Genomic DNA, 72,089 nt, shown 5'->3' with positions numbered 1-72,089 from the left:
CTCACTACTCACATTTAACCTCAAAAAACTATTTCCCTTTTCTGCCTCATGTGCCCCATCAGTGCAAAGGAGATAACAGAGCCTGTCTCAAAGGTGTTATTAAAGGTGAAATGAGCTAATGCACAGAAAGGTCAGAAACATAACTCGGACGGAGCTCACACTTAACAAATCATCATCATCATGAGTGTTTCACTTCACAAAGTAGCAGGTGAAATAAGGAAATTATCATGCTAACATATTGTTTCCAAAATAGTGCCCTGTGAAGTCTGTTTTCATGTCTCTGTCCTGCCTTGGATCCGGAAAACTAAGCAGCTCTTAGCTTGGAAGAAGGAAAACAAGGGCATTTGATTCTTTAAACATCACCATCCCCCCCCCCCTATTTTTCCCAGACCCACCTTCATTTTGCCTGTTGCTAAATCACTATTACTAAATCTTCTGTCTACTTTCCAAAAGTCTCCTTTTCAAAACGCCTGCCATTTTGTGAAGGCCGTTTCTAACAACCTCCCTAGACATCATTTGGACCCACATGTCTGTACTCCATTCATACCACCACTTAAAACTTCAACGTATCACATGGTGATTTGTCAGTTCATATTACACCTGACAAAAATATAGAAACATTGAGTCCCTTGAAGTCCTAGAGTTTTCTCATTTGTGAATCTACCTAGTGCTTAACATAGCAGCTGATAAACTGTGTCTTCAGTAATTTACCCAGTAATGGGTAAATTAATTGATGATTAAATGAATTTCAGAATAGTGAACAAATGAAAAGTGACTCCAGAAAAAATTATCAAATACTTCCAAACCTAATTGTTTTATTGACCCATTCCATTTTTTCTGATTCTGCTTCACAGTTCTAGATTTGTTTTCTAAAATCTGCCTTTTTTAAATACCTAGTCCACCTACATAAATTTTAAACAAGATGTCTTTTTGCTTCTAAATTTCTGTTTTACTCTATTAACTTTCAAAGTCATTGCTACTACTAACTGCAATCCCTCACAAAATGAACACCAGAGGCTCCACACATCCAACCACTTCACAGAGCCCATCCTGAAAAAACATCCCTAGAAAATAACTCAAGATATTGAGGGAATTTCCCCAAGTGACAGCATTCTGATGACTAGCAGATCATTCTACTGATGTGGCATTCTCTGACGGCCCATACATTGTAATAGTCTCCTCTGTCAGAACTTGTTTAAGAATTGCTCTCGGGGAAGGTGCTGTGGTGTAGCACGTAAAATTACTGCCTGTAGTGCTGACATCCCATATCGGCGCTGGTTCAAATCCCAGCTGCTCCACTTCCAGTTCAGCTCTCTGCTATGATCTGGGAAAGCAGTGAAAGACACCCCTAAGTCCTTGGGCCCCTGCACTTGCATGGGAGACCCAGAAGAAATTCCTGGCTCCTGGCTTCGGATTGGCCAAGCTCTGGCCATTGCAGCCATCTGGGGAGTGAACCAGTGGTTGGAAGACCTCTCTTTCTCTCTCTCTCTCTCTCTTTCTCTCTCTCTCTCTCTCTCTCTCTCTCCCTCTCTGCCTCTGCCTCTCTGTAACTCTTCATTTCAAATAAATAAATTCTTAAAGAAAAAAAAAGAGTTGCTCTCCTGTAAGCAGATGATGACCAAGGTGTCTTCTCACTGCCTCATCTAGCCTTGAGGTTGATATTCTTTAGTTGTTGTAACCATTCCAAAGAAGAAATATGTTACCCCTCTGTGGTTATGAGGTGCTCTACACCATCACCATGGATCCCTATGACATTTGCTTACTTGAGGTTTTCTGTTTCCTACCACTCTTCTCTGGGCATTTTACATGATGGTTCCCATCACTATATCTACCCAATTATTTTTAAAAACAGAGTAATTTATATAAGTATTGCAACAGCATTCTTCTACCTACCAGTCTCAGTATACTTGAAGACTATGGATATGAGGTGGAAGATACCTCTTCCACCATCAAAAACAGTGGGCTTTGTCTTCTATATTTCACATATATCAGTTCCTGCACTGATGTAACAAAGAGCTAACTAACATGGCTTGTAACCATGAAAATCAATTCTCTGGAGGACAGGAGCAGCCAGGTAGGAATAAAAGCTCCAGGGGATAATTCAAAAGTTGGCATGTGCTTTGTCCAAAGAGCATTGAATCACAAGTTTTGAGTTGCAAAAATAAGTAAGGATATATAAGTAAGGAAATTAACTAATTCCTAGGATTGGAGATATAAAATGCTATGATATGAAGTACGTCCTCTAGAGTAGGAATTGCATTTCCAATTCCCTATCACAAAGGATTGTATTGTTTAAAAGTGAGCAAAATCCTTAGGAAAATGGAAATATGCCCAAATTCAATATTTACTGCTTGAGCAGTTTGCTTGTGTTTACCAATAAAGCCTTAAGTACTAACTCCCTCATCCAAACTATATTTCTTCGTTATTCAATATTTTCTGCATGCACTTAATGATTATCCACTTGTCAGACATTGTAGTAGACACCAGGTATACAATAATGAGCAACAAAAAAGGTCTTTATTTCTATAAAGTCACCCACAATTAGCTGACCCATTTATAAAGCCATAGAGCTTTCTTGTATCTCTAACCTTGATATAACAGGTTTGCGCTCGAAATTATCTTTCTGTGTTTCAATGTTGTGGATCCTAAACAGCATGATCATTTCAGGACATCAGAGTTTTCTTGAGCTAATTGTTGCACTAACCATGGTAAACAATATATTGTATAAGTAAATGTGTGATGAACTAAATTATATTTTAGTACATATGAGATCTTCATTCTCACAGCCTTATACTAATTTAATGATTCTCTTACAGAGTCAACCTTAACAAATTAAATATTCCATGATAAATGACATTTGGTTCTATCTCTATTTTATTCCATCACCCTGATCTCAGTTTAACATAAGGTTGTTTGTTTGACACTAAGAATAAAATAGTCAATATGAGGCTGACAGAAAAACGCTGATGAGGGGAAGGAAGAATATATGAAACAATAATCAGAGGATGTACTTAGAAATGTTCTACATAAAAACAGAACATAAAAAGTTTTTAGGTCTCATCATATGCAAATAATGTCTACTTAATTCCAAATTTTACAAAAATGTTGTCTTCTATCTTATTGCTTGGGTAAAAAGAATATGATCTACAAACATGATGGGGTGCACTCACGTTTAGTTATAATTATAAAGCATACTTCAAAGAGTTCATATAAAATGGAATTAAAATGCAAGTTTGGTGCCAGCATTGTGGCAAGGCAAGTTAAGCCTCTGCCTGTGACACCAGCATCCCTTATGGGTGCCGGTTCAAGACCTGGATGCTCTACTAATGCTCCCTGCTAATGCACCTGGAAAAGCAGGGGAAGATGGCCCAGGTGCTTGGGCCCCTACACCCATGTGGAAGATGCAGAAGAAACTCCTAGCTCCTGGCTTTAGCCTGGTCCAGACCCAGGTATTGCAGCCATTTGGAAAACAAACCAGCAGATAGAAGATCTGTCTCTGTGTGTGCATCTCTCCTCCCGTTCCATAACTCTGCCTTTCAAATAAATAAAACATAAATCTTTTTTAAAAAATGCAAGTTTATTTTGATGCACAAAAGCTGAATTCTGTGCATAGTTGTAACATAATGCACATTTTTCCATGAAATTTTTGAAGATCTCTGTTACAGACTACATATTCCTGATCTGTTCATTGATTGATGGAAATAAAGGTTATTTCCATTTCTTGGTGCAGAACCCACTAGGAGTTAACACCCAGGCATTGAGATCTATCACACCCAACTTTGGTGTACCCTGGATACTCACCACACATTGGAGCATTGACCAGAAACCCCTGGACACACTCACCACACACCTCTTGGTATTCACTAAAAATGAGGACATTCAACCAAGCCACAGAGGCATAGCTCAAAGAGAAGTCAACTCCACAATGACTAAAAATAAATGCAGAAAATCAAGAAACAAAAATAAGGAAGACACCATGATTCCCCCAAAGGAACATGACAACATCTCAATATTAGAATTAGAAGATGAAGAGGTTGAGGAAATGCCAGAAACAAATTCAAAACACTAATCTAGGATTACTCAAAAGTATTCAGAAGTAAATCTATGAACTGAAGAAAACTATACATGACATGAATAAAATTTTTTCTCATGAAATTGAGATCTTAAAGAAAAATTAAAATAAAATAGTAAAGAATTCAATAGATCAAAAATGTACTGGAAACCCTAAAATTAAAACAGAAATCAAAAAATTTCTGGAAACTATTGAAGACAACATGCATCTTTTTTTTTTAATTTATTTAATAAGCATAAATTTCCAAAGTACAGCTTATGGACCACAATAGCCTCCTCCCCCCACCCCGTGTCTTCCCTCCCATCCACAACGCTCCCCTCTCCTACTCCCTCTTCCCTTCCCCTTCACATCACAATTAATTTTCAATTATCTTTATATACAGAAGATCAATTTAGCGTATGTTAAGTAAAGATTACCACATTTTGTTCCCACACAGAAACATAAAGTGTAAAATACTATTTGAGTACTAGTTATAGCATTAATTAAACACCTATGAGTAATTGTGTATTAATTACAGAGCTCAACCAATAGTTTTAAGTAGAATATAAAACACATCTTTTGCATTGTTGTGACTTCCCCCCGACCTCCCTCCCTCCCGTGGCCCTCCCCTCACCCACTTCCTCTCCCCTCTCCCCCCTTCATCACGTTTCATTTTCAGTTACCTTCATATACCGAAGATCAATTTAGTATATACTAAGCAGGGATTTCAACAGGTTGCACTCACACAACCGAACCAGGTATAGGGTATTGTTCAACTAGTAGTGTTGTTTTTGAGTTTCATACATAAACATATTAAGGACAGAGATCCTGCGAAGGGAGCATGAACCTAGTGACTCCCGTTGTTGATTTAACAATTGGCACTCTTATTTATGACGTCAGCAATCACCCGAGACTCTTGCTATGAGCTGTCTAGGCTATGGAGGCCCCTTGATTTCACCAACTCTGAATTTGTTTAGTCAAGGCCATATCACAGTGGAGGTTCCTTCCTCCCTTCAGAGAAAGGCGCCTCTCTCCTTGATGGCCTGATCCTTCTGCTGGAGTGTTGTTCGCCAAGATCCTTCATTTAGATTGTTTTTTGCCACCGTGTCATGGCTTTCCATGCCTGCGAGACTCTCATGGACCTTTTAGTCAGATCCGAATGTCCCAAGGGTTGATTCTGAGGCAGGAGTGCTGTTTTGGGCATTTGCCATTCTATGAGTCTGCTGTGTGACCTGCTTCCCCCGCAGGATCATTCTCAACCCTTTTGATTCTATCTTTCATTATTTGCTTACACTGGAAGACAACATGCATCTTATCTGGGATACAGCAAAAGCAGTGTTAAAAGAGAAGTTTATAGCAATCGATGCCTACATGAAGAAATTGGAAAGGTACCAAATAAATGAGCTATGAATACATCTCAAGCACCTAGAAAAACAACAAACCAAACTCCAGATTAGTAGGAGGAAAGAAAAAATTAGAGAAGAAATAAACAAATTTGAAACAAACAAACAAAAAATACAAGGATCCAAGAAATGAAGAGCTGGTTTTTTGAAAATATAAACAAAATCAATATATCATTGTCAAACTGAAGAAAAAAAGAAGACCCAAATCAATACAATAAGAGATAAAAAGAAAATGTAACGACAGATACCAAAGAAATAAAAATAAGCATCAGGAATTACTATAAAGAACTATATGCCAACAAATTGGGGAACCTAGAAGAAATGGATAGATTCCTAGACACTTACAGTCTACCAAAATTGAGTCATGAAGACACAGAAAACCTTAATAGATCTATAACCAAGATGAACAGATGTAACATATATAAAAATCCTGAACAAAATATTAGCTAATTGTATCCAACAACACATCAGAAAGATCATTCACCTAGACCTAGTGGGATTTATCCCTGGTATGCAGGGATGGTTCAACACCCACAAATCAATCAATGTGATACACCATGTTAACAAACTGAAGAATAAAAAGGTCATCTCAGTAGATGCAAAGAAAGCATTTCATAAAATGCAACATTATTTCTGATGGAAACCTTAACCAAATTGGGTGGCAGGGAACATTCCTCAACAGAATCAAAGCAATTTATGGCAAACCCACAGACAGAGTCCTATTGAATGGAGAAAATCTGGAAGCATTCCAGCTAAGATCCAGAATGAGAGAAGGATGCCCACTCTCACCATTGCTATTTAATATAGTCCTGGAAGTTTTAGCCAGAACCATTACATAAGAAAAAAAAAATAAAGGGATACAAATGGGAAAGGAGGAAATCAAACTACCCCTATTTGCAGATGGCATGATTCTATATATAGGGGATCCAAAATAGACCACTGCAATGCTATTGGAACTCATAAAAGCATTTGGTAAAGTGGCAGGATATAAAACTAGCACACAAAAATCAATAACCTTTGAATACACAGACACATGACTGAGAAAAAATTTTTTTATTATATATTTGACAAATAGAGTTAAACAGTGAGAGAGAGAGAGAGACAGAAAGAAAGATCTTTCTTCCGTTGGTTCACACTCCAAATGGCCACTACAGCCGGCGCTGCGCTGATCCGAAGCCAAGAGCCAGATGCTTCTTCCTGGTCTCCCATGCAGGTGCAGGACCCAAGCACTTGGGCCATCCTCCACTGCCTTCCCAGGCCACAGCAGAGAGCTGGACTGGAAGAGAAGCAACCAGAACTAGAACCCGGCGCCCATATGGGATGCCAGTGCTGCAGGTGGAGGTTAACCAAGTGAGCCATGGTGCCGGCCCTGAGAAAAAACTTTTAAGATCAGTCCCATGCACAACAGCTCCAAAAAGAAATAAATATCTTGTAATAAATTTAACCAAGGATGTCAAAGATCTCTATTATGAAAATTATAAAACTCTAATGAAAGAAAGAGAAGACATTAAAAAATAGAAAAATCGTCCGTGTTCATGAATTGGAAGAACCAATATCAAAACGTCCATACTACCAGAAGCAATTTACAGATGCAGTGTGATCCCAATAAAAATACCAATGACATTCTTTGCAGATTAGAAAAAAGTGATGTTAAAATTTCTACGGAAACACAAGAGACTGTGAATAGCTAAAGCTATCTTATACAACAAAAACAAAGCTGAAGGCATCATAATATCTGATTTCAAGACATACAACAGGGCACTGATAGTCAAAACAACCTGGTACTGGCACAAAAACAGACTTGCAGACCCATAGAAAAGAATAGAAACTCCAGAAATCAACCCAGAAATCTACAACCAACTTATCTTTGACAAAGGAGATAAAATCAATCCCTGGGGCAAGGACCATCTCTTTAACAAACAGTACTGGGGAAACTGAGTTTCATGATGCAGAAGTATGAAACTAGACCCCTGCCTTACACCTTACACAAAAAATCCACGCAAAATGGATCAAAGATCTAAATCTATGAACTGATACTATCAAATTACCAGAAAACATTGGGAAACTCTACAAGACATTAGCATAGCCAAAGGCTTCTTGGAAAAGACCCCAAAAATGAAGAAAATCAAAGCCAAAATTGACAAATGGGATTACATCAAGCTGAGAAACTTCTGTACTGCAAAAGAAACACTTAGCAAAGTGAAGAGGCAACCAACAGAATAGGAGAAAATATTTGCAAACCATGCAACTGACAAAGGGTTAACATTCAGAATTTAGAAAGAACTCAGAAATTCAACAACAAAACAAATTATACAGTTAATAAATGGACAAAGAACTTGAACGGGCATTTTCAAGAGAAGAAACTCAAATAGCCAACAGACACTTGAAAAAAGTGCTCAGGATCACTATCCATCAGGGAAATTCAAATCTAAACCACAAAGAAGCTTCATCTCACTCCAGTTAGAATGGCTCTCATACAGAAATCAACAAATGACAAATGCTGGTGAGGATTTGGGGATTAAGGTACCCTGGTGCACTGTTGGTGGGAAAGGAAACTGGTGAAGCCACTGGGAATAACAGATACCTCAGAAATCTTTTTTTAAAGAATTATTTTATTTATTTGAAAGACAGGAGTTACAGAGAGAAGTAGAGCCAGAGAGAGAGGTCTTCCATTCTACTAGTTCACTCCCCAAATGACCACAATGGCCAGAGCTGAGCTGATCTGAAGCCAGGAGCCAGGAGCTTCTTCCAGGTCTCCCAAACAAGTATGGGGCCCAAGGAGTTGGACCACCTCCAACTCTCTCCCAGGCCATAGCAGAGAGCTGGATAGGAAGAGGATCAGCCAGGACACAAACCAGTGTCCATATGGGACGCTGGCACTGCAGGCTGGGCCTTTAACCCACTGCACCACAGCACCAGCCACCTCAGAAATCTTAATATAGACCATGATCCAGCCATTCCACTCCTGGGAATTTACCCAAACCTAAAGAAATCAATAAATGAAAGTTATCTCTACCCCCATGTTCACTGCAGCACAATTTACAATAGCTAAGATATGGAATCAACCTAGATGTCCATCAACTGTTAAATGGATAAAGAAATTATGCCATATATATATATATATACACACATACATACATATATATATATATATATGTAGAGTACTAGTCAACTGTAAGAAAAAAAATGATATCCTGTCATTTGCAACAAGATGGGTGCAACTGGAAACCACTATACTTAGTGAAATAAGCCAGTACCAAAAAGTCAGATATCATATGTTTTGCCTTTTCTGAGGTAGTTAATAGAGTACCTGAAATGTACTGTATTGAAGTGAGATAGATGTTTTGAGATTCGATCATTGTTTGCAGCCCTTGTCTTTTCCGTTGTGGAACTGTGTTGTTTTTTTTTTTTTCTTCTCTTCATACTATTTGTTGAATTCTTTTACTAAGTATAGAGTTAACTATAGGATAATTAAGTAAGCCAAAATAGTTCTTTGTAAAAATTAAGCGTGGGAATGAGAGAGGTAGGAGGAGGAAGGGTTGGAGCATGGGCTAGGGGGAGGGTAGGTGAAGGAATGTCACCATGTTCCTAAATCTGTATACATGAAATACATGAAAACTGTGTAGCTTAAATAAAGTTTTGAAAAATCCATCTATAAAACATCATTCAAAATTTTTGTGAATAAATACCTTGCATTTTATTAATAAAAATAATATGCTGAATTTTTTTATTTACAAATGGGTGTATGTAGACAATGGTGTTTTTAGATATAATGGGAAAGTTTTCCATATGTTGTAAAATATTTTTGCTCTTTGTTAACAGTTGTTCTAGTTAAATATTACTAGAAAGTATTCCCAAAAATTTGGATATGCTCCTCAATAAAAACTGTAAAGCAGTTATTTAAGGGAATTTTTTACAGTGCATGTCCAACTCTTGAACAAAGCTCAACAGCTTCAAGATCATACCTTGGAGATATAGGCCACAAGGAGGAACATTGCTAAGGTGTCCCTGAAGAGTGTTTCTATGTCCAGTGACCAAGTGTTCTAGAGAGCCCATCCCCCACAGAGATTTATGAGCTAAGAATTCATAAGTTACCATGAAACCTAGGAAGCTTTGCCTGAATTTGCTAGTAACAAAAGAAATCCACAACTAAGGAAGATACTCTTCCATTTTACTAGTTGATTTGTCACATGGAGACCAAACACTTAAAAATTGGCACACACTGTAGGTAAATTTACTTTCTCTTACTGTTGAAGGTTGAACTTGAAAGTATGCATTATCTATCACTGTAGGTTCATATTCTTTGTGAAAGAAATCTGCCTTCCAGAAACATATCCTGTGAATCATCCAAGATACACAAATACACACCTGCAAGTTTGTACAGTAGTGATTGTGATACTTACATATGATATATTAGTGATATACATGATACATAAAACAATCTACCTTACTTATCAGTTGAGCAGTATATAAATTTAATGGAATACTTTGTAACTTTTACTATTTTGTAAAATATTTAATGATAAGGAATATGACTAGTGATTTAGTATTCTTTTTAAAATTAATTTTATTTTTACTGCTTAATTTTCAAATTTATGAATAATCTTCAATTTTCAAAAGATTTATTTATTTGAACGAGTTGCAGAGAGAGGGGGGAGAGACAGTGATCTTCTGTCCACTGGTTCACTCCCCAAATTGTCGCAATTGCCAGAACTGGGGCCGGTCCAAAGTCGGGAGTCAGGAGCTTCTTTGGGATCTGTGTAGGTGGTGGAGGGGCACCGTACTTGGGCCATCTTCAGCTGCTTTCCCAGCCACATTAGCAGAGAGCACCCAAGTGAGATGTTGGCATTGCAGGCAGCAGCTTTACCCATTATGCCACAACACCAGCCCCAGTAATTTTCAATTTTATTTTGTCAATTATGCCTCAGTAAAATGAGGAGGCAGTAGAATGAGTTAGAAATGTTTATTATTCCCTTGGCCACCTGGTAATTGCTCTTAGATTAAAGGCCCGTCCTCCTCTCAAATGGCTATTGTAAATCTCTCTCTTTGGGGTTTCTATATATCTCTGTTTCCCCAGTCCTTCCAGGTGTAGGGGTGTTAACAGCTCTGCTTCATCTTATGCCTGGTAAATGGCACTGGCCCACATGGCTCCTGCACATCTATAATGTTATAGACCATCTATTTAAAAATAAATCTTTCTCAAATTATACTCTTCTGAGTGTATCATTGGTTTCTTGTTGGGATCCTATGTGATACAGATAGTTTTATAATCATGTATTTTAATGGTATCAAAGTATTCCACTCTATTGATTGTAGCCTTATAAGTAAATGCCCCAAGTCATCAAATAATATAAATTCCTACTCTCCCATATTTGCTGAAGCCTCCATCCTGAGGACTTCCATTCTGCTGCATTCATTGTTCTCTGAGGGCACTATGCCTACCACCAGATGTCTTCATGAAAGCAATGCAGGCCATCACCTGCAGTGCACGTACTGATTATTTAACCTGTCTCTTTCTCTTGTTTTACCAGATAACTTGTCGCATACTTTCAAAGAAATAATACTTGTGAAGTAAAATTGTTAAAGCCTTACATATCTTAAAATATTTTATTATGTCTTCCTTCCTTATCACTGGCTTTGTTCTGCATAGAAACCTAGGCTGAAAGTCAGTTAAAGTCATTTTCACACTGTATTCCCGAGCCAGTTTTGCAATGGAATGTACTCCTATGCCATTTGAACTTTTTTCTCATTTACCACCTGTTTATTTTTTCTCTTTTGTAATGAGTTAATAATCTTGCCAACCCCTAGAGTAATAAAATGTCAAAGTAGTGTGCTTTGGTGTTTTTATTGAACTGTTCGGCTGGGTGCTTGGCAAATCTTTCATATCCACAGACATAAGCCTTTCTAAGAAATTTGTTATTTATTTTTAAATCTCCCCTTCTGTTTTTTCTGTACTTCTTGAACATGTATGAGTGGGATGCTTTGTCTTTTGACTTGATTCTTCGTGTTTTGCTTTGTTTTTTTTTTTTCCTATTCTGTTTTCTATTTCTTTGATTTTCTTTTAAATTTTACTGTCAAGGAGACTTCTTTACTCCTGTGATGTCTTTACCTCCTTTACTTCCCTTAATCCTTTGTTGATTTGTTACAATTTTTAAAATATTTGCATATTTATGTATTTATATCATAGGCAAAAGTCAAAAAGACAGAGAGTTCTTATCTACTGGTTCACTCTCCAAATGCCCTCAGTGGCTGGTGGTGGAACGGACTGAAGCTAGCTACCACAAACTCAATCCAGGTCTCCCATATGAGTGGCAGGGATCCAACTTCTTGAGCCATCACTTGCTACCCTGCCATGGAGCCCACTGGCAAGAAGCTTGAATTGGAAGCAAAACTGTCACTCAAAACAGGGTATTTCTACAAGATGATACCCAAGTGTCTTTAACTTCAAGGCCAAATTCCCGACTCTGTTTAATTTTATCTGAAGTTCTTTAATTTAGTTCCAAACATAATTTTAACTCTCCCTTTATTTTTTCAAAGCATCATGTTCTCATTTCAGGAATTCAAATATCTCCTCTCCTACAGTAGAGGACATGAACCATTTTTAAAGTTTTTTTCCCTGTACTATTTCTGATCTCACTAGATTTCTTTTGACCTTCATAGAGGCTCCCTTTTGTTTTTCTTTGTATGTCTTATTCTATGAATATAAAATATAAAACACAAATTATATGATCTCTGAACCTCTGGATCAATAGGATCAATTTTGCTAATTGATAGGCTTCTGGTGGGGATCCCAGTAGAGAGTTAGTCATTCCATTGTGGTCTCCAAAGTCAGAATGTGAATTTTCATTCTGTTTTTAAAGCCAAGATGTCGATGCTCTACTTATGAAACATATGCCTCTGTTAGCATGAGAGTAGGCTATGGGAAGAGGGAAGGGGAGACAACCATTCCTTTCTCCTAGTCTCTGTTGCCACCACTGAACCTCATCATCCCTCTGATCTGGTGTTTGCATCCCAAACACGGCTGGAATTCCAGGAAATCAGTGTGTCCCCTTCTCTTCAGGGCTCCTCTCTTCTGCTTATTGAGAGTCAGCCTTCTCTTCCTGCCCAGTCAACTTCCCTCCTTTGTCTTCTATCTGCCACATCTTCCCCTGTACATAACTTCTGTCCTTTTTCCTTTGGTCTTATGGTTCAGAATATTTTCCCCTTTATGGTGTTTTTTTTATCACTGTACTTACTTAGATCTTTGAAGAAAAAGGAAAACTAATGTAACCTATTAAATACAGTTCCAATGTATTTATTGTTTATTTTTAAAAATCAACTTTAAAAGGAATAGTTTACTAAAGAAAAGTAATATAACAAATGACTATTAGGAAATGCAACAAAATATTAGTGGTGATATAATCCAGAGGAGCTCAAGTGTAGAGAAATCATTTTACAGAGTTTTCACAAGTCTGAGCCATCCATCATTTACATCATATTGTCCACTCCCAGCTGAAAAATAGAAATATTACAATGCAGTGTTTTAGCTTAGCCAGCATAAAGTGGCCAAGTGTCTGTTACTAAGAGAGAAAAAGGAGCAATGGATATCAAAATGACAACAGGAAAACCAAATTCCTAGTAGGCAGCCATCCCTGGATCGTATGTAGAGTAGAAAACAAGTACTACGCATTATTTATATCCTTCATAAGTGTGGAAATGAGATAAAAATCCATTAAAAACAAGAGCAAGAGTAAATAAGAGTATGATATTATTTTATTAAATTATATATAGAATTAAGCCATGGAGAAAATAAGTGTTGGATGAAAATAATAGCAGAATTCCTAAAAGACATGAACTGTGAAACCAAGTCCATAAGAAATTCCTAAGAATTAAAATGTCTTTTTCAAAGTATTGGGAATACTCAGCTATATCCAACATTGCTAAGACAACCACAAAAAGAAAATGTGCTATTCCAAGTTGTGCCTTTAAAGAATTGAAAACAGTGTTAACTAAGAATTTATAATAGACCTACATCTTGACTCAGTCTTTCAGTCGCTCAAATGTCAATTCACTTCAGTTTCTTTAATTAATGTTGTCTCTGTATTGCAAAAAAAAAAAAAAAGGAAGCAAGATTTATTTAGTAAAAATAGTATGACAGTACCAAATAGAGAGATGATATTCGAATTCTGCAAGGCGATCTGTAAAAACACAGCTCTCTATCTCAAAACTCATGAAATGCCATTTTCCCCCTGCACAGAAATCATCTCTTGGGCAGCTTTTCAGGTTATACTAATTTCCCTCATTAGATACTGTGCATGTGTCTAAGTCTGCACTTGTTTTATTGCACAATAATTATCTCTCTACAAATATATTTCCCTTATTGGATTTTGTGGTATTTGTGGGGAAACAGTAGGAAATAAAGAAAAAAAAAAAAGAAGGATGGGGGAAGGGAAAGGAAGGAACAGGAAGCTAGATGAAGCTAGATGTCTTTTCTAGCAGAAATTATCTTATTCCTTGGAATTCCTTTCTCTTGTAACCTCTTTCTAAATAATGGGATTGCAGCTTGAGTGTTTCATGTGAATAAAGGATCTACAAAAGCATTCAAGTGAGGTATTGAGTATGAAGGTTTACTCTTTGATTGTGGAAGTAAGAGAGAATAGAACCTGTCCATGTGTGAAAGTTTAAATTTATCATAAATAAGAGTGTCAATCATTAAACCAACAACAGGAGTCACTGTGCACTTGCTCCCCATGTAGGACCTCTGTCCTTAATGTGTTGTGCTATGAGAATTAACAGTAAAACTAGTATTCAAACAGTACTTTATACTTTGTGTGTCTGTGTGGGTGCAATGTGTTGAAATCTTTACTTAGTATATATATAGTTGATCTTCTGTATATAAAGATAATTAAAAATGAATCTTAATGAAGAATGGGATGGGAGAAGGAGTAGGAGATGGGATGGTTTGCAGGTGGGAGGGTGGTTATGGAGGGGGAGAACTGCTATAATCCAAAAGTTGTACTTTTGAATTTTATATTTATTAAATAAAAGTTTTCTATTAAAAAAAGAAAGTTTAAATTTAGCCCATGTACAATAGCCTTGAATTATTTCCTGTCAAGTGAGGTTATTATGAAATAGTCCTATTATTGTTAAATAAAAAGTTCAAGGTAGCTGAATTCTAGGGACCATTCCTTAACATTACCAATAAACTGGGGACCAGATCAGGTTATCATCTAGTTCCCTGACTTACCGTGATAAGCTATCCCTTCTGCTTTTCCTTCAAGGAGAACCTGCGATTCCACAGTCTTTTCATGGCATTCTTTACATCCTCGTTCCTCAGCGTGTAGATGAGAGGATTCAGCATTGGGGTGATGGTGGTGTAGAACACAGACACTGCCTTATCCAGCGGGAATGTGGTGGATGGACGGAGATAAATAAAGATGCAAGGGACAAAGAAGAAAGTCACTACAGTCAGATGAGACCCACAGGTAGAGAGAGCTTTGCGCCTGCTCTCTGCAGATCGCTTTCGAAGACTAAACAGAATGACAGTGTAGGAGGCCAGAAGAATGAGGAAGCACCCCAGAGAGATGAGACCACTGTTGGCAACGACCAGCATATTCACCAGAGTGGTGTCAGCACAGGCAAGCTTCAGGACTGGGTGGACATCACAAAAGTAGTGGTCTATGACCTGAGCATTGCAGAAAGGCAGCTGAAAGGTCAGGAGCGTCTGAACAAAGGAATGACCCAGGGCTCCCAACCAGGACAGTGACGCCAGCACGGTGCAGACATTGGCACTCATGATGGTAGTGTAGCGGAGAGGCTGGCAGATGGCGGCATACCGGTCAAAAGCCATGACGGTCAAGACAAAAATCTCAGCACAACCGAAAAAGTGGAAGGTAAACATCTGAGCTATACAGCCCCCGTAGGAAATAGTCTTATTCTCAGAAACGAAGTCGGCCATCATCTTGGGTGCTGTGGCCGAGGAATAGGCAATGTCCACGAAGGACAGATTGCTGAGGAAGAAATACATGGGCGTGTGGAGCCGGGGGTCAGCAAGCACCGTGAGCAGAATGAGCAGGTTCCCCACCAGGATCACCAGGTAGAAGAGGAGGAATAGAGCAAAGAGCATCAGCTGAGCTCCAGGGTCTTGAGAGAGTCCCAGGAACACAAACTCTGTGACATTGTTGGCCACTTCCATGGGCTCGCTGGCGGAACTGGTGGAACGGCTCTGGTTCTCTTAAAACACACACACATACGTTAGAAACTATGGTAAGCTTGATCAAGTCTAATATGAGGAGTCCTAAGACAACATCTAAGTGATGCTAGACATGGTAGAAGGAATTATTTAGATTTCTTGATAATAGTTCATGGGTATTCTTTCTCATCGTTAGTTGTCAAGCCACAGTATGGATTCACATTCCACTTTCTGTTACTTAGTGTTACAGTTATTTTGTCAAAAAGAGAATCTAAGTAATCTGAAGTAGCTTTTCTTATTATTATCTCAAATAATAATGTTATTTCTAAAAAAAAATATTTTCCCTAGTTACCTCTTTTTCTCTCTTTACCTCTTATCAACAGTCCTTGCTGGGATGAAAAAAATATTAAGTGAGCAAATTAATTTGAGCTTATAGATTAATAACAAGTCAGAATCTAATATCCATCATTTAAAATTCCAGTGAATCTTTTTACAAATACTATGCACAGATTATCATTAAAGAGTAACATTTTATTTAATCAAGGGAGGAAGACTCAGTTTCCAGTTTCTAAATTAGACTGGAAATTCCCAGTTCTTTTGAGTTGGTGTTGTGGTACAGCAGGTTAAGTCGATGCTTGTGACGCCAGCATCCCCTATCCGAGTGCTGGTTTGAGTCCCATGCACAGTTTTTTCCCATAATACACATACCATGAACTTTTTGAAGACCCTTCATGTGCACAGATTTTTAAAAAATGCTAACCAAAACAAGCATCTGTAAATTCCATTTGCCATGAACTTTTAAAAATATCTGCAGGGAGTGCAAACTGTTGAAATCTTTACTTAATGCATACTAAACTGATCCTCTGTAAAAAAAAAAAAAAAAAAAAGAAAGAAAGAAAAAGAAATTATCAACTCCCAACTTGACTCTCACTGGGATTAAACATGACAATAGGTCTGATCTGATTTCATCATCATTTAAAAAAAATCATCTATTATTTTTCACTTTATGTTTCTGTGTGGGAGCAAACTGTTGAAATCCTTACTTAATGTATACTAAGCTGATCTTCTGTATATTAAGATAATCGAAAATGAATCTGATGTGAATGGAAGGGGAGAGGGAGTGGGAAAGGAGAGGGTTGTGGGTGGGAGGGACGGTATGGGGGGGAAGCCATTGTAATCCATAAGTCGTACTTTGGAAATTTATATTCATTAAATAAAAGATAAAAAAATATCTGCATACAGTTAGAAAGGATCTTAATTTTAAAATTTTTATTAACATGCAATACTCACATATTTTTATGGATTACAGTACAATATTTCAACACATATACAGTGTAAACCCATGAAACCAGGAAGCTACTCTTGCCATTTCCTTCTACTTTCTTTCTGTTTGGAAGCTCCCAGATCCTCGCTTTCAGCAGTTTTGTGAACTACAATGAACAACTACATTGTGCAATGGAACACAAGAACTTGCTACTTCTATCTGACTCTGTGTTGGTACCTATTGAGGTCATTTGATTTAATGCCACAGATTTAATCATTGGTGAAATAAATGAGGCACATAGAAAGAACTATCTAAGTTTTACTATGAAGGGTCAAGCTAGGACTAAATTCTGATTAGAATAATATTGCTATGCATCTTAATGAGATTTCCTAAATTGCTTGATAGAATTATTAGAACAGATACAAGTGAGGAACTTAAATCTTCTTTACCCTTCAATATAATTTTAGTCAATAAATACTGCCTTTGCTTCCTGTTAGTGGTTAAGGTATCCAGATGGGAAACTTACTGTGGCTATTGTCTTGAGTGTGGTTCCACGACACAGATTTGAACAGCCTGAGATCTTAGATCAATAAATCTTTCTCAGAAAAAAAAATGTGATCTATACCCAGATGTTCGTACAAAACAAAATGAGATCTAGATGCTTCTGTCATGTAGCTGACATCTCCTCTTGTACAGCCTCTCTCTCTCTCTCTCTCTCTCTCTCTCTCTCTGGGTTTTATGAGGTTAGAATCATGTGTTGCCTTATGACCTGGTCTGCAAAAGTTTCTTTCTATATTCCTGGATTCCACAAGGAAGAAGCTCTCAACAATCTTTGTGCATCATTAGGACCCAGGGGGAATTTCTGGGCAAGTGGTTGGGTAGCAGCTGGAGAGTGTCATTAGGCAGAAAAAGTGCAAGTACAAGGGTACTTGTGGAAAATGTGAATTAGATCTAGAACTTTATAATTAAAGATGATATTAACACTATTCTGTATCACAGAAGATTGATGGACATACTACTCTATGAACTTGGAGAGAGTTCTAAATATGAGGGTTTCTCAAAACTTTGTGGGAAATAGGATTATGTATTTCACGCAAGTTTTTTAAAACCACATATAGCGCTTTTGTAATACACATTTTCCACAAACCTTTTGAAGGCTTCTCATATGCATGGATTTTTCCAGAATTTCTTTCAATATCAGCTGACTGAAACACCCCTTTTTTCCAATGTTTCTCTTTTATAACAAAATTTAGGTCTTGAAACTCATTTTAAATGACCATGAATAACTGGGATTGCCAGTCTTATCTTTTAAAAAGTAAGAACCTTGTGTGCTCCCTTTTTCATTTTCAATCCTCCAATACTTGCCTAATCAACTACTCATATTAAAATTCTTTTTAGTAACTGAAGTTTCTGATTTTTCAGAATTAATATTATTTGGACGTCTGATATTCCATAGTGCCAGGATCAGATGCTGTGACCATTTCCAAAGCCTGCCTGAGCCTCCTTTCTCCCAAAAAAAAACATATCATCCTCACTAGATAACTCTGTGGGCAACTATATTGAAGGTCACTTGGCAAGTAACTAGCTAAAAGGTTGGGTCATTTCCACAGATTTATATAACTTAAAGTTGGGGCAAGGAGAGAGGGAGGATGGTGTTTCACAGCATTACATTGGACCACGAACTCAACCACAACCATCTATTTGCTTATGAAACTATTAAAAGATTTGATTTCTTTTAAAATTTGCTAGAGACACAGCCTCACTCCTATTATTTTACGCCAACACATTTCTAAGGGATTTATGTCAAAGGAGCTTGACTATGGTTGAGGATTATGCTTGTTGAAGTCTAACAAAGTTTATCACTGAATCACAGCACAAACTTTCAAGTCAACCCTAATGCTCTCTGTTTGAATGCCAGAACCAAAACAACAAGAAAAATATAGTAACCCAAATAGCATTTACCTTGGATAGAGTGATATTTTTTCCAACCAAAAAGTACTTCTGTATTATTTGTGACTCTCAAAGATACAAATAAAAGAGCTCTTTTTTTCAGAATCTCTTGAAAGGTTGTGTTAGAGAGAGAGAGAGAGAGAGAGAAAGAGAAAAAAAGAGAGAGAGAGAGAATTTTCCACCTGCTGATTCACTCCCTAAATAGCCACAATGCCTGGGGCTGGACCAGAACAAACCAGGACCCTAGAACTCCATACTGGTCTCCCATATGGGCGCCCAAAGACCCAGGCCATCTTCTGCTGCTTTTCAAGGTGCATCAGCATTGGAAGTAGAGCAGTCAGGACTTGAATCGGTGTACATATGGGATGCAAATGGGAACTAGGATTAAGACTTGCTCTCAAATACTCTTAGTCAATAAAATTAGGCCCAAGTCAAGTGGCATTTTACACTTCAGTAAAATGGAGACTCCTACAATTTACCCTAAACGTTCTTATCACCACGTATACTCCGTACCCTTACATAATCCAATATATCTTTACCAGCTTCTGAGGTTGGTCAAAACTTGCAGATGAGAAATTATGGATCTGAAGAAAGAAGAGGAGATCGGTATGGATAGGAAGCACATATTAATTAGCTCAATTGAGCCATTTAACCATATAGAAGTATTTTGAAATATGTTGTGCACAACCAATACACACAATCTTGTTTGTCAACTAAATTAACTAATAAGAAATCAGGCACAGAAATGACAGAGAAAAGGAAATCAAAGAATTGTTCACATTGTCAGTTGCAAGCTAAAAATCTGAAATATCTTCTCATGCCCTTGCAATTATTGGAAGGTCAGTTTCCAACTTAAAATTCTCAGACTCCTTGAATTTTTGCACCATAATGTGGTGATGTAGATGGAGCAGGTCTTTGGTCCTCAGGCTCCATCCAGTCCCACCTCCCACCCCACCCCCAACAACACATCCTGTAATCCTCCTAGTTCCAGACCCTACCACAAGAGGTCGCTCATATATGTATGCAGTGTCCAGGTGTGTCCACACACGTTGTCCTACCACCAGTCCAGCCCCCAAGGAGGAACACACAAATGGTACAGTTCACTCTCAGGAGGAAAGCAGAAAGAAAAGGCTCAGACTGGTTGTGGAAGTGGCCATGGCATCTCAGCAGGGCCCTCTGGATCACTGGACATCCAGATAGTATCAATCGAGAAAATAGTAGAAAATCAGAAACTTTATCAATTTGTTGACACAATCAGAAACTTTATTAGTTTGTTAAAAGAATTTTAACACAGGCAGTGTTATAGCAAATCAATTCACAACAATAAGATATGGAATCAACTCACATGTCCCTCAACTGATAACTGGATAAAGAAAAATGTGATATATATGGACAAGGGAATATTACTCAGCCATAGAAAGAATGAAATCGTGTCTTTTGCAACAAAATGAGTGCAACTGGAGACCATTATGCCTAGTGAAATAAGCCAACCCCAAAAAGACAAATATAATATGCTTTCTCTGGTATGTGGTAGTCAATATAGAATACAAAAGAAGTATAAGAATGAAACTGACACCTTATGATTTAATTATTGTTTATAGCCCTTGTCTATGTTCCTTTGGGAAAGTGGTCTTTCTACTTGTTGCTTGTGGAACATTATGGTTAGTGTTGCACTACGTGTGTGATTATAAGGTAAATTTAAGTATGTTATTGCAAACGTTAAAGTAAAAGAGAAGAAAATAAGGAAGGAGGAGGGATTGAGGTAGGTACAAAGGGAGGTAGGGAGGGAGAGAGGAAAGTATGGTTATCTTCTTAGAAATGTAGCTATGAAATACATGAAACTTATTCTCTTAATATCAATTAAAAAAAAAACAGTATTGTGGCACAGTGGGTAAAACTGCCACATGTGAGACAGCTGGCTGCCCCACTTCCAATCCAGCTCCCTGCTGGTGGCCTGGGAAAAGCAGCAGAAGATGGCCCAAGTGTTTGGGCCCCTGCCACCCACTGGGAGACACAGATGAGGCTCCTGGCTTCAGCCTGGCACGCAGCTGGCTGTTGCAGTCACCTGGGGAATGAACCAGTGGATGAAGATCCCTCTCTGTCTCTCTCCCTCTTTCTCTTAGCTCTTTCAAAATAAATAAATATTTTTTAAAAAATTTTTCCTAAAAAAGAAAATGAAAATGAAAACTCTGACTCATCTAAATATATTACTACAATCCCAGCTGTCCACAGGACTTTTAAAATGTTTTACAAGATGCAGAGTTTTGCTCTGAAAGAGAAGAGTCAGAAAAAGGGGATGTGCAGTGAGCTGAAACTGAAATAGAGTCTGGAGAAATCCATATATATGAAGAGTCTCCAAAAGGTCGTGGAAAACACATGTTACCAAAGAAAAAACCTGTGCTTGAATTTCAAAAAAGTCTTTGCAACAAAATAAACTCATCTTTTAATTCGATATTCCAAAAATTTGTTAGCTATGCTGATATTTGGGTCCCTGTCACGTGGCAGCCTTGTTTCCGGTCTGTGAGAAGTACAGATAAAGTTACAGCTTCTTACACATAAAATCACTGCATTCTAGCCTTAAATGAAAATCCATTCTTTATTCCAATATAAAAAAAGCTCTTACCTAATTAGGAAATTGTAAATTACCCAGTAAATCCTAGCATGAGGTGCAGTTTTAGACATTTTTGTTTGTGTGATTTTCAGCTAAGGAATCATAAAAGCTTCTCCATAGCAACTGATAAGGAAATAAAGTTAGCAAATATAAAAAGATTGCTAAAAGTTTGTCTTTTTCTTAGTATTTAGTGAATAAAATACTCTTCTACAGTCATAAAATGTTGCAAGGAACCTTATTTCAGAAATAGATAGGAGTGAATAAAATTCTTAAAGATTTATTTATTGATTTGAAAGGCAGAGTTGCAGAGAGGCAGAGGCAGAGACAGACAGGTCTTCCATCCGATGGTTCACTCCCCAAATGGCTGCAAAAGCCAGAGCTGCGCCCATCCAAAGCCAGGAGCCAGGAGCTTCTTCCAGGTCTCCCACGCAGGTGCAGGGGCCCAAGGACTTGGGCCATCTTCCACTGCTTTCCCAGGCCACAGCAGAGAGCTGGATGGGAAGAGGAGCAGCCGGGACACTAGCTGGTGCCCATACAGGATGCTAGCACTGCAGGTGCTTTGAACACAACAGATTTCTTTCTCTTTTCCTTTAGAGCTCAGAGCTCTTGCACGTGAGGATCCGTTGAAGCACAGCAACTTTCCCCACTGTAACTCCACTCAAAGGATGACTCCTGGTGGAGTAGGATGCCTGCTCTAGGGAAGCCTCTGCAGCACAGTCCTGACAGCTTCTACCACCCGGCACTTTAAACTCCCTTATCCCATACAGAAGCTTTGTGAAGAGTCTGTGTCCTTTTAAGTGAGTTGCCGACTGCATTGTAAAATCTGGCACCATATGGATCACAGTTCCTAGATAAACATTAATATCGAGGCTGCTTGATGGTGTTTTCAGGCTTTGCTAGAGACAGGACAGAAAGAATTCACATTGCTTTCGAAGAGACTGCTGAAACAGAAGAGGACTTTCTGATGCCAGGATTGTGGAGTCTCACAAGAGCAGGGCACAGAAGGATATGTAGCATCTTCTGTTTAAAATGAAACGAACTGAAATAAAGCAAGACTACTTGCAAAGTCAGACAAGCTAATTTCTCAAAGTGTCCTCTACCTTTAGCTCTCAGTGTATTCCTGTTATCAGTTGTGGGCCATGAGTTCCCTTGAGTTCCCTGCTCAAAACTCAACACCCAAGAGCCACCTGTCTGCCTTGCAGCTATAATCAAGAGTGATACAACTTTTATGCAGTCTTCTCTTTTGCACCAAAATCATCCAAATGATTTTCATCCATATACTCATGTGTAGGAAGAGTTAAGAGTGAACCAAGAGGGGCCAGTGCTGTGGCGTAGTGGGTAAAGCCACTGCCTGCAGTGCCAGCATCCCATATGGACACCGGTTCAAGACCCAGCTGCTCCACTTCCAATCCAGCCCTCTACTACGGCCTGGGAAAGCAGTACAAGATGGCCCAAGTCCTTGGGCCCCTGCACCCATGCTGGAGACCCTGAAGAAGCTCCTGGCTCCTGGCTTCGGGTCAGCACAGCTCCGGCCATTGCAGCCAATTGGGGTGTGAACCAGTGGATGGAAGACTTCTCTTTCTCTCTCTCTGCCTCTCCTTCTCTCTGTGTAACTCTGACTTTCAAATAAATAAATAAATAAATCTTTAAAAACAAAAAGAATGAACCAAGAAAGAGTATATTTTCTAAGTTTTCTCTTCCTTCTCATCCTTTCACAAGGCAATGAGGTGCCACATACTTTTTTCTCAGCTTCTTCATAGATGTCTTCATATCAGCATTTCTGAGTGTGTAAATGAGGGGGTTCAACATAGGTGTGATCACTGTGTAAAATACAGAAAATACCTTATCCACAGAAAAGCTACAGAAAGGCCTCAAGTAGATGAAGACACATGGCATGAAGATCAAGCTGACCACTGTTAGGTGGGAGGCGCAGGTGGAGAGAGCCTTGCTCCGGCCCTCACGGAAGTGAGTCCTCAGGTGGATCAGAATAACAGCATAAGAGAAGAGCAAGACCAAAAAGCAGACGAGAGACAGCAGACCGCTGTTGGAGACCATAAGCACCTCTACCACAAAGGTGTCCATGCAGGCCAGCTTGATGACCTGGGGGACATCACAATAGAAGTTATCCAGTTCATTGTGGCCACAGAAAGGCAGGTGGATGACCAGTATGATCTGTGTGATAGAATGGATGAAACCCCCACACCAGCATGCAAAAACCAACTGAAAACAGAGCTGGCGGTTCATTATAGTCAGGTAGTACAAAGGATTACATATGGCAACATACCTGTCATAGGCCATGACTGTCAGCAAAAACATCTCACTGGCTCCCAGGAAGTGGAGGAAGTAGATCTGGGCCAGGCATCCTGAAAAAGAGATGGTCTTGCCCTGCTGTAGGAAATCCCCCAACATCTTCGGCACAGTCACACAACTCAGGCATAGGTCAATGAAGGAAAGATGGCCCAAAAAATAGTACATAGGAGACTGGAGCAGTTGAGCATCAGCTTGCACAGTTACCACTATCAAGAGGTTTCCAAAGACAGTAGCCATGTAAAACAACAAAAATATTAAGAAGAGAAATAGCTGAAGTTCCCAGGAGGATGATAGGCCTAGAAGAATAAATTCTGTTGCCACGGAATCATTTTCTTTTTTCATCAAGCCAAGAATACCAAGTGATCTAGAGAAATAATAATTAAATTGGAACAAGATACATTAGACAAAAGGCAATATATATAATATGTATATTAGCTATCTTATTATAAGCCAAGTATGCATAGAATCATATTCCACAATGAAAATAATTCAACCAAGTTCTGTGAGGTAATAAATATATATATAATAGATATATAGAGAACATATATAGAACAAAGAACAATTTTGATTCCTTCCAATTCTTTATTCCTGTATTGCTATTCAATTGCATTCACAGCATGAGGTTTGTCTTTTTTTTTTTACTTTGATGTACGGTAAATACATTTTAGATTTTTTTATTAATATAAAGAGAGCAGATTTCATATATTTCTTTTTAAAAATTTTTATTTACTTATTTATCAAAAGGCAGAGTTACAGACAGAGAGAGAGCTCTTCCATCCACTGATTTGCCATTGCAGACATTTGGAGCTGAGCTGATCCAAAGTCAGAAGTCAGGAGCTTCTTCAGGGTCTCCCACATGAATGCAGGGGCCCAAGTGCTTGGGCCTTCTGCCACTGCTTTCCCAGGCTGTTAGCAGGGAGCAGGATCGGAAGTGGAGCAGCTGGGACTTGAACCAGTGCCCATATGAGATGATGGGACCGCAGGTGGAGGCTTAAACTACTAAAGCATATCACCGGCCCCTCTTGTATTTCATAGGTACAATTGTAAGAAGACAACTTCCTTGTTTAAAGAGCCTGCTCATTCCATTGTTTGAAAACACAAAATATCCTTTAAGGACAAGAAATCTGCAATGAATTTCTCAATGACCAACTCTACTACTTACCAAGAGACCTCAGGGAAGGTGTTAAACTCTCCAAATGTTATGCTTTGATTATTCTATTGTAATGATAATGGTATCTCCTGAGATTGTTTTGAGAATCAAATGAGATGTCTGTGAGCACCACAAAACAAAATGACTCTTTCAAGATGAGGAAAGGTTTCTTATTTATCCTCATAGCTATACATTACTTACTGCCTAATAGAAGTTCAACAATTTATTAAATTTAAAGAAGAATGTATTATAAGTAATGAATTTTTGTCTTATACAAAGATTAGTAGTTCGGAATCATTTAGGAATGATAAAAAATGAAGGTCATGTTCTTTTTCTTTATTTTTATCCTGAGTCACAAAGATTGAGAAGCTTGTAGATATTGGGTAAGAAAACAATTAAATCTCTACATCAGTACATAGAAGGCTCAGGATATGTGGAATAGAGGCTCCAAAACACTTACCACCCAGAGAAGAGACTAAGCTCTGGACTCACATCATTGAGGTAAGTACAAAAGCCCATCACGACCCATTTTGAAGAGAAAGATAATAAGATAAATGATAATGACGTTGCTCCTGGACTTGTCATGGCCATAGGTACACATAAGAAATAAAGAATATGGCTAAATTATTGTTCTGTACATCAGATATGCAAATGGTATCCATTTATACCATTTCACCTGCCAACACCACATTCAGTCACAAATATCTCAGGTTGCAAACACAAAATTAGGAAACAGTCTTATGTTTCTTCCATTCAAATGCTTAAGAGGTAGTAGATCCATCTCTATATAGAATATTTTCTATTTCTAACCCATTGTAATTTTGCAAAATTTGAATATATACAATTTTATTTGTCCATTATATCTTTTTTTTTGACAGAAAGAGTTAGACAGAGATAGAGACAGAGAGAAAGGTCTTCCTTCCGTTGGTTCACCCCCTAAATGGCCACAACAGCCAGAGCTACGCCAATCCAAAGCCAGGAGCCAGGTGCTTCCTCCTGGTCTCCCATGTGGGTACAGGGGCCCAAGCACTTGGGCCATCCTACACTGCCTTCCCAGGCCACAGCAGTGAGCTGGACTGGAAGAGGAGCAACAGGGATTAGAACCCGGCGTCCATATGGAATGCCAGCACCACAGGCGGAGGATTAACCAGGTGAGCCACGGCACCGGCCCCTGTCCATTATATCTTAATAAAGCTAAAGATAAAAGCATCACATGGATTTTGAGATGAGTAATGTTAGGCAGAAATTTCTAAGACAGAGAAAATCCCCTGTACAATCAAATGAAGAAAAATTAAAAATTACTTGACATAATCAAGCTTCAAGATGTATTCAAAGTTAAGTAGCAAAAAGAATATAAAACTGTACCTAGGAAACTGGATTTCTATGTTTTCTGATCTTAATTTATTATTTTAATAAATTAGAAGCACTTTAGATAAAATACAAAATGAGATAAGATCTAAACATTTCTGTCACCAGTTACTTATAAAATGTTGTACTTAGTTCTCCTAAGTTCTCCTAAGAGAATGTTGTCTGAAATCTTTCATTCATAAAAGGTGTCAGGCATTTATATATGCAACAAAGGAAAGTACCTGAATTTCAAAAAGAATAATCTTTTATGACAAGAAATCTTTTTCTAAGATCCGATGAACTTGAGCTCTGATATATTAGAAATTATTCAGTGCTCACTGCATATACCAAGGATTACACATTTCCATGAAGAAATGGCATTCTGTTGTTCTTTCCACCTATATAAAATGTCCAGTTGATGGGGAATTGAGCTCTCAGTAAACTTTCTGATCTAATTTCAGACATCATCTTGGAAACACTTGGAAAAGTCTGATAAAAATCACAGTGGGGGCCAGCATATTGGCATAACGAGTTAAGCTGCTGCCTGCAATATACAACCCATATGAGTGCCAGTTTGAGCCCCACCTGCTCCACTTCCCATCCAACTCCCTGCTAATGCACCTGAGAAAACTGTGAAAGATGGCCCAAGTCCTTGAGCCCCTGCACCTGTGTGGTAGACTCAGCTGAAGCTCCGGGATCCTGGCTTCGGCCTGGCCTAGCCCCAGCCATTGCACTATCAGATTGCACCAACTCCACTATCAGAATGCTTATCATGGTATCACAGTGCCCGTGTTCAAGAAAAACTCTTTGTAGTTGCCTGATGTTACATCACAATGCCTACATCATTCACCTCACTGCACCTCATCACATAGGCATTGTAGGAGCTCACATCAGAACAAAAACAGGGGTGAGTGCAGGAAAATAAGATAGTTTAAGAGATAGAGATTACATTCAAATAAGTTGTATCACATTATATCACAATTGATTGTTCTTGCTTATTGTTAACTATCATCATTAGCCATGTACTATGCCTAATTAGTAAAGTAAACTATCCTAGTTGTATGTATGCATGCACAGGAAAAATAGCATATACTAGATTCAGTACTAATCCACAATTTCAGGCATCCACATGGGGTCTTGGAAAATATCGCACATGGATAATGCTACAATACTTCCTAATGTATGAAAAAAAGAACATTTGAAAGGTGTATTTTTCACTTACTATTTCCATAGAACAGATGCAGATAAAGATAAGCATGTATTGGGGCCAGCACTGTGGCATAGTAGGCTCAGGCTCCACCTGTGGTGCTGGCACCGCATATAGGTGCTAATTCGTTTACTGGCTGCTCCTCTTCTGATCCAGCTCTATGTTAACGGGCTGGGAAAGCAGTAGAAGATGGCCCAAGTGCTTGGGCCCCTGCACCCATGTGGGAGACCCGGAAGAAGATCCTGGTTCCTGACTTCAGATCAGCTCAGTTCCAGCTGTTGCAGCCATTTGGGGAGTGAACCAGCAGACGAAGAACTTTCTGTCTCTCCCTCTCTCTGTCTGTAACTCTACCTCTCAAATAAATAAATAAAATCTTAAAAAACTTTGCTTTCATATAATATGAAAATATAACATCAACCAAATGGGAAGCTCATTTTTAGTACTAATAAAATGGTCATGTTTGGTAGCAGCATCTTCTAGTATTTACGTTTCTCATGTCTCTGACTACAGTAAGAAAATAAATGTCTTACTACCGTGTGAAAATGGAAAGAGCACTGTGTACCTCAGGGTGAAGGAAAATCCATCGCCAAAACCACCTCCTATTGCAACACAATTTCATTTGTCAAATCTCTGCAGGTGCTGGGGGAAGCACTAAGGTCAGCCCCTATCAAGTGTTTGTATTCCTATCCTATCAATAAAAGTATTCTAAGTTTAATAAGTGAAAGAAATTGACAGGGTTTAACAAGAAATAAAAATTCATATGGAAGGACCCTGCTGTATGGAGAAAAGAGGGTAAAACCAAGCTTTTCCAATAGTGCAGGCTACTTGTGGACAGCTAAGAAGCTAATTTCTAGTCTTTCTAGTAACGAGTAAAACCATAAGAAGGGAACAAGGTTTTCCTTGTGGGATTTGTATTTTTTAAAGAAAACTTGTAGCATGCTGCATTTTGCTGTTTTATCTGTTTATTTTTTGTTTCTATTCAGCTCTGAGGCATTATTAGAGGAAGAACCCTGACCACACTAACAATGGAAAGATGTTTGCTACATAGATACCTCCTTCTGTAGGTATCCATGTTTTCTAATTTCTCCTGAAATACCAAGAAGTGGGTGCTGTTGGATGGTATTTCCTATGGAGAAGAGCATGATTTTTCATCTTGTTTGAAATACTATATTTTAAATTGAATTTAGTAGAGTTGAAGAAGATTTGGTCAAAAAGAAATTGAGATGATTGGAGAAATGAAGAACAGCATCTAAAGGGGGCTAAGGCAGAATCATAGTCCTAAAACAACACGGCCATGAACCTAGCGCCTTCAGTGACATAGAACTTGGCCATGTTATCCAGTCCTTTCAAGATACCACCAACCCCAAAAATCGCTGATGCTACAGGAAGTTCAGTTTTCTGTGGTTGTTTTTCAGCGTATGAACAGCAAAACTCCAATGGTATCTTGATACCAGAATGGAATGAAAAAAGGAATAAGAACAGTAAGGATAAACATGGTGTCAGAGACAGCAAGAGGTGCAGGGAGGTGCCCAGAACCTTGAATAAGCTTATATGAGAAACTTACATCATTGCTTATCAGGAGATACGTGGTTTCAAGGAAGGAATAGGTTACCCTGCCATTCAGGCCACCAGTCACCTCTTCACAGTCTCAGCCAGCAAAATGAGCAATCCTCAGATGGCCACCATGGTTTTCCAGTCCATGCCTGACCTGCTTCCTTTTAAGCCAAACTCTAGCTGAGGGCTGGCTGGCTGTATGGATTAGAAAGCTCTTATGTCCCCAGGGCTCTAGAAATGTCTGAGGTTTTTGTGGACCTTCTATCACTGCTCAGCCTAATGAGCCCTGGGATTCCCTAGACTGTTGTTTGAGTTGTCTATGTCTCCTTCCTTGCTAGAAAGGAGACCTGGGAGTTTGCAGACCCTGAAAAGAGAACTTTGTTAAAGCAGTCCACCCTGTTCACTTACTTAGAGTCAGTTATCAATCTGCTGTATGCCACCTGTTTTCCAGTCTGTTCCTGGTAACAAGCTCCAGGCCTAGCTTGGTATTTATCCATAAGCTTTGCCATGGAAACATGGTTCGGATAATGACCAATGAAGATGTTAATGTGCTTTGAAGCAGCATCTGAGTCTTTGGGCTACATGGCACCTATTTATGGATATTGTCTAGAAAATATGCCTGTTATCATTCGTAACTAAATATTTTTATTTTTATAAACTTTTCCTGTCATAAATTCTAAATACCATGTACCATATTTCTCAAACAAATATATGCTGATTACATGTCAAATTGTGTTAATTCATTAATCAGGGACAGCAGGATAATAAAACCCATTCTAAAGAGAACACAAAAATGATTTTATATAATCAGAGCACAAAAATAACACTAGAATAAAATTTTTAAGTTAGATTTAATCAATTTAATTTTTAAAGGGCAATGCAGTTTTAAACTTTGGGATTATCTTTGTTAACACAGTAAAAAACATTTATATGATTTTATAATTTTCTATAACTTCTAACTATACATAATTGTACAATGTCTTCTAAATATTAAATAGTAATATGCTTAAATAACAAATTGAACAAAATTACATCCATCTAGAGTTAGATGACCCTTATGTGGGCCTACTAAGCAATGCTTTACATTAGATCAAAAGATTACACATGCAAAGCTTGGCCTTATTTGCAATTTTTGGATAGTTATTCTTAAATGGCTAAGAAAGTATCATAAATATTCATAGCCTCTAAAAACATTGTACATCACAAAACTTTTTTAAGTCATTGCATTTTAATTTATTTGCCTTAAATGTGTATGTCCAAGAAGAAGTGCAAAATCTTTGCAAATCCTTGCAAATCTCTTTGCTGTACAATGAGCAAATTACATTCAATCATTAAGATCAGAAAAGTAACTACTGCCTGAAAGTCACATAGGTAGTCTGGTTGCATATTCAGTAATGTCCCTAATTTTGGAGGAGCTCTCTTTATTTTTATTATCTGTGTATTCAGAGGCTAGGAAACTAAAATCAAAAATTTTGTATACATTTAATCTTGCTGCATTAACTTTAAATGTGAACAAATTCCTCTTTCCTCAATATCCTCCACATTTTCTAATGTCTTTGACTTACCAGATAGTAATTTTCCTTACTCCATGTAAACCTGGGGTCCTGCAGGCCGTGGAGTGGGAGCAAACCAAGTTTTGGGAAGGCTTTGTAGGCATTGTTTCAATGTATGCAGTGCAACCGTTGTCCTGTTACATAACCTACTAAGTTAAGAGCTGGAGACAGAAAGTAAAGAAGAAAAAGACTTCTTTATATGCCTATCAAAACTGGAAGATTAAAAGCAAACAATAAAAGCATACGCCCTTCAAAATGAACAGTATTTTTAAACAAACACAATTACATTTCTTTTTTAGAACCACTAAAGTTTGGACCACCAATCTGCTTTCAAAAAATACTACACTGTGAACTAACTCCTCATGTAGGACCTCTGTCCTTAATGTGTTGTTCAATGTGAATTAATGCTATAACTAGTACTGAAACAGTATTTTACACTTTATGTTTCTGTGTGGGTGCAAACTGTTGAAATCTTTACTTAATATACACTAAATTGATCCTCTGTATATAAAGATAATTGAAAATGAATCTTGATGCGAATGGAATGGGAGAGGGATTGGGAGATGGGAGGGTTGCAGGTGGGAGGGAAGTTATGGGGGGGGCATTGCAATCCATAAGCTGTACTTTGGAAATTTATATTTATTAAATAAAAGTTTTAAAAAATACTCTCTGTCAAAATCCTGTCTGAGTTTTCTGTTATAACCCTTCATGAATTGTTTACTCAATGAAACCATGTCCAATTATGCTGGAAAGCCATATGTCTATTCCTTGTGATGTGAACATATAACAATAGGCAGTACAGTTCTTTCCATGGAAGTTTTAAAACTTGTCTTTCTTGAAGACTCAGTTTCTGACCTGTAGCATGTACTATAGGTCTTCAGGATAGCTAGAAAAAAACTAGAAAAGTCTATGTTGATGACAAGAGTAGATAGTACTGGGGAGGATTCTGAAAATGTTTTTCTTTTAAGATTTATTTATTTATTAGAAAGTAGAGTTACAGAGAAAGAGAGACAGAGTGATACTCCACCTGCTGGTTTCACAACCCATACGGCCACAAAGGGACTGGGGTTGGGCCAGGCCAAAGCTAGCAGCCAGGAGCTTCATCAGGTCTCCCTTGTGGGTTGCAGAGGCCCAAACACTTGAGCCATCTTCTGCTGCTTTTCCAGGCTCATTAGCAGGGAGCTGGATTGGAAGTAGAGCAGCTGGGACTTGAACCAGCACCCATATAGGATGTGCAAGCAGTGGCTATACCCACTACACTACAATGCTGGCACCAAGAATCTGTTTTCTTAACTAGACAGCAATTTCACTGGTAAAATAGATAGATACATTATAACTATTTTATGGAATTCTAGAAGGCCTGCAAATTCTAGGGTAAGGCTTGGATGATAAATTGTGGTTAATTTCAGTCAATTTCAACTATAGCGCAGAGCAGCTACCATTTCCTAACCCCCAGAATGTGGCAAACAGTTTTGTGTGTGTTCCTGGATCAGCTAGCACACAGCTTGCTGGAGTCGGGTAGGCAAAATGGACCTTCTCCTCCAAATATTGAGGACATGTGCTGATACTGACCATATATGTGCAAAGATAAGCATGTTCATTTTGGGATCTCCTTCCACTTTTGCAAGTCCCTCCTTCTCCAGTGGAAGGAACTTGCAGGGGCTTTAAAGGGCTGGCATCCTTTCTCCCAAAATTTCATTTCACTCTTCCTTCTTTATTCTTTGAGAGCTAAATGTTAAAGACTACGACATTCTAAAGCATCCACACCTGCAGGAAAAGTTGGAGTGATACATGCTCAGAAAAAAGTGTGGGCTCAGGGCAGATCTGACATCAAGGAGGAACTACAAACGGCCAACAGACACAGGAAAAAATGCTCAGGGTCACTAGCCATCAGAGAAATGCAAATCAAAACCACAATGAGGTTACACCACACCTCAGTTAGAATGAGTCTCATAAAGAAGTCAACAAACAAGAAATGCTGTAAAGGCTGTGGAGAAAAAGGTGCCCTAACCCACTGTTGTTGGGAATGTAAACTGGGACGCCACTGGGGCAGACAGTATGGAGAAACTTCAGAAATCTTCATATAGACCTACCATAGGATCCAGCCATCCTACTCCTGGGAATTTACCCAAACAAAAAGAAACCAGCATATAAAAGAGTGATCTGTACCCACCATGCTTATTGCAGCTCAATTCACAATAGCTAAGATATGGTGGTATCAACCCATATGTCCATCAACTATTGACTGGATAATGAAATTATGGTACATACACTATGTACTACTACACAGCAGTAAAAAAATGAAATCTTGTCATTTTCAACAAAATGGATTCAAAAGACAAATACCACATGTCCCCCCTGTTCTGTGCTAAGTAGTCTAGCACCGAAAAGGTAATCTATAGGAATGAAATAGACACTTTGAAATGAGATTTTGAGCAGCCCTTGTTTCTACTGCTGAAGAACAGTGTTGTTTTTTTTTCCTTCATACTATTTGTTGAACTCTTTACTTAGTATAGACCTATGAAGTTAACTGAAAAATAGATCTTTGAAAAAAAATAGGAATGGGAATAGGAGAAGGAGGAAAAACAAGGGTGAGTGTGCAGGCAGGAGGCAGGGTAGGGTGGGAAGAACCACTGTGTTCTCAAATTTGTATATATGAAATGCATGAAGTTTTTTTTTAAAACTTTTATTTAATGAATATAAATTTCCAAAGTACAGCTTATGGAGTACAATGGCTTCCCCCCCATAACGTCCCTCCCTCCCGCAACCCTCCCCTTTCCCACTCCCTCTCCTCTTCCATTCACATCAAGATTCATTTTAGATTCTCTTTAAATACAGAAGATCAGTTTAGCATACATTAAGTAAAGATTTCAACAGTTTGCACCCACACAGAAACATAAAGTGAAAAATACTGTTTGAGTACTAGTTATAGCATTAAATCTCAATGTACAGCACACTAAGGACAAAGATCCTATATGAGGAGTAAGTGCACAGTGACTCCTGTTGTTGACTTAACAAATTGGCACTCTTGTTTATGGCATCAGTAATCAACCTAGGCTCTTGTCTTGAATAAACTTTTTAAAAGTACCAAAAAAGCATCTTTGCCACAAAAATATAAACATTATTGAAGTAGAGTTGTGCAACATGGTAGATTTTAGGACTCATCAAATATTCCTTCTCCTCCCTTTTGGGGGACAAGTATATACGTTTTTTCTCTAATGATGTTAAGGCTAGCCGTGTCAATAGAAAAAAAAAGTGGATGTCTAAACAGAAGGTTTAAAAGTGTGATGTGTCTTGTTATTTTGTAATACTACCATTTTCCATGTGAATGGATCTATCCCAGCTAGGAGTTAGCTTCTTCAGTCTGGTCCTGAAATAATAATAATTATGGAATAGACCTAACACTGTCTTACAGCCTGAAAAGTCATCTTAGCTGATTCACAATCTTGTGAATGAGAAATAATTTTTGTTATAAATCACCAAGATTTGGAAATTATTTGTTATATAGCATTGTCCAAATTGCACAACTGGTTAAGCCACCACCTGGTATGCCCACATAATCCTGCCTCTGCTTTTGATTCAGCTTCCTGATAATTCGCTTAGAAAGCAGAAGATAATGGCCCAAATACTTGGATTCCTTTTATCCATGTGAGAAGCCTGGATGGAGTTCCTGGCTCCTAGATTTGGTGTGTCCCATCCTAGGCTTTTGTGGGCATGCAAGCATTTGGGGAGAGAACCAATGAATGGAATATTCCTCCTCTTCCTGTCTCTCCCTCTTTTCCTCTCTCTCTCTTTCTTTCCCCATCCATCCCTCCCTCCCTGCCTCTCTCATCCCCCCTCTTTCTCTGTCACTCTACCTTTCAAATGAATAAATAAAACTTTAAAATAATAAGAAAGTAATTGGATATATTGCCTAAAATTATTGCAAACCTCACTCCTAAAAAAAGATATTTTTGTTCTTCTATTATCATCAGTATTAATTAATCATATGCTATTTTAAAAATTCATGGGAAATTTTTGTATTAATCAGCATCACATGACTTATATGGACTTTAAGAAATTCACAGACAATGGATTAATTAGACTCCCTATGATCTGATAAACATCTGGAATGCCAGTAAGTGCTAACTCACAATGATTACTTAAGTACAACTCATACATTTCAAATTAAGTGAGTTACATTAAAAGAAAGTGATGGGGCCAGCACTGTGGCCTAGTAGGTAAAGCCACCACCTACAGTGCCAGCATCCCATATGGGCACCGGTTCAAATCCTGGCTGCTCCTCTTCCGATCCAGCTCTCTGTTGTGGCCTGGGAAAGCAGTAGAAGATGGCCCAGGTCCTTGGGCCCCCGCAGCCACATGGGAGACCCGGAAGAAGCTCCTGGCTCCTGGCTTCAGATGGGTGCAGTTCCAGCCGTTGTGGCCAGTTGGGGAGTGAACCAGTGGATGGAAGACCTCTCTCTCTCTCTCTCTCTCTCTCTCTTTGACTCTCCTCTTTGTGTGTAACTCTGACTTTCAAGTAAATAAAAAAATCTTAAAAAAAAAAAAAGTGAAATAAGGATCTCATGTCAAACAGAGAATCAGGAGCTTATATGGAAAGGCAAAATCTTCAATTCTAATTTATACTTAGGGAAAGCAAGTTAATAGTGTAAGAAAAGTACACTAAATTTCATCTCAATTCAACAAGATGGTATTTCAAATAAAGTAAAAACCAACAAAAAACAAAAAATTAATTCAGATGATGAAATCTGGAAAAGCTATTTAGGAAACATGTCAGAGGAGGCATTTTTGCAATATGACTATTTGGGCCAGAGCTCATTAAAAAAAAATAGCTTAGAGTGTGTATGCACATACACATACACATACAAGCTGAGAAGAATTTGTTGGAAACAAAATAGCCTTAAGAGAGAAACCATGTTAATAAATATTGACTTAATAACAGTGGACCACTGGGTTATAAAACTAAAAATATAATGGAATTTTTTTGATGTACCATAAAAAAACTCCAGTAACTTTTAAGCTTCTACTGTTTTCTTCTTTACAAAAGGCAAATATATTCTGGTTGTTTTCTTCATTTTCCACCTCTGTCTGGAGACTGGTTGTATGGTTGTCAGCTTTCCCTAGAGAAATTTTATTTCCATAAAGGACAAAATAATTGGCTTTGAGTTCAAAAGACAAAAACCACATGTATATTCTTCATGCCCACTTTTCATTTTTCCTGGGTCCTTTCCCCAAGAAATTTAATCACGGAAAGTAAAGGCAGATGCAAGCCTGAAAGACTGACCTGCCCAAAGGCGTTCTGAGATGAAAAATCTATCTTTTTAAACTCAAGGGATCAGATATTGGAAAACACTGAGCAAGAAAAGACAGAGAATACCAAACTCTTCGGTACACCCTTCATTTCTATCCAACATTTGAAAATAGGTGGTATCTGAATCCTTTCTTGCAAGCTAGAAATTGGAGACTACTCCAAAAGTCTCATTTACATCGGTCTTCCAGCCAGCTCCTCAGAAGAGACCATTGGCAGATATTGCACAGTTAATTGTACAAAAGAGGGTTCGTTTCTCAGTGAAAGTCCCAGAAATCCATATTTTTCAGACTGAGAATGAGAAAAAAGGACACAATTGACTTTGGTCTGTGATTCCTCCCCAGATATAACACCCGGGTATAGAGAAATCATATCATCTCTCTACCTTTTTTTCTAGCAAGACAATCCTGACTTGTTGTTTTTGATGGTGGTGCTGTTGCTGTTCCTCATGAAAGATTTGAAGTAAAAAATCCAGGTAACTAGAGCTTCAGTTCCTGAAGAGGACTGATGTTTGTCATTGAGGTAAGTAAAAATGAATTTATTTTCTAAAACATAAATTGGCATAGTTTTTTACAAATCTAAGTTTAAGTGTGCTTTCTATTGAAATAAGAAGAGTCCAGTTATGACCAATAACTCTTTTTTATGACCAATAACTCTTACCAGATAATGCTAAATGACCTTAAAACATTGTTTTCCTGCATCTGTTTTAGATCCTGTATCTATAAACACTTAAAAAGTTCCAAAGAGACATAGAACTGAAAATGAAAGCTACAGTAAAAATTATTGTACCCTGGAAAGTCCTAGTAGGTTAAATAATTAGGAAAATTAATTTGTTTTGAGGTGTCTCTTTTTTTTAGATTTACTTATTTATTTGAAAGGCAGGGTTACAGAGAGGCAGAGGCAGAGAGACAGAGAAAGAGGTCTTCCATCCACTGGTTTACTCTCCAAATGGCTACAACAGCTGGAACTGAGCCAATCCAAAGCCAGGAGCCAGGAGCCAGGAGTTTCTCTTGGGTCTCCCACGTGGGTTTGGGGCCCAAGCACTTGGGCCATCTTCCACTGCTTTCCCAGGCCATAGCAGAGAGCAGGATTGGAAGCAGAGCACCCTGGACTCCAACTGGCACCCATATGGGATGCCAGCACTGCAGGCGGCAGCTTTACCCGCTACATCACAGCGCCAGTCCTGGGGGAGTCTCATAAACACCTTTTAAAGCTAAAGAATGTGAGATCTCTATGTTTTGGTTTTACTTACATGTATATAAAATTGTCTGACTACTGAGTAGCCAAAGCTGGGGAAATTACACTAATGGTTTTATCTAGTAAAACTGGGCTCTATGATATCATCACAAGTTTAGAGAAGCAGATGCAGGCAGAAAACCTGGCCAGATCAAGGCAACAACTGGCAGGGAAAAAACGAGTTCCTTGACATTACCGAAGGTTCTTAACACCAATGTCTGAATGATCCTTGGGGAAGGTGAAGAATTTCTTTACCTTAAGTGAGGAAGTAAAATTAAACTACTTTAGGTCTTTGTATTCCCTAAGCTGCTATACCATCATCAGAGTGATCTTCAGATACCAGATCACTAAATGTTTCAGAAAGTCATCAGCTCAGTCTATATGGGAGTAGCAACCCCCAACTTAAAAATCCAGTCAGTCTTCTCCTATTATATTTCCCCCTTTTCAGTAGCAGCTGCTCAAAAGAGAAAACAAAATGGAGAAGAGCATAATGGCTCAGAGAAACTTTCCAGGTCCGAAGGGCTGGAATCACAGAGTAATTTTCCTGATGCAAATAAAGTTAACAGGGCAGCCGCGACCTTCGCTAGGACTTTGCTATGAATTGGCACACGGCCAGTGCATCCAGAGAGTGGCCTCAGCTGATGATTAGAATGATCGCGTTCCATAGGACATCCGCAGTTCTGGAAAACCAATCTGAGCACTTCCTCACCATTGTTCCCCTGTCTAAGCAGTATTTTCATGATTCATATGGAGGTCCTTTCCTGTTACTCTGTGAATAACTAAAAGGGGCGGATCGCAATAGAATCCAAGGAGACCAGTGCACACGCATTCTTAACACAGGCTGAGTCCATCTCGGGATCTCATACAGGGTGAATGACCATTTGTATCTCCTTGAGCCTGAAGTACTTTCTGAGATGCAAAGCACTGAACAGTCCCAGGTGAAAAGGGGCGTGTATTTACTTTAATGCCACACCACATTAGGCACCTCCTCTTTTTGGACATACTTGCTCTAATCTGTCCCCACTTACGGCTTCCAGGTATGATGATGAAATGTATGAAGTGATTAACTATTCCAGGGGAAAAGTTACCTGAATCAAGACTCAATTGGAGGCCAGCGCCGCGGCTCAAAAGGCTAATCCTCTGCCTTGTGACGCCGGCACACCAGGTTCTAGTCCCGGTCGGGGCGCCAGGTTCTGTCCCGGTTGCCCCTCTTCCAGGCCAGCTCTCTGCTGTGGCCAGGGAGTGCAGTGGAGGATGGCCCAAGTGCTTGGGCCCTGCACCCCATGGGAGACCAGGATAAGTACCTGGCTCCTGCCATCAGATCAGCGCGGTGCGCCGGCCGCATTGCGCTGGCCGCGGCTACCATTGGAGGGTGAACCAACGGCAAAGGAAGACCTTTCTCTCTGTCTCTCTCTCTCTCACTGTCCACTCTGCCTGTCAAAAAATAAAAAAATTTAAAAAAGACTCAATTGGAGGCATAAATAGTGATGCATTTATTTAACAAGCAATTATAAAGCCATATTGTTTACAAGATAATGCATTAAACACTGGAAAAAAAACAAAGATGATTAACACTTGAGCTCTATTCTCAGAGTTTTACAGTCTTGTATGTAAATCAAGACTCAAAATATCTGTAATGCAAACTATAAAATGTAAATCTTATTTATTACAGAAAAATCTGTAGCTTGTAGAATGTTACTTCTCATTTCTAGTTTGACAAATGATCCAGTTATGAGTTATGATAAAGCATAGCTATAATAAGTTCACAAGTACATACATCATTGGATGTACGGCAGAACAAAGAATTAGCAATGGTTAGAGTCCAAGAATGCTTCATGAGGGAAGAAATTAATGAACGGTGTAAACTCTAAGAACAAGTTACCCAGGCCCAAAAGAGAGTGAATAATTAGGTGGAAAGAAGGGAAAGAGAAAAGAATGGATGGAGAATGACAGAGAAGTTAGAAAGAATTAACAGCTATCTTGGGTATGAATTGTTAGAAAAGAAGCTATTCTGGCTGGTGCCGCGGCTCACTTGGCTAATCCTCCACCTGCGGCGCCGGCACCCCAGCTTCTAGTCCCGGTTGGGGCGCCCGATTCTGTCCCGGTTGCTCCTCTTTCAGTCAGCTCTCTGTTGCGGTCCAGGAAGGCAGTGGAGGATAGACCAAGTACTTGGGCCCTGCACACGCATGGGAGACCAGGAGAAAGCACCTGGCTCCTGACTTCGGATTGGTATGGTGTGCCGGCTGCAGCGCACTGGCCGTAGCAACCATTTAGGGGGTGAACCAACAGAAGGAAGACCTTTCTCTCTGTCTCTCTCTCTCTCTAAGTCTGCCTGTCGAAGGAAGGAAGGAAGGAAGGAAGGAAGGAAGGAAGGAAGGAAGGAAGGAAGGAAGGAAGGAAGGAAGGAAGGAAGGAAGACAAGACAAAATAAGACAAGAAGCTGTTCTGGGGCCAGAGCTGTGGCTCCTGCACCCACCTGGGAGACCTGGAAGAAGCTCCTGGCTCCTGGCTTCAGATTGGTGCAGCTCCAGCCATTGCAGCCATCTGGGGAGTAAACAGGCAGATGGAAGACCTCTCTCTGTGTCTTTCAAATAAATAAAAGTAAATCATTAAAAAAAGAAATGAAGCTGTTCTTTTCTTAGTAAGGCACAGGAGTCAAGAGGATACAGGAAAAGAGACGAGGTTAAAAAATAAAAGAGAGGAGGTTAAAGAATAAAAGACTAGATCATGAAGGGTCATGTATGTTATGCTCAGTTATTTGAATTGGGTCTCATGATAAAATGTTTCATTGCAGGGCAATTCACAGCTACATGGACGTCTCTGGGTCAGATCCCGTTCTGAGTCAGTGAGTGAATCCATCTTTCTGGGTTTCCCCTGTAACAGAGAGATTCAGGTCATCCTGTTTTTGCTCTTCTGCATCATCTACCTCCTGACTCTCACAGGAAACAGAGCCATTATCTGTGCTGTGTGTTGGGACCAGCATCTCCACACCCCATGTACATCCTCCTGGGGAATTCTGCATTCCTAGGGATCTGGTATGTCAACTCCACTGTCCCAAACACACTGGTCAGCTTCCTTTCAGAAACCAAGACCATTTTTTCACTGGCTACTTCCTCCAGTTATATTTTCTCTTCTCCATGGGGTCCACTGAGCGCTTCTTTCTTGCAGCTATGGCGTTTGATCGGTACTTTGCCATCTGTCATCCTCTGCATTATGCCACAGTTATGACTGGACAACACTGTTTCAACCTAGTGATTTCCTGTTGGGTGTGTGGCTTTCTCTGGTATCTGGTGCCTGTTACTCTCATCTCCCAGTTGCCTTTCAGTGGCCCTAATGTATTGACCATTTTGTATGTGATTCAGGTCCACTGCTGACCCTTTCGTGTGCTACCGCTCCTATGTCCAAGCTCACCAGCTCCTAAGATCTCTCTTTGTCTTCCTTAGCTTCTTTTCCATCTCATATCTTATGCGTTGGTTCTACTTGTTGCTCTATGGTTGCCCTCGTCATCCAGTCGGCCCAAGGCCTTTTATACCTGTGGATCCCACTTGGCTGTGGTGCTGCTATTCTATGGTACCATTATGGTAATGCACGTGAGACCTGGTTCCAGCCACTCAACCCTGATGCCAAAGATCATGACCTTGCTCTATGCAATGCTTATTCCTCCCTTCTGCCCCCTGATTTACAGTCTCAGGAATAAGGAAATGAAAAATGCTTTTGGAAGGCTCTGGAGAAGTTTAAAGTGCCTGTCAAAGTCTCTGGCAGGAGGTCCAGGAGAGATGTGGAATAATCTAGTTTAACAGAGTGTGAAATAGCCACTCTGTTACTTTCACATTTGTACAGTCATTCATTCAATAAATGCTTCCTGAATGCCCGCTCTAAGTTAGACACTTGTCTTATTGTTGGTCTAAGAAGATAATTCAGACATGATCTCTTCCCTCGCCAGACAGTTTTGTGGGGGAGATAGGCAGATATCATAAAATGAAATAAATGCTTTAATCATTAAATGTACACAAAGTTACAGGAAAACAAAGAAATAAACACCTAATTCTCCCTGGAGCTGTGGAGTAAGAAGAGGACTAGTGTAGGGGATATTTCAGCCACCGCAGAGCTAGACCTGTGTGCTCTGTGACACAGAGGGGGAAAACCTTGCACTTCTGCAATTAGATTTTCGATCTCAGTGTGATCTCATTGAAAAGATATGAGATCTTGAATCAGAAGCTCTTTATGAGCCTTAATTCTTCTATTAATTACTTGTTTAAATCAGAGCATCTCAATTTTGACTGTAAAATTGGAATGAAAGGCTGGTGCTGTGGCATAGTCGGTAGAGCCACCACCTGTGGTGCTGGCATCCCATATGGGCACTGGTTTGAGTCCCAGCTGCTCCACTTCCTATCCAGCTCTCTGCTATGGCCTGGGAAAGCAGTGGAAGATGGCTCAAGTCCTTGGGCCCCTGCACCCACATGGGAAGGCCCAGAGGAGGCTCCTGGCTCCTGGCTTTGGATATGCAAAGCTCCAGCTGTTGCAGCCAATTGAGGAGTGAACCAGGGCATGGAAGACCTATTTCTCTCTGCCTCTTCGTCTCTCTCTGTGTAACTCTTTCAAGTAAATAAATAAATCTTTTTTAAAAAGTTGGAATGACTATTCCTACTCCACAGAACAGTTAGTATGAGGTTTTCATGAGATGATGGATATGCAAGTTCCTAAAATAAACCCCAGCATGCAGAAAGCACTCAATAGATGTTAATTGCTTAGGAATGATGATGAATTCGTGTTATCATGTTCTTTTTCAGAGTTTTAAAAACTCAGAGCCCCACGCTGGAAGTCATCTCAGTACCTTCAGCAAATCCCTTTCACAACTTTCACTTCAGTTTCCCTTGGGTCGTAGAGAATATTGTTCCTACATTTATACTTACTGCATTTGTGTTTGGTTTTGTTTTGCTTTGGTGTGTGTGTGCATATGTATGTACTCACACGTATATGTGTGCAGAGTATTTTAGATAATTAACCCTCAAGCTGGGTTTTATATACCCTTAGTGACACCGAAGGCCCTCTAAAAGATACACAGCATGGATAGTTTTTTTTTTATTTGACAGAGTTAGACAGTGAGATATAGAGACAGAGAGAAAGGTCTTCCTTCCGTTGGTTCACCCCCTAAATGGCCGCTAAGGCTGGAGCTATGCTGATCCAAAGCCAGGAGCCAGGTGCTTCCTCCTGGTCTCCCATGCAGGTGCAGGAGCATGGATAGTTTTAATCTCCAGCTCCTCAGTCAACACATGTACATTTTCCCAAACCTGTTCTGCCTCAGAACTCACTTGTGGCTGAAGATTCCAGTGGTCTCGTTTCACACATCCTCTTTCACAATGACTCAATCGTGGTCTCAGATGGAAAAGCTGTCTTTCACCCATTCTGACCTCAGTTTTTATATTGGTCAAATGTATATAAACTTCTTATTGGGGTCATAAATGAATAATTTGCAATGCTGATCTCACTACAGTGAAAGGAAACAAATTCAACCGTCAGTGATAAATGCCTTTGTAAAGTGATTTAAAAGTATTTGTTCTCCATGTCTTTTTGGGGGTCCTTGATGCCAGGACTTTGGTGCAGCTAATTTATTAGGAAGCAGGAATGCGGACAAACTAGCCTGTAAGTGCTGAGGATCATCCATCTGAACGACAGGAGGAGAGGCATTTGTCATGCTTGATCATGGACAGGTTAACTCCTCGTGTCTCCAGCTGGCTCCCAGACCGCACCACAAGCGGTGACTTCAGAAATGGTCCATGACCCAGCATCCTGAAAAAAAGAAAGAATGCTGAAAGCCGGACCAAATAATTCTTTTGGTCTTTAAAAAAAGAAATAGTCTATTCTTGCACAAATTAAATATACCTTTCAAGGAGAAAGTGGTTGAACTATGAAGGAAGTGAGCTTCCCAAATGAAAGATAAAATTTATTTTGCTACTATTACATAGGATATTTTAGGTGTGATTTCTCTTCTCTTTCTTTTTTTTAAAAAATTTTATTTAGTTATAGAAATTTCATGTATTTCATATATACTTATTTAGGAACATAGTGATGCCTTCCACCCTGCTGTCCCTCCTGCCCATGCTCCAAACCTCCTTCCTCCTGCCTCTCACACTCCTTCTCTTAATTTTTATAAAGATCTATTTTCAATTTACTTAATGATCATATAGTTAACCCTATACTAAGTAAGAGACTTCAACAAATAATATGAAAAAAAAAAAAAACACTGTTCCAGAGCAGAAGAGACAAGGGCTGTAACAAGCATCAAATCTCAGAATTTCCATTTCACTCCAATACACTGCATTTTAGGTCCTCTATTAGTCACCCTGGATCAGGGAAAACATATGGTAGTAGTCTTTTGGGGGACTGTTTTATTTTTTTTTTTTTTTTTTTTTGACAGGCAGAGTGGACAGTGAGAGAGAGAGACAGAGAGAGAAAGGTCTTCCTTTGCCGTTGGATCACCCTCCAATGGCCGCCGCTGCAGCCGGCGCACCGCGCTGATCCGATGGCAGGAGCCAGGATCCAGGTGCTTTTCCTGGTCTCCCATGGGGTGCAGGGCCCAAGCACCTGGGCCATCCTCCACTGCACTCCCTGGCCATAGCAGAGAGCTGGCCTGGAAGAGGGGCAACCGGGACAGAATCCGGCGCCCCGACCGGGACTAGAACCCGGTGTGCCGGCGCCGCAAGGTGGAGGATTAGCCTATTGAGCCACGGCGCCGGCTTGGGGGACTGTTTTATTACACTAAGTATAATGGTTTCTAGTTGTGCCATTTTTTTGCAAAAGACAGGATTTCATTTTTTTACAGCTGAAAAGTACTTCATAGTGCACATATACCACAATTTCTTTATCCAGTCAGTAGTTGATGGATATCTGGGTTGATTCTATATCTTAGCTGTTGTGATGGTGCTGCAATGAACATGGGGGTATAGATAGCTCTTTCATATGCTGATTTGATTTCCCTTGGGTAAATTCCCAGGAGTGGAATGGCTGGATCATATGGTAGGTCTGTATTCAGATTCCTGAGGTATCTCCATACTGTCTTCCACAGTGGCTGCACCAGTTTACGTTCCCACCAACAGTGCTTCAGGGTACCTTTTTCCCCACATCCTCACCAGCATTTGTCATTTGTTGATTTCTGAATGAGAGCCATTCTAACTGTAGTGAGGCAAAAACTCATTGTGGTTTTGATTTGCATTTCTGTGATGGCTAGCAATCCTGGGCATTTTCTCAAGTGTCTGTTGGCCATTTGAATTTCCTCTCTTGAAAAATGATTGTTAAAATTCTTGCCCATTTCTTAACTGGATTGTCCGTTTTGTTGTTGAATTTCTTGAGTTCTTTATAGATTCTGATTATTAACTGTGTCAGTTGCATACTTTGCAAATATTTTTCTCCCATTCTGTTGGCTGCCTCTTCACTTTGCTGAAGGTTTCTTTTGCAGTGTAGAAGCTTCTCAGCTTGATGTAATCCCATTTGTCAGTTTTCACTTTGATTGCCTATGCTTCTAGGGTCTTTTCCAAGAAGTCTTTGCCTGTGCCAATGTCTTACAGAGTTTCCCCAATGTTCTAAAATAGTAATTTGATGGTATTGGGTTGTAGATTTTGGTCTTTGATCTAGTTTGTAAGGTGTAAGGTGTAAAGTAGGGGTCTAGTTTCAAACTTCTGCACACAGAGACCCAGTTTTCCCCACACCGTTTGTTGAAGAAGGAATTATGACATGTATGTATATATGTATGTATGTGTATATATGCAATGAAATGGTATTCAGCCTTAATAAAAAGGAAATTCTGATGTTTGCAGCAACATGGATATACCTAGAAGACACTGTGCTAAGTGAAATAAGCCTACCTCAGAAAGACAAATACTATATTAGTCCACTTATATACTCCCATTTTCTAATTACATTTAACACACATAAAACTATTCTTCCACAAGAACTTCTAAATGTTTACTCTTATATTCTATGTTTATCATGTATGATCACCCTTTGAGTATCACTGTTGTTTCAAGCCATATCTTCAAGAGCTTTCTAAGAAGTTTCTCAGAAGGAGCTTTAACCCACACAGATGTCTCCCACACTCTGAATTTCTTTTTTTCTAAATATAACTAAAGTCATGAGAGCTTTTACTTTTTAAAAAATATTTTATTTATTTATTTGAAAGGTAGAGTCACAGAGAGAGAGAATTTTCCATCCTCTGGTTCATACCCAAATGGCTGCATTGGCCAGAGCTGGAGCCAGGAGCTTCTTCCAAGTCTCCTGCATGGGTGGAGGGGCCCAAGCACTTGAGTCACCTTCCACTGTTTTCCCAGCCCACAGCAAAGTGCTGGATTGGAAAAGGAATAGCTGTAACTAGAATTGGCGCTCATATAGTATGCTGGTGCCACAGGCAGAGGCTTAGCCCACTATGCCACAGCGCCAACCCCTGAATTTTTTTAATACCTTTAAATATAGTGCAATATTGAATTGTCATGTGCCTGGGAGATTTTTTATCACTTTGGTTCAGCAAGTGTGGCTTTTACAAATAAAAAACTGATGTAATAAGAATGTAAGTACTCAACAAGTACTTCCAATAAATGCAATATATTTCTAGCACCTATATTAACACAAAAAATTGGATAACTCTTTTTGCCTTCAAAGAGATTACAATATTGAAGAGGAAAGACATAAATAAAGATAAACATAATATAAAGCAGCTTGCTATTAATATCATATAAAGGACAAAAATTATAAAATAAAGGCAAAGAAAACATACTTTGGTTAAGGGCTTAAAGGAAAGGATTATGGAAAAATGTTATTTGAACTAGAATATCTTGAAGAACAGGCATAAGTTTTAGAGGATGAAGGCGAGAGGAAGTTCAGGTAGAGAGAATAACCACAAACAAGAGAACATGAGAAACCACCAGAGAGAGAGAGAAATACTGTCCAACCTAGCGGCTGAAAGACTAAGTCATTGGAAGTGAATTGAGGGGGAGTTTGAGAATTTGAGCTTTATTGTGTGAATAATGAAACCAGTGATGATTTTTGAGCAGGCAATAACAAAACCAAACCTATATTCTCAGAGTTTCTAAGGACTAAAAATCGTTAACAACTAAGAGACAATAAAAATCTAAATACTATTTTTCCTCCTTAGTCTGTCTTTTTAAGGGGACGTTTTGTTTTTTGTTTCGGTTTGGTTTGGTTTTGTTTAAGCAGTCTGTGGCCTAGAGACCTATGTTGCTAGGATGTGTGCTTCATGAATGCTACTTATGAACATGGATATTTGAGTCATACCATTTAGACCACCCAAATGCCATAGAGTGAAACTGAAGAGACAATGAAAGCAGACACTTCTCTCATATTGAGAAGCCACAGGTTCCTCTGAAATGCTTGTCAATTTTTTTAAAGGTTTATTTATTTATTTGAAGAGTTACACAGAGAGGCAGAGGGAAAGAGAGGTCTTCCATCCGCTGGTTCACTCCCCAGTTGGCTTTAATGGCCGGAGCTACACCAATCTGAAGCCAGGAGCCAGGAGCTTCTTCTGGATCTCCCATATAGGTGTAGGGGCCCAAGGACTTGGGCCATCTTCTACTGTTTTCCCAGGCCATAGCAGAGAGCTGGATCAGTAGTGGAGCAGCCAGGTCTGAACCAGCGCCCATATGGGATGCCAACACTGCAGGCTGCGGCATTACCTGCTACGCCACAGCACCGGCCCCTGCAATGCTTGTCAATTAAATGTCTTACACTTTCCTCTCATATGTAAAGAAATATTCCATGTTATGCTTCCAGAAGTTGTTTCTAAATTCTATCTGCTTTTATTGAATATCCTAGCAAATCTATATGTCAATATTTTCCTTACTTTGCTCCAGAAAATGAATGATGACATCTGGACTGCCCTCAGATTCATGTGAGAACTTTTGTTTGTACTTTGTTATTTTTTTCTCAGATTGAGCATCCAGGAAGTTTTTATTGAATTCACATTTCATTAGGCAAGCTGTTTGTAAATAATGGTGCATTTGAAAAGTTGTCACTACTCTTTACTGAATCTTCAGAGAATACGTCATCATCAACTTTCTAAAGATCTGTTGGCTTAGAAGAGGTGAACTTTCCTAATGCTACAGAGACCACATCCCAGGAGAACAGGGGATAAAGAAAGTGCATTCTTAACTTTCTGTGCAGCAATAAAGCTGTCTAGCAAGAGCCAGGACAGTCTTTATAAAACAAGGTCATTGGAGATTTGGTTCATGTGAGAACTCTAAGAGGTGTAGCTTCTGAGCGCTGCTGAGTAACATGACACCTCTGCCTCTTTCCATAATTTCTTAATGTCAATTTAGCAATGCTTCCAATTTAGAGCATTTTTAAGAGATACACAAAAACAGCTCCCACCTAACTATACTAAAAGATATCCCAGAGCACTGATGTGAGATCAGGTCAGAAGAAAATATTCTTTCCAAAGTTTTGTGTTTGTACCCAAAGTGTAAACTTTTGACCTCCTTGCATATTACCAAAACAAAATTTTTCCAGGTATCTTACATCTTGATGTCTTTTCTTTCATCTGAGTCAAGTTTGCCTATGACAAAGAAAGTATTTTGACTTCTGCCATTTGGCATTTTTTTAATTTTGCACAAGCATATTAGGGAAATTAATTCTAAAATTTATGAGAAACCCTTAAAATCTACATGTTCATGCCTAGATTTTTTTTTGAAAAATTTTTGTACATATTGACTAAACCAATATGAAACAGAATATATATATGTATACATATGTATATATATACATATATATGTATGATAGTGACTGTATCAGCCTGTAGAATTAAGGTGAAAGGTTAGACAAAAATTTAAAGCTATTGTCTTCTACAGAAGACTCTACAGCATTACAAAAGGCAGTGTTGGTAAGTAACATTATAAAACTGGATTATAGAACTGCTCAAACTAACAGAAATAGAAATTTAGCGATTTAAAGACTTTACTGCCAACTTACTGCAAAATATGTTCAGTTCTTTTGCATATTTAAGTAATGTTGAGTACTATTTTAACTCAGCTATAAATAATCATATTAAATGGGTTTTTTTCTGGATCTGTTGTAGTTATCAGTTGGATTTAGAATAAGATAGTAATGCATTTATTAAGTATAAACTTTGTGTTAGAAGCTAAATATAAAATATCATAGATCACACCTTTTCTCAGATAGCAAGCTTGCAAAATGAGTTTAACTTTGTTCAGTTCTATCGTGGCTTCATAGTAAGGGAAAGATTTAGAAACATGTAAAATTTGCTTGTGTGTAGCAATCTATTCACTATACCCAAAACTCAAAGTATACAGCCAAGAAAGAGTAAATCATATTATCTTCCTATCTGAGAATTACCTCTTTAAGCTAGTGCTAACTGATAACCCTCTGCTTCTTGACATTGTAGGTGATGTCTCAATGAATGTCTCTGAACCAGGTTCCAGCATTGCTTTTGTAAGAGAATTTATACTACAAGGTTTCTCTTGTGAGTGGAAGATTCAGATCCTCCTCTTCTCACTCTTCACAACAATATATGCTCTGACCATAACAGGGAATGGGGCCATTGTTTGTGCCCTATGGTGTGACCAGAGACTCCACACCCCCATGTACGTGTTCCTGAGGAATTTCTCCTTTCTGGAAATGTGGTATGTCTCTTCTACAGTGCCCAAGATGTTGAACAACTTTCTCTCAGAAAAAAAAAGAATCTCCTTCCCTGGATGTTTTCTCCAATTTTACTTCTTTTTCTCTTTGGGTACATCTGAATGCTTTCTTTTGACTGTCATGGCCTTTGACAGGTTCCTTGCTATCTGTCGCCCCTTGCACTACCCTAATACCATGACTCTACATCTCTGTACTAAACTGGTCATTATCTGCTGGGTTTGTGGATTTGTTTGGTTCCTGATCCCCATTGTTCTCATCTCTCAGCTGCCCTTCTGTGGCCCCAACATTATTGATCATGTTGTGTGTGACCCAGGGCCACTATTTGCATTGGCATGTGCCTCTGCCCCAAAAACGCAACTGCTTTGCTACACTCTAAGCTCATTGGTTATCTTTGGTAACTTCTTCTTTATTCTTGGGTCTTACACTCTTGTCTTAATCGCTGTGTTGCGTATGCCTTCAGCCACTGGGAGACATAAGGCTTTCTCCACCTGTGGGTCTCATTTGGCTGTGGTATCTCTGTTCTATGGTTCTTTGATGGTCATGTATGTGAGCCCAGGACTCGGACAGTCTGCTGGGATGCAAAAAGTTGCAACTCTCCTCTATGCTATGGTGACCCCACTCTTCAACCCTCTCATCTACAGCCTCCGTAATAAAGAGATAAAGACAGCACTAAGGAAAGTTCTGAGACTCCCAACATAATCTAAGACAAATTAGATGATTCCCCCATGATCAGATCAGTACACTCTAACAAGAGGCAATGAAGTTTATGTACTAATCTATATTTATAAATATAAATTTAGTAATACTATCTATGGGGCTCTTATAAAATTAAAGTGACTAGATTATACAGATAAGTAGAAGTGTTTGTTTTTTTCCCTTGGCATTTAGACTTAATGTGTTTTAATTGAGGAATATGCATATTTATGTTTTTCTGTATAGTTATCATATGATTCATCTGTGATAAAAAAATTTCTTATTCTATTTGATAATTTAAATTTATAATTCTGGGATCAATAAAAATATGTCACCTTGTTTATTTGGCTGTTTTTCAATAGAAAAATAAAAGTATGTGTTTTCTTATTGTGATCTTTAATATATTTAGCTTTATTATTTTGGTGATTCCACCATTCCTGATAAATAAGCATTAGAAGCAGTTTACCAAAATTTCTATGGGACGATATTCTAGCTTGTTAGCATCCAGACGTAAGTTGTTTTCTTTACACATAACCTCTTTGTAAGCCCCTAAAGGTTAGATTCTAATTCCACAAAGAGTAATATCAGTCAAAATATCCAGCAATTCAGTGTCCCAGGTACCAGATATTTTTACCTAAATGAAATGTAAACAAAAACTTGGTGGGTCAGATGGTTGAGTTTTAGATGATAAAATATCTCACCTGAAAATTGGAGAGTGAAATGATATTCCTGAGACAAATTATTACCCTTCAAAAAGATAAATAATCACCCACTGGTATTTGTTGATGAAACTGTAAAAACAGCATTAAGGAAAAATTTTAGAAGCTAAAAGTACCCAGAATTCAATCACTGTAATGCAACTCTTTTTATTTACAAGTGTATGTCTATTTTGTTTAATGTAGCATCAAATCTGTTCTTCTATGTTATAGCAAGTTTATAATTAGTATTTTAATTTTCCATTGAATAAATAGGGTACAGATTTTTAATTTTTATGTGGTGAAATGAACATTTTCCCACAAGAAAGACCTTCCTCCCAAGGAGTTAGGAGCTGACTTGTGAAAGATACGTGAAAAGGATTTTATGAGGGGCATTAAGAAAAAACCAAGAATGACCTCCTACATAATTAACAGTGGCACAATCAGACATAAGATGACTGAACACTCCAAAACCCTCCTTCCATCCACTATTATTCCTTTTGGGAGGCATTATATTATTTCCATTTTTTGTTATAAGATAATGTCTCAGTTAAATCTTCATAAAATTTTAGAACTCATCATCTAATCCAAAATAGAATTGCAGCAAAAAATCCAGGATATTAGAATATTATGTGCCTACAACAATTATCTTTTTAGAGTTTTTTTTTTAAGATTTATTTTATTTATTTGAAAGAGAGAGGTAGAGACAGAGAGAGGGAGGTCTTCCATCAGCTGGTTCACTCCCCAGATGGCCAGAACTGCCATAGATGCACTTATCTGAAGCAAGGAGCCAGGAGCTTCTTTTGGGTCTCCCACATGGATACAGGGGCCCAAGGACTTGGGCCATCTTCTACTGCTTTCCCAGGCCATAGCAGAGAGCTGGATCAGAAGAGGATCAGCCAGGACTAGAACCAGCGCCCATATGGGATACCTGTGCTTCAGGCCAGGGCTTTAACCCACTGTGCCACAGGGCCGCTCCTAGAGTGTTTTTTTGTTTGTTTGTTTTTGTTTGTTTGTTTAAATTAGAACAGATTCTTGAGACAGAGATGATTATTCCATTGAAAATGTAAGAATGAGGCCAGCGCCACGGCTCACTAGGCTAATCCTCCACCTAGCACCACCAGCACACCAGGTTCTAGTCCCGGTCGGGGCACCAGATTCTGTCCTGGTTGCCCCTCTTCCAGGCCAGCTCTCTGCTGTGGCCTGGGAGTGCAGTGGAGGATGGCCCAAGTCCTTGGGTCCTGCACCCCATGGGAGACCAGGATAAGTACCTGGCTCCTGCCATCGGATCAGCGCGGTGCGCCGGCCGCAGCAGCCATTGGAGGGTGAACCAATGGCAAAAAGGAAGACCTTTCTCTCTGTCTCTCTCTCTCACTGTCCACTCTGCCTGTCAAAAAATTTAAAAAAAAAGAAAAGAAAATGTAAGAATGAATTTGTGAATTTTGACATTAACATTCCAGAAAAATAAGTGCTGTTTTGATTTGAGAATGTCATGTTTCTTAGTCAATTTTGCTTATTTGAATTCTGCTGAATAATTCTCACTAGTGCAGAGAAAGTGTCCTATCTCTATGTCCCTTTCCAGGATATATGACTTTTAAATATCCCACAATCACCCAACAGTTCAAAGAACAAGTACCCAAAGCAGGCAATATCTCCAGTTTCAGAACTCTGCCTTTCATTACTAAGTTAATCACTAGTTTCTCAATGGTCTCTTCTTACAATCTCAAACACATAATTTGTTCACAAATCCTTTCCATTGTGCTAAATTATTTGACAAAACAACTATTTTTATACCATATTTTTGCAAAACCAAACCAAATCCCAAAGAAAGACAGAGGGTAAGAGAAAAAGTAAGGAAAGCAGTAAAATGGTAACAGTTTTTTTTTTTTTACCTGAGCATTTAGGTTTTCAAAAGAACACAGCAGGGTGACATTTAAAAATGATTGTGCTGATTAGCAGTTTCTTTGGGGGAAATGAAAATAGAAAGTTCATATTTTCCACTTTCTAAATGAGTCATAGTATTTATTAGATATTTTTAAATGTGTGTTAAACTGACCAGATATTGAATTATAGTTCATTCCTTCCCAAAGCAAAATTTATTTCTACAACCAAACTTTATGTACATTCAAAATTACTAGAAAAGTTAGGACCTGGAGTTCATGAGTAGACAATATTACAAGAAAAGACAAAGTATGAATTTATCAGTTTATTAACCACAACAGGGTTAGCTCTTTTGTCAACATTGGAAAGAATAATGATCATTTTGAGCCACTTATTTTGTGCCAAGCACTATTCTGACTTTTCTATGTTATTTTATTTATTTCTATATTATTTTATTTACTACTGATGACATCCCAAAGAGGTCAGTCAGTGTTACTGTATCTCCAACTTACTAAGGATGAAAAAGGCACAAAAAATAACTTAATTAAAGATGACATCTGGCCCCAGGCAGGAGAACTACAGTGCCACACTCTTAACCACTGTAGAGGAAAAGACCCAACACTCCAGAATCAGATAGATTTGTTTAAATATAAATGCTGAGATCCCAGTGGAAAGAATGGGCCATCAAAGAAGGAGGTACCTTTCTCTGAAGGGAAGAGAGAACTTCCACTTTGATTATGACTTTGTCTAAATAAGGTCGGAGTTTGTGAACTCAAGAGGCTTCCATAGCCTTGGCAGCTCATGACAAGAGTCTCGGGTGATTACTGACATCATAAATAAAAGTGCCAATTGTTAAATCAACAACAGGAGTCACTGTGCACTTACTCCCCAGGTAGGATCTCTGTCCTTAATGTGTTGTACTATGAGAATTAACGGTAAAAATAGTCTTCAAACAGTAATTTATACTTTGTGTGTCTGTGTGGGTGCAAACTGTTGAAATCTCTACTTGGTATACACTAAGTTGATCTTCTGTATACAAAGCTAATTGAAAATGAATCTTAATCAAGAATGGGATGGGAGAGAGTGTCAGAGATGGGATGGTTTGCAGGTGGGAGGGTGGTTATGGGGGAAGAACTGCTATAATCCAAAAGTTGTGCTGTCAAAATTTATATTTATTAAATAAAAGTTCTCTAAAAAAATCTAAATGCTATCACTAATTCTGTCAGTTTGTACAAATTACTTGACCTTTCTACTTTGATATGCGTAATAATCAATAAAATGGAGCTGATGATAATATTTTATCAGACAGTGACTGTGATGAATGAAAGAAGTAAATTGAATCTGAAACAGTACTATGGAATCAATTCTAATTAGTAAAATTAATGTATTTCATTTGTAAAGCTCTTTTTATCATTTACAAAACGCTTTCCTAGTTTCTCTGTTCAGCCTCAAGGTTTCTGCCACATAACTAGAGTAGGATTTGCCATACTCGTTTCTTAGACCAGACTCAAAAACACCAAACATATTGCCTAAGTTCACATAGAGTAAGGGAAGAAATCAAATATGTTGAATCAAGTTCAGTTAGAGTTCTGATGTTCCATATATCCACTCCTGGGAACTGTGTCTAAGTTCTACCTTCAAAACTACATGGCCATACATACTAAAGAGCTGGATATATCCTAGAAATGAATACTGTAAAGGCAAAATAAGTTTAATAGAAACACTTTATTTTCATTTGATTTAAGATAATAAGTATAAAAATAATATGAAAATTAATTTAAAGTACTTAATATGTAAAATAGTATGCTATTGAGTGAAAAGTGAAGATATGAAATAATATTAATTATACAATCTTAAATAAATATAGAGTAATGATATTAAGGGTAATTTAGATTCTGTATTTCCTCTTTTCCTTTAGTAGAATACTTCAAAAATTTGTGGAAATAAAATTAAAAGTTGTTTGTTCCTGTGTAAAAACATTTTCAAATCCTTGAAAATGCAGATTATTTAAACTAGGCCTGGATTTCAAATTTTTTTGCACCAAAATAAACATCTTTTAATTCCACTTTACACAAAGCTTTTGAAGTACTCTTGTTATCTATTTATCTCCTAAATTACCCATGATAAGCATGTGTACTTCATCCAATTTTGAAAGGATATACATTTTTAAGAATGCTTACAAAGGGACATATAATTTAGAATGATGCTTTTAGATGTGCCACACACCTAAGCATTCTCCTGTACTTGATGTGTAACAAGGGGTAATGCTGCTGTTTTGGGCAAGCTTTATAGCATGTGTTTGCACAGAGCTTATAAATTAAATGGGTCTATATTACCTTTGAACATTAGTCATATAAACTATACCTATTTTTCATTTGCAACAATTTAGGAAAACAAAGAGACAAAAACTGGAAAACAACAGTAAGAACTAATATCTACTATTTTATAAGGAACCATATAAGTGAACAATTACCAAACTAACTGATGCAAATAAGATTTTCATGTAACTTTATTTAAGTCAAAGAGAGAGAGAGAGAGAATCTCATCCATTGATTCTTTCTCAAATACTTGCAACAGCTTGGAATGGCCCAGGACAAAGCCAGACTGCTAAGAATTCAGTCCAGGTCTCCCACATGAATGGGAGGAACCCGATTACTTGAGCCATCACTGCTGCTTCTCCCAGTCTACATTAGCAGGAAGATGGGGTCAGTAGCCAGAGCTAAGCAACCCAACTTGGACACAGGCATCTTGATCACCATCTTAGCTGCTAGGCTAAATGCCTGCCCTCAATAATTATTTCTTACTCCACATTCTACTTACTTAAGTATTAGAAACAAAAAGAAAACTCAAGATCTATCAAGGGACCCAGAAATGTTGCATGTATTAGACTCAGATTCAACTAATAATAGAAGCTACAATAACAGCAGCTTATGCAAGATAAAGATTTAGGATTTTTTTTCTTACATAAACACTTCTAGAAGCAATCAATTCACAGAAGTTCAGAGACAAACAGTTCCAAAATGTAATTAGGGACCCAAGGCTTCCTGCATTTTTGATAAATTCATGTATTTCCTTTTTAAAAATTATTTATGTAAATAGAATAAATTTCATGTATTTCTTATATGCAGTTTTAAGAACATAATGACACTCACCACCCTATCCCCATTCTCCTTCCACCTTTCTTTCTTATTTTTATTTTAATTTTGCAATGACATACTTTAAAGTTACTTTATAATCACAAGCTTAATCCTCCACTAAATAAAGAATTCAACAAGTAATGAGAAGAAAAACCACTGTTCCTCAGGAGAATGACAAGGGCCTATGCACCATAATCAAATATCAAAATACCAATTTCTCTCATATAAATTACATTTTTTCCATAGGTTTCCTTTTGCAAGGAGAGTTTATTATCTGAGGATGGCAAGAGAATCTTCAGAGAGCAGAAAACAGGTCAGCATACAAATAACTTATATTGTTAATTGAAAACACTTACGTGAAATAATGACCATTATAAACAAGGATAGCTGTGATGGTTAATTTCTTAGATGAGCACACTGTCACCAGAATAAAATCAAAGCTGTATTAGACAAGAAGAGAAGAAAATTAATGATGCAGCTAATAGCTCTGTCATATTTGAAATAAGCAAAATATAAGAAAATTAATATAGGGATGGAAGTTTAGAAGTAGTGTCTTTTCTTAAAAGTCTCAATTTAGGAAGTTGATATTCCTCTTCAGTAAATCTTTACAGCCAAGTAAACAGCAAGAGAGATATATGTGGCAGATAGAGAGAGAAAGAGAGAAAGAGAAAGTGCTTCCATCTGCTGGTTCACTCAACAAATGGCTGCCATGGCCAGGGCTGAGTCAAACCGAAGTCAGGAGGCAAGCATTCCACCTAGGTCTCCACATGACTGACGGGGTCCTTTCACTGCCTTCCCAGGCACATTAGAAGAGAGCGGGGTCAGGAGCACAGTAGCTGGGACTTGAACTGGCGCCAAGATTTGGGATGCTGGCCTCACAGGCAGAAATCTAACCTACTGCATCACAATGCTGGCAGGATAGAAGAGATTTTTAAAAACAAATTTTAGGGGCCGGGGCCACGGCATAGTGGGTAAAACTGCTGCCTGCAGTACCGGCATTCCATATGGGTGCTGGTTCAAGTCTCGGCTGCTCCACTTCCAATCCAGCTCTCTGCTGTGGCCTGGGAAAGCAGTGGAGGATGGCCCAAGTCCTTGGGCCCCTGCACCCGCGTGGGAGACCTGGAAGAAGCTCCTGGCTCCTGGCTTTGGATTAGTGAAGCTTCAGCTGTTGCAGCCAACTGGGGACTGAACCAATGGATGGAAGACCTCTCTCTCTCTGTCTCTGCCTCTACCTCTCTGTAACTGTGCCTTTCAAATAAATAAATAAATCTTTTAAAAACAAATCTTAATAAAAAACAGAAGCTCTAAAGATCCTAAAATCAAGAATGTGTGTGAAAAATAATTTTTTTACCCAGTCTACAAAAAGTCCTTCAGGTGACACTTGAAAATTGAATGCTGGTGACAAGATATGAGAAAACTCATTGCAAGAATAAAGGTAGAAAAATATTCCAAAGAGGAGTTCAACTATAAATCCAAATGTGGAAGCCCTTCCTCTTTGGGATATTAACTTATCCAAACCCTACCCAGTTCAGATTGCATGATTTCTCTCCAGAGGTGTTCCAAGGCCTAAGCTCTCTGGAAAAGAACATTTATCATTCAGATAGAAACTGACCTTTCCTTTTCTCCTGTCTGCTCTGCACTCCCAACCTCATTGGAAAAGTTGAGATCCTTCCAGAAATAAAATGAGGCCCCCCTAACCTGGCTGTAAAAGAACTTAATATTAAGTGTGTTAATTAATGTTGGGACGACAGAGGGTGAGAGCAGAAATGCAGACAGGTGGGCTCTTCTGTGGGAAAGGAAGCGCTCCTGGGGAGGGAAGAAGGAACTTGCTGTCTCCGACTTCTGGAGGATATGATACAAACTCAGCGAGAACTGAAATCTCCAAACAAGAGTGGAAAAGAGGAAATTGCGCAAATGGTCCAGCCTGGGGAGCAGTCGAGGGGTGAGGGGTTAACAGGGCATTCTCCCCTTTCCCCGGGACATCCCACCTCATAGCTAATTAACAGCCCTGTCCCATCTATGCCACATCTGAGGCCAGTGTGGCGGGAAGAATCATGGAAGAGAGGACTTTCACTCCTTGGCTGTAGAAGGGAAGAACGCTTCCTGAGAAGTTTCAGCTCTGTCACCTCTGAACTCCGTTTCCTCCTCTGGGAAATAAACAGCTACAGCTCTGCCAACCGTGTAAGTATCGGACAAGGAGGAGGACTGATTAGCAGAATTGTTGGGAAGGAGTAAAAACTGAGAATTATCTCTACCTGGAGATCCTGTGTCTCTCCAGGGGATGTCAGAGGCCGGGAATTAGGCAAGGACAAGGCAGAGAGTTAAGAAGAACATTTGAGTTAAGACTTGTCACAATTTCTACAAATTGGGAACTGTCAGTTGTGGGTCATCTGTATCTGCTTCAATACCAAACATGATTTCCTGGAGACAAAGGTCCAGTCCATAGCTCACAAGTTTGCATATTCCCAGGATCTCTGTCCCATGGCCAATGTGTATCTTTGGTCCTAGAGAGTGAAGCCCCCAAATAACATACTATTTTTTAAATATTTTATTTATTTATTTGAGAGGTACAGTTACAGGCAGGGAGGGAGAGAGAGAGAGAGAGAGAGGTCTTCCATCCACTGGTTCACTCCCCAAATGACTGCAATGGCCAGAGCTGTGCCAATCCAAAAAGAGGAGCTTCTTCCAGATCTCCTACATGGGTGCAGGGGTCCAAGCACTTGGGCCATCCTCCACTGCTTTCCCAGGCCATAGCAGAGAGCTGGATAGGAAGAGGAGCAGCCGGGCTATTTAATACAGTCAGAGCTCAATAAAACAGCCTCAGAAATGCACAAGACTAGCCATGGAAGTAGAATAGAGCATCAGGTGTACAGAGTGAAATCCACAAGAACGTTGATGGCTTTGCAAGGTTGAGGCATCTAGATGGTGAGCTCCCAGGCGCCCTCAGGCCTCCTCTGGACTCTCCCTGACGTCCGAGGCACATACTGTCGCTCCCCCTCTTCATGGAGGAACGACACTAAGCCCTGCCTAGGCTTCATATCCGAGTCACGGCACCAATATGTCGCTCCCCGTCTTCGTGGAGGAACGACACAGGACCCTGCGCTGTTCTTTCGTCTGCTCGGCCCTCCCCGGGTTTGCTGCTGGTTCTTCCCGGGTTGGCTACCATCCCTTCCACCTCCGTGGAAGGGCGGTTCCCCCTGCCACATTCCCCACTTCCACGGGGGAGCGGCACACCGCCGGCCGGCTCTCTCGGGGGCTGCACAGGTGTTCCCCTTAGATGTTCCCCTTAGATGTTCCTGGTGCATGCCGTCTCTCTCCTCCTTCATAGTCCTCCTCCGCCAATCCCAACTCGGCTGCCCACACACTGAGCACGCCGCTCTCCTCCAATCAGGAGCAAGTCCTACAGTTTATTGGCTGAACTGGAGGCAGCTGGGTAGAAGCTGTTTTCTCCTCTCCCAGCGCCATATTGTGGGAGAGCAGATGCATAGAATAAGTCTTAATTCCAGTAACTTAGTCCAGTCCGAGTTGCTCCCCACAGATCCCCCTTTCTTTTTATTTTTTGGCGTTGATACGCGCCTGTCTTCGGTGTCCCGCGGCACACACTCTGCTCTACTTGCTAGAGTTGCCACAGGTTCTTACAAGTCCTATCAATCAGGCAAACCGAATCCGGGTCCTCTCTTCGCCATGTTGTGAGGAGGTTTTTAGGCGCTGATGCGTGCCTGTCTTCGGTGACCTGCGGCTCATACTCTGGTCGAGCTGCCTGCTGGTGCTTATCGCCCTAATCAGGCAGACCGAATCCAAGCTTTCTCATTGCCATGTTGTGGGGTGACTTATTGGTGTTGATAACGTGCCTGTCTTCGGTGACCTGCGGCGCATAAGCTGCTAGCCGCCCGCAGGTGCTCATCGCCTCACTAATCAGGCAGACCGAATCCAAGCTCTCTCATTGCTGTGTTGTTGGGAGGCCTTATTTTTCTGTTTCTCTATCTCCGGGCATTCCTATTTCTCCTATTTTTACTTCTGTCTGCCAACATTCCTATTTCTCTCATTTTACTTCTAAACTTCTGTTTCTCTTATCCCCGCGGCTTCCCGGCGCCCGCCCCGAGGCTGCTTCTCGGCACCTCGCCCCACGGCAGCTTCACGGCTCTGCGCGCACGCTCCGCGGTCTCCACGCACTTCGCGCCCGCACCACGGCCTCACACCAGCCCCGCGTTCCTTATCTATTCACGCCCCGTGCTCTCTCTGCACGCGGCGGCTTCCGCGAGTCACACAGCGTAGCTTACGTCTCCGCCACTAGTATTCAATCCAAGTTCCCCGGACTAACCTGGCGAATTCCAACCTGGCGGCCCACGTCTCTGGTTCCAGATCTTCGCCTCTTGCTCCCCGGGGTGACTTGAATTCCAAGCTGGCTTACGTCTCCGCCTCGGCCTGCACTCGCGGCTTCATCCTCCCTAACATTTTTCTCTACCTGGTATGTTTCCCTAAGTTTTCTTCCAACAATATTCCTCCCTCATTTCTCCTGGCTTCTCCCCACAGTCCGTATCCGAGTCTAAGTTTCTTCTAGGTTTCACTTTCACTTTCAACCTGCAGTCCATATCTAAGTTTCTTCTTGCTTTCACTTTAAATCCTAACTTCTTTCCCACAGTCCATATCCGAGTCCAAGCCTCCTCCAGGTTTCACTTTCGCTTTCAATCTCCTAGCTTCCCCGCCATAGTCCGCATCCGAGTCTATGAAAGCTTTCACTTTCGCTTTCAATCCTAACTTCTTTCCCACAGTCCATATCCGAGTCTATGCCTAGGCTTTCAATAGCTTCTTCCGGCACCTAGGCTCTTTGCTAGTCTCTCTCTCCGGTATTTTCCACTTCTTCCCGTTTCTTCCCTCCTAAGTTTCCTATCCGTCCTAGGTTTCCTATCCGAGTCACAGCACCAATATGTCGCTCCCCGTCTTCGTGGAGGAACGACACAGGACCCTGCGCTGTTCTTTCGTCTGCTCGGCCCTCCCCGGGTTTGCTGCTGGTTCTTCCCGGGTTGGCTACCGTCCCTTCCACCTCCGTGGAAGGGCGGTTCCCCCTGCCACATTCCCCACTTCCACGGGGGAGCAGCACACCGCCGGCCGGCTCTCTCGGGGGCTGCACAGGTGTTCCCCTTAGATGTTCCCCTTAGATGTTCCTGGTGCATGCCGTCTCTCTCCTCCTTTATAGTCCTCCTCCGCCAATCCCAACTCGGCTGCCCACACGCCGAGTACGCCGCTCTCCTCCAATCAGGAGCAAGTCCTACAGTTTATTGGCTGAACTGGAGGCAGCTGGGTAGAAGCTGTTTTCTTCTCTCCCAGCGCCATATTGTGGGAGAGCAGATGCATAGAATAAGTCTTAATTCCAGTAACTTAGTCTAGTCTGAGTTGCTCCCCACACATACAACAGTGCTGGTGCTGCAGCTGAAGGCGTATGACTCAAGGAGAGGCAGTTTCAGTGCTTCCAGAGTTCGTGCATGTTATCTCCATGGTAACTCAAGGAAAGACAGAGAAGTCTATGTCTTTTAATGCTAAGTCTTGCCTTTCCCAGGCACAGGTGACTGAATAAGCCCCAAGTGTCTCAGGAAAGCAATGCCTTCAATTGCGGTTAACTGACATCTATCATTCCCAGAGCATCCTTCTGTTCTCCCTCCTCTTTCCATCATTCCAAGGACCTAGATGGAGAACATGTGATTACTGCCAATTTCATATGGGCATTTGGAGGCCGTATCACAGAGGAGGGATGAGCAGAAAGAAAGTGGGCAGTGCAACCTCCTCTCTCCAGCGTGGAATTCAGAACACAAAAGGATCATGACCTTATGTTTCCTTTAACTGCATTTCAGCCTAATCACTGTGCCGCTGACTTTCTCTGCTTTCTTGATAGCTGACCTGAACTAAGGTTTTCTGTTTTGCATAATCTCAATAGAGTTCACTTACAATGCTTCCTTATTCCTACTTGAGGCCTTCTGTGATGGAAGTGTCAATCTTGGAAACAGAAAATATGGGCGACAGTCCCTACACAGATGCATTCCACTTTGACCTTAAACAAGCAACCTTGCTTCTTTGACACTGAACTTCCTCATCAGTGAAATGGAAAATAATATGTCACATGGTTTAAGATCAAATGAGACTGTATGTCCTTTTGTTATGTCTGCATTATTAACATGCTTTTTCTTCTCCAATATACTCCGTTATGGACAAGTAAATGTGCTGCCTAATCTTAAAGTGAGCCATATACACCTGCGGGCCTCCCTCAACTTAATTTAGCAACCTGAGCCAATCATACGCAACAGGAAGATTGGGAAGTAGCAGCAGTTTCTCTGCTGGGACCCCTCACAGGCTGTGAGTATCTGGCCCTTCTTGCTGCCCTCTTTTTCTGTCTCCCCTGGGTCCCCACCTGCAGGAATTCACACATGAGTATGCAGAACGTGAGTTCCCTATTTGGTCCAATGTCGCCTACATGTCATGATCACAGAGCCGTTTCTCCCACATGTTCCAGAACTTCCAAGGACGTTATATGCATCATAAAACCCTGGGCTGGGATTGTTCATGTTTGTAGGATGTGACACCCTTATTATTTCTGCTCTTTTCCTAGAAGCAGCACCAAGGATGAAAAGGTGTCTGTTCTCTACTCTGCTCCTACCGTGCATGATGAGCTTCAGCTTGAGGAGCTGGGCATGGACCGCCCCTGACTGCACCGTAGGAGACGCGTCCCTGTTGTCTAACCTCTCTTTCTACGTCCCTTTCTGTTCTTTGGTCCCAGGACTGCACCTTTTTGCATCATGCTCCAATGTGAAAGACCTGCCTCAGACCCTGGCTTCAGTGCCTCGGGACATAGAAGCACTCTGTCTGCAGGGCACAGTTCCTATCCTGCCGGATGATGCCTTTGGCCTCTTCTCTTCTCTACAACTGCTGAGGCTGCAGCTGGGGACCACCAAGGTTGCAGCTGGGGCATTTCAAGGGTTGCACCAGCTGCAGCACCTCTCCTTTGAGCATCATGCTCCCTGTTGTTTGAATCTGTTTCTCCCTCAAGATACCCTGGAGTCCCTCCGATTTCTCAACAGCATTTCATTTCAAGGCTACTGCTTGAATTACAGCCAGAGCATCCGGTTACCGATCAGCCTTAGTCATCTGACCCTGAAGCACAGCTGTCTGACAGAGCTGCAGGAGCTGCAAAAGCTCTTCCCAAACCTTGGCTCTGGTTTCTCCCCTACACAAAGCCCCAGACCATGGTCTCCCTTCCTGGAAGTCCTGGATCTGTCTTCCAACCTGCACCTGAGTCAAGTGGGTGTTGGAGCCTTGAAAGGCCTCCATCTCCGCTCCCTGAGATTGGATGGCACTCCACTGAACACATCAGGCTTACTGGACTCAGGATTGCTCCACCTGGACTCCCTCTCCCTTGTACATACAGGTGTAAACAAACTGCCTGGGAACGTGACAGGCTACTTTGAACTTGGAGCTCTTGATCTGGGGAGGAACCAAATCCAGAACATAAAGGATGAGGATCTCCCAAGCCTGCACTCCCTGGAAGTCATCAGTCTCTACGCCAACAGCCTGCAGCTGCTTCCTCCTGGGTTCTTCAGTGCCCTTCCCCAGCTCCAGAGGCTCAACCTTTCCATGAATAAACTGGGTCCAACCCTGGTGCTTCCGCAGGGCTGGAGCTCAAACCTCAAAGTGTTAGATCTGTCCCATAATGAGCTCTGTACCCTACCCCATGGGGCATTCTCCTCTCTTCCTCAACTCCAGGAGCTCTGGCTGAGTGGTAACAACATCTCCAGCTTGTCCAGTGAGAACCTGGAGGGACTGAGACAGCTCAAGTCCCTAGATCTGAGTTGGAACCAAATTAAGGTGCTCAAGCCAGGCTGGCTCTCCCCTCTTCCTGCCCTAACTTCATTGAATATTCTGGGCACCTATTTAGAGACCATCTCAGGCAGGCATCTCCAGGGTCCCCGCAAGCTGAGCCATCTGCAGCTGGGTTCTGTGGCTATGCTAGATATCTACCCTCCCTGGCCTCCAGAGCTGCTCAGCTTGGAGGTCTGGGCACAACCCAGTGTATTTTTTCATGTTGCAAACGGAGAACCCTTCTTATTCTTGGAGAACCTCACCTTGCAGTCTTCCAATGTGGTGCTAGTTCCATTCAATGCCACAATCCATTTCCCATCTCTACGGCACCTCACTTTGCGAGGCTGCAGCCCCTTCATTTTCTCAAGCCCTGATTCCAGATTCTTCCCACAGCTTCCTCTCCTGGAGCACTTGCACTTCTGGTCTGGTCATGAGGATGCAGAAAACCTTCATCTGTCAATAACGCCCAAGCTGCGAGTGCTGGAGTTGGGGGACATGGACTTCTTCTATAACTTAGGTTCAGTGACACTGGAGGAGGTACTGAAGGAAGTACCTCAGTTACAAGTGTTAGCATTGAGCCACCTGAACCTTAGGAACCTCTCCATCTCCACCTTCAGGGGGTTGGGTCTCCTTCGGCTGCTGTTGCTCAACTCTGAATGGGACCTGGGGTTGGACAGCAGCCTCCAGGAGATGATCCCCCAGATGCCTGAATACGTTTATTTCTCCAATGTCACCTTCATATGCCAGTGTGAAAGCTCTTGGGTGGGGCCTTGGGCAACAGGTGCCCCGAACACCTTTGTGTATGGGTTGGGGGACTCCATCTGCATGGCTAATGCCTCTGACTACTCCAAGACTCCCCTGCTTTCCTTCCTTTCTAGTCACTGTGCACACGATCCGAATTTCCAAGGTTTTCTCATTAGCTTCATTCTGGTGCTCCTGCTGATGATCTCTGCACTGCTTGGCTGCCCCAAATGGCCCTGGCTTCGCCAGCTGCGGAAACTATTTTATGCCTGGTGGTGGAAATTGTGTGGGCGGGGCCCCAGAAGCGCATTCCGCTATGATGTCTTCATATCCTATTGTGAGCAAGACCAAGCCTGGGTATTGGACAAACTGGTTCCTGCCCTGGAGAAGCCTCCTCCGGCTGGGGAGGGCTTGAGGCTCTGCCTGCCCGAGAGGGACTTTGGGATTGGTCAGGACAGGATGGATGCTACAGCTGCCAGCATGGAGAGCAGCAGAACCACCCTCTGTGTGCTCAGCTGCCAAGCGCTGAGAAGTCCCTGGTGCAACCTGGAGTTAAGGCTCGCCACCTACCATTTGGTGGCCAGGCCTGGGGCTGCTCGCCTCACGCTGCTGTTTCTGGAGCCCATTGATCGGCGGCAGTTACACAGCTACCACCGCCTTACCCGCTGGCTCCAGAAGGAAGACTATTTTGATGTGCCTCAAGCGGGGGTGCAGTGGGATGATTTCTGTGAGCAACTTCGGAAAAGACTAAAGAGAGCGGAACAAGAACGAGAAGACTGCGTGCTGTGAGAGACTTAGCCACACAGAGATGTCTTTCAGCAAGGGCCTGGGTGTCATCACGTAGCTGGACAGCACTTACTTCAAGCCCATTCTCCACACCAAAATCGATGCAGATAGACACCCGGTCTTGAGGCCAGCATTGAGGCCGGCATTGTGGTGTAGTAGGTTAAGCAGCTGCCTGCATCCCATATGAGCAGTGGTTCAAGTCCTGGCTGCCCAGCCCCAGCCATTGTGGCCATATGTTAAGTGAACATATGGATGTAAAATCTCTCTCCCTCCCTCCCTCCCTCCCTCCCTCCCTCTGTGTGTGTGCACAGGTGCATGCACACACGGCTCAGTCTCTCTGTAATTCTTTCAAAATAAATAAATTTTTAAAAAGACAAAACACGTCCAGTCTCAATGGGAGCATCTATTTGAAAGCATCTGAAAATAGATATTCTTTCAAAAAACAGTTCAGATACCTGGTGGGCCTTTCATAACACAAGTCATCCCCCAAAAAGGAATACACAAAAACGGAATCTCATGAGCATTTTTTAAAATGAATTTATTCTCTCTCTGTTGAAAGCTAGTGCTTGTATGGCAAAAAGCTATTTTATCCCAGAGGAATAATGTCGTAATCAATGAACAACAGTGAATCAATGAACAAATATGTGAATTCCCTGATGTTACATTGAAACTATGTTTTCAATTACCTAAGATCCGATCAATTCAGAGCTTCCCTAATTCATGAGATTCTCACAGTATTACATGGGTGAGAACAATAGTTTTCTCTATTACCCATGAGGAATTATAGTACATAAAAGTGTACTAAATCATAAAGTTCACATCTGATGTCTGGTTTTCTAAGCCATTATCTGGCACTCTGTTTTCTACTCTCTACCAGTTATCTCTTATTTTGTTACAACGTTAAGGTAGGTAAAATTGGAACATCTTAAAGGTACACATATATGACCTATTTCTAAGAATATTTTTGGAGTCCCAGAAACTTTGCATAAAATTTTAAGTACCGCCCAAAAAAAGGATAAAGTACATTGATTAGAATGGAACATCATAGACCCTAAAGAATAGTAATTCTAGTAATGTTGAGTGCTATGGAAAAAGTTCAAGTGTAACATTAAAAAAATTGAAAAATTGCATGTACTATTATTCTAGTTTTGAAAAGAATTGCATAGTCTCTATTTTTTTTTTTTTTTTGACAGGCAGAGTGGACAGTGAGAGAGAGAGACAGAGAGAAAGGTCTTCCTTTGCCGTTGGTTCACCCTCCAATGGCTGCCGCGGCCGGCGCGCTGCGGCCGGCGCACCGCGCTGATCCGATGGCAGGAGCCAGGAGCCAGGTGCTTTTCCTGGTCTCCCATGGGGTGCAGGGCCCAAGCACCTGGGCCATCCTCCACTGCACTCCCTGGCCACAGCAGAGGGCTGGCCTGGAAGAGGGGCAACCGGGACAGAATCCGGCGCCCCGACCGGGACTAGAACCCGGTGTGCCGGCGCCGCTAGGCGGAGGATTAGCCTAGTGAGCCACGGCGCCGGCCCATAGTCTCTATTTTGTAAAATATGAAGAAAGACTAGAAATACAAATTAGCAATGGCTCTTGGAAATAAGATTGTGAAAAAATTTAGATTAAAAATTTTTTTAATTTTTAATGATTGTGATTTAAACTGTATTATTTTCTGTGTTATTGATTTTTATATGTTATTGTTATTTCCATAATAATAAAAAATTATCTTTGAAAAATTAACACCTTATTGTACACCAATTAGTTTAATTCTCTACATTCTGCTTTTACAGTGTGCACGTGGGAGAAACGATGAAAGCTGAAATCTGTAATCATACAGCAATAAGAGTAAAAAGCCATAAACATACTATTTCAGAGATCATCTATTACATGAATGAACCAAAGATGGCTTCATTGTCAGGGATGCTGGGTTGCTTGCATCTTCAGAGCAAGATGAATTCCATTCACTCTAAAGTCCTCCAGTGCCAAAATTTGTATATGCCCAATTGTTTTATATAGTCTAAATAAGACGATTTGTTAACCACTTAGAGCCTACCTCCTTTATACGCTGTGCCCAGCATTAGCTAGTCATAGAAAAGATAGACTTAGGGTTGTAAAGCTCCCAAGTCGCTCTGTCTTTTAAAGTTTCATGCACAGGACGTCCATATGGGGCTCTTACACCATGTCACATGAACATTAAAGCCTCTCTTGCCACACTGCCACCAGCGGTGCCTGGTCCTCTTCCCCTTCTGAGTAGCAGCCCCAGTGCCACAGTTTCTGGGAGCTCTCATGCTACGAGGGGCTGCCCCAGCATGCAAACTGGCCAAGGCAGCTCCCCCAAAACGCGTGCCTGCTATTTCCACCATAGGCTCATACATTTTCCTTTGCAAAGCCCCTAAATCGCAGGTCCTTAGATCACCTGGCCAATCACTTAAGTTTTGACTCAGAAAGTAGAATATTCACAAACTCACACACACTTGGAAAAAAGGCAGCAATTTCTCCAGTTAATAGAGTTGGACTACTTAGAGTTCAATGCTAAGACTCTGGGACATTGCTGACCAAGCCACAGGTCCAGCGTTACCTTCTCTCCCCCACACCCTTTGTCTGCTATCAACCAGTAATTCTTAGAAAATAGTACTCATTTTTATCAAGGATAACAAAAACTATTATTAATTAACTATTATTAATTATTAATTAACTATTATTAATTGTGGTAATAATAGTGTTTATTTAAGTGTTTGATTTTTCTTTAGCTGAAGTGAGAATGAAAGAACAAATTCAATAGTCTACAGTTAGGACAATAGTTTATAGTTATGTAAAATGATTGATATTAATCAAAAAAATCCCAACATAACCACAGTGTACTTGGGAATTATATATGTGCAGAATGATAGAAAGAAGGGAACAGATGGAAAAGTTTTTCAACTGCTTCATGAAGTCTTTGCAATTAACTTCTCACTTTTCTATCCTTGGGCTTCATAGAACCCTTGCTCTTAATTTTAATTCTTAAATCCAGTGTCATTTTTATTTGTGGGAAAATGTGGCTGCATTACATAAAAATATATACAGCCATGTATGTCTATACTTGACATTCTGATGCAAGGCTTAATTCCATTTTATTCTTCAGGTTAGGCCCAGGCTCCCTCATCTTTCTCCCTCTCCCTAGAGGCTGGACCAATTTTAGATCTCAGCTGAGGAAGTACTGTTTGAGTCCCGGCCAAAACTTTCTGTTATCCCCAGATGAGTCCACTGGGACAAGCTGGGTAATCCATAAAGGTCAGAAGCAAATCTTGGCCCACTCATGAAGTGTAGGTGGGGGCTGCGGCTCAGCAATACCCATGAGTGCACACGTGGCAGCGTGCCCTGGGTCACCCACCCACGAAGATGTGCTGCTGAGGACAGAGCAGCCATGGCTCAGGACGTCTCTGCCACACACTCCCCTCTAGAGGCTGAGACGTAACTGGACCCTGCTAAAGCAGGAAAGGCCACAGCGCTCTTCACAGCTGCATGTCTCCGTCTTTCCTCGCTCAACCACAGGGCCTGTGTGGGCTCCCAGTAGTTGCTGCACTTGATAAGGCTACCTTCCAAGATGCACTTCCTTTGAGAAGCCTGCTGAGAAACATGTATGTTAGTACTACTCTGCTCATCTCTACTGCGCGCTTCCTCCTGCTGAATTAAGAGACAAGGAGACGGAGGCTGACTCGTATACTCCAAGAAACAGAAACCTGAATTTGGATGTCTGCTCTCTCCTCTGATTCTCTATTCTCATATAAGAGCATCAGGTAAGAGTCCATCCAGATTTCTTGTTTCGTGTCTTTTTCACTTTCCTCTAATTTGTGTCAAATTTTCTCTATATGAAAATGTAAATTAGAATAGCTTCCTCGATATAGAAATTGGCTAGATTTTCAACTAGACAACTATAACACAGTCCTCAGCATCAGAACTGGTCTAAACTAATTGAAAGTTAATGATTTCATTTGTGAATATATTTAATAAAAATAATAATATTTTACTTAAATTTGGATGTTAGATTAACTACAAAGCCAGGTAGAACGGGAATACATTTTGTAATCACATTTATTCTATACCTTATTATATATTAGTCGCATATGCCAGAGTTCCTGAACCTGAATATCAAAAGAAGTAAAAGAACTTTTTTATTAAAATGAATGGGTTAACCAAAGAGGAAAAAAATCAGGGAGTGACTACAAACATATTTTCTTTAAGAGGGATAAATTTTAAATGATTCACTTATCCATTTAAAATAAGTGGAGTATAAAAAATCATTCAATATAAAAAATTAAATATTTAGATAATTAGATTTAGAAACACATTGAGAGAGAAGACACTTTTAAAAACTGTGTGTGTGTATATATACACAGTTTTATATGTGTCTATATATATATATACATAGATAGTTTTAAAGCATGATTACAACTTTGCAAAATGTTTTCTCTGATTTGTGATGGCTGACATATGAAGTACAAGAAAATGTAATGTATATGAGTGACACTGACATCAAGATTTGATTATTGCTTATAGTCCTTGTCTACACTACTATGCAATAGTGGTCTTTCTACTTTCTGTTTGTTGAGTTCTTTATTTAGTGGAGTATTAAGCCTGTGATTATAAAGTGAATGGGAAGTATATTATCACAAAAGTTAAAAGAAAAAAGGAAGGGGGATGGAGGGAGGGTGGGCCATATCATTATGTGCTCTACATTGTGCATATGAAATACATGAAATCTGTTCCCCTTATATAAATCAATTAATAAATAAAAAGTTTTTGTAGCAGTGAAAGTGAGAACTTCTTTTTGGTGTTTACAAGATTGAAAACGTATGTCAGAGAGGGAGGAGATATACAATTTGGGACATGCTCAATCAGACTTGCCCCAAACGGTACAGTTAGAAACGTGCCAGGGGATTCCAATTCAATCCTATCAAGGTGGCATGTACCAATGCCATCTCACTAGTCCAAGTGATCAATTTCAGTGCATAATTGATCACACTGATAGGTCTAAAGAGTCAAAGGGATCACATAAACAAGACTAGTGTCTGCTAATTCTATCTGATAGAATTAAGAAGGAGAGAACGATCCAACATGGGAAGCGGGATACACAGCAGACTCATAGAAGAGCAGATGCCCTAAACAGCACTCTGGCCTCAGAATCAGCCCTTAAGGCATTCAGAGATGACTGAAGAGCCCATGAGAGTATTTTAGGCATGGAAAGTCAAGACACTCTGGCAAAAAGGAAAAAAAAAAAAGACCTAAATGAAAGATCTCCGCGAGTGAGATCCCAGTGGAAAGAACGGGCCATCAAAGAAGGAGGTACCTTTCTCTGAAGGGAGGAGTGAACTTCCACTTTGACTATGACCTTGTCTAAATAAGATCAGAGTCAGTGAACTCAAAAGGCTTCCATAGCCTTGGCAACTCATGACAAGAGCCTCGGGTGATTACTGGCGCCATAAACAAGAGTGTCAATCTGTTAAGTCAATAACAGGAGTCACTGTGCACTTACTCCTCATGTAGGATCTCTGTCCTTAATGTGTTGTTCAATGTGAATTAATGCTATAACTAGTACTCAAACAGTATTTTACACTTTGTGTTTCTGTGTGGGTGCAAACTGTTGAAATCTTAATATATTCTAAATTGATCTTCTGTATATAAAGATAATTGAAAATGAATCTTGATGCGAAAGGAATGAGAAAGGGAGCAGGAGATGGGAGGGTTGTGGGTGGGAGGGAAGTTATGGAGGGGGAAGCCATTGTAATCCATAAACTGTACTTTGGAAACTTATATTTATTAAATAAAAGTTTAAAAAAAACATATGTCGATGCTAAAAATTGATTATATTCTGAATGTATTTGGAACATGAGGTCTTAGAGATTTCATGATAGTTTGGATGTGGAGTGTTGAAAAATGTGGTAAAAATAAACAAAATAAAGACACAGAAATATTGGTATTACCTTGCTGCCATTATTGATTACAAATTATTTTTCCTGATATTCACAATGCTCCATGAAATAAAACACCATCTAAAACCATGCTTGTGATACTTTTAAGGATTGTATTGTAAACAAACCCTATATGTTTATATGGTACTTTAATATTTCTTCCTCGGAGATTGAACTGAACAATTGTTTAAATTCGCTTGAGCTTATGTAAGTCTGAAACACACTGTAAATCCCCAATGGCAAGGAAGCCTCTATCTTGTCTCATGCAGTGCTGAAGACATTAACGGAGGCTGGTGTTTATTGGACCATGATGGGCATGGCACTCAAGATGTTGAGACTGTAATAAGCACCCAAACCCCCAAGTTTCATTTCCTCCCAGCGTCACACTGAGGCATAGGCTGAAATCTATTAGTTACCTAGGACTGTGCTATTAAATAATAAGTTGTAAAGAAATTTAGAGAAAATGTTAATGGAAAAATTGTATAGAATCACATAACTTGACCATTTCTTACATTGCAGTAGGAGAAAAAATGAAAGACCCTGGAAGTCATAATCACTCTGACCCTGTGAATGCATTCATTCTTCTTGGATTCCCTTGTCCCCAGGAGATTCAGATCCTCCTCTTCTCCCTCTTCTCTGTGACCTATGTCCTGACACTCATTGGAAACCTGTGCATTATCTGTTCTGTGTGGTGGACCCAGCATCTCCATGCCCCCATGTACATCCTGTTGGCCAACTTTTCCTTCCTGGAGATCTGGTATGTCACTTCTACTGTCCCCAATATGCTAGTCAACCTCCTCTCTGGGACCAACACCATCTCTTTCTCTGGCTGCTTCCTCCAGTTCTACTTCTTCTTCTCCATGGGCACCACGGAGACCTTCTTCCTGTCTGCCATGGCCTTTGACAGGTACCTTGCCATCTGCAGGCCCCTGCACTACCCCACCATCATGACAGCGCGACGCTGCTGCAGACTGGGAGCCTGCTGCTGGGCGTGCGGCTTCTCCTCTTTCCTCCTCCCAGTGTATCTGATCTCCAAGCTTCCCTTTTGCGGCCCCAATACTATTGATCACTTTTTATGTGACCCTGGGCCCCTTCTGAAGTTGTCTTGTGTGCCAGCTCCTTCCACAGAAACCGTCTGTGCCGTAGTGAGCTCGGTCCTAATTTTCTCCACCTTCCTCTTCATTACTGGCTCCTATGCCCTGGTGATCAGAGCAGTGCTCAGAGTCCCCTCGGCTGAGGGCCGGAGAAAGGCCTTCTCCACGTGTGGCTCCCATCTGGCTGTGGTCTCCCTGTTCTACGGCTCCATCATGGTGATGTACGTGAGTCCCACAGCAGGCAACCCAGCAGGGATCCAGAAAATTGTGACTTTGTTTTATTCTGTGCTGACTCCACTTTTCAACCCCTTGATTTATAGCCTCCGGAATAAGGAAGTGAAAGAGGCCCTGAGAAAGCTGTTTAGGATTGCAAGATTCAGTCAAAGACACCCTCTCAAGAGCTAGAGTCAATAATGATCCCAGGGAAATTTGAGAAAGCAAATATTTCTGGAATTTTTTGAGGGATGCGGTTCAATGATTCAAATAGCAAATGAAATG

At 40.2% G+C, this 72,089-nt stretch overlaps 5 protein-coding genes and 1 pseudogene across 6 annotated transcripts; 4 read left to right on the top strand and 2 right to left on the bottom strand.

The window, feature by feature from the left end:
- Positions 1 to 14,689: 14,689 nt before the first annotated feature.
- On the bottom strand, positions 14,690 to 15,640 carry LOC100347923 (olfactory receptor 4S2). The gene has a single exon (XM_017348402.4). It carries the CDS (start codon positions 15,626 to 15,628, stop codon positions 14,690 to 14,692), a length of 939 nt encoding a protein of 312 aa, XP_017203891.2. The 5' UTR covers positions 15,629 to 15,640.
- Positions 15,641 to 23,154: 7,514 nt separating this feature from the next.
- On the bottom strand, positions 23,155 to 24,147 carry OR4Q3 (olfactory receptor family 4 subfamily Q member 3). The gene has a single exon (XM_017348381.4). The coding sequence runs from the start codon at positions 24,100 to 24,102 to the stop codon at positions 23,155 to 23,157; it is 948 nt and encodes a 315-aa protein (XP_017203870.2). The 5' UTR covers positions 24,103 to 24,147.
- Positions 24,148 to 36,386: 12,239 nt separating this feature from the next.
- Positions 36,387 to 40,912, top strand: LOC100347678 (olfactory receptor 11H4-like; annotated as a pseudogene).
- Positions 40,913 to 48,533: 7,621 nt separating this feature from the next.
- On the top strand, positions 48,534 to 49,475 carry LOC103351227 (olfactory receptor 11H12-like). Its single transcript, XM_051822583.3, has one exon. The coding sequence runs from the start codon at positions 48,534 to 48,536 to the stop codon at positions 49,473 to 49,475; it is 942 nt and encodes a 313-aa protein (XP_051678543.2).
- Positions 49,476 to 61,390: 11,915 nt separating this feature from the next.
- LOC100347922 (toll-like receptor 11) lies at positions 61,391 to 64,936 on the top strand. 2 transcript variants are annotated; one of them, XM_002717857.6, is made up of 2 exons: positions 61,391 to 61,530; positions 61,784 to 64,936. In XM_002717857.6, exon 2 carries the CDS (start codon positions 61,798 to 61,800, stop codon positions 64,558 to 64,560), a length of 2,763 nt encoding a protein of 920 aa, XP_002717903.2. In that variant the 5' UTR covers positions 61,391 to 61,530; positions 61,784 to 61,797; the 3' UTR covers positions 64,561 to 64,936.
- A 6,133-nt stretch (positions 64,937 to 71,069) lies between these two features.
- LOC100348166 (olfactory receptor 11H6-like) lies at positions 71,070 to 71,996 on the top strand. The gene has a single exon (XM_002717858.5). The coding sequence runs from the start codon at positions 71,214 to 71,216 to the stop codon at positions 71,994 to 71,996; it is 783 nt and encodes a 260-aa protein (XP_002717904.2). The 5' UTR covers positions 71,070 to 71,213.
- The last annotated feature ends 93 nt before the right edge of the window (positions 71,997 to 72,089 follow it).

Source organism: Oryctolagus cuniculus, chromosome 12 (assembly GCF_051225735.1).
Source record: "Oryctolagus cuniculus isolate XC-2025 breed Fujian yellow rabbit chromosome 12, ASM5122573v1, whole genome shotgun sequence".
Lineage (NCBI taxonomy): Eukaryota > Metazoa > Chordata > Mammalia > Lagomorpha > Leporidae > Oryctolagus > Oryctolagus cuniculus.
This window is presented reverse-complemented; position numbering and strand designations above follow the sequence as displayed.

What these genes read in the sequence shown, in the direction of transcription:
- LOC100347923 (XM_017348402.4), bottom strand. Translation starts at nt 15,628, where the DNA reads ATGGAAGTGGCCAACAATGTCACAGAGTTTGTGTTCCTGGGACTCTCT.
- OR4Q3 (XM_017348381.4), bottom strand. Translation starts at nt 24,102, where the DNA reads ATGAAAAAAGAAAATGATTCCGTGGCAACAGAATTTATTCTTCTAGGC.
- LOC103351227 (XM_051822583.3), top strand. Translation starts at nt 48,534, where the DNA reads ATGAATGTCTCTGAACCAGGTTCCAGCATTGCTTTTGTAAGAGAATTT.
- LOC100347922 (XM_002717857.6), top strand. Translation starts at nt 61,798, where the DNA reads ATGAAAAGGTGTCTGTTCTCTACTCTGCTCCTACCGTGCATGATGAGC.
- LOC100348166 (XM_002717858.5), top strand. Translation starts at nt 71,214, where the DNA reads ATGTACATCCTGTTGGCCAACTTTTCCTTCCTGGAGATCTGGTATGTC.